This window comes from Papaver somniferum, chromosome 10 (genome assembly GCF_003573695.1).
Source record: "Papaver somniferum cultivar HN1 chromosome 10, ASM357369v1, whole genome shotgun sequence".
Classification (NCBI taxonomy): Eukaryota; Viridiplantae; Streptophyta; class Magnoliopsida; order Ranunculales; family Papaveraceae; genus Papaver; species Papaver somniferum.
In genome coordinates this window covers 95,099,302-95,161,337 of record NC_039367.1, presented here as the reverse complement: position 1 = coordinate 95,161,337, position 62,036 = coordinate 95,099,302, and the positions used below count along the sequence as shown (strand labels likewise).

The following is a 62,036-nucleotide window of genomic DNA, read 5'->3' as shown; positions in this document are numbered from 1 at the left end:
GTCCCACTTTTTCAGTCTTTCTTCTTAGGAGAAAAGAACGGCTCTATATATATTAGATGGCTCTGTTACAATTGCAATTCACATTGGTTTTGAGTTGTAATTTCGTTTTGAGTCACAATTTCTAATAATGAAGTCCTCTTCACAGAAGAAAAGAAAAAAGAAAAAAAATAATATATATATACTTTTTACGACGGAAATGATAAGGAAACACGATGGTCCTTGTGGGAGTCCCTGAAAAGGGCCCTGAACTCATTGATGAAGAATATTTCTCTAAAGTTATGATCTGGCTTCTAGTCAAGAGAATCCCAACTCACATAATGCCAGACATACCAAACATCATTCAACCAATTGGTGTTTACAAGGGCTCAAAAAAAAACCTTATGGTAGAGACAGATTTGAAAAAAACGTGGAAGTAAAAGTTACAATCAATGTAACTAGGTCTCTCAAATTTGGAATAGAAGCTTTTGAAACCCCTACCTTATCTCACTGGTTAGAATGTACCTATACTCTAAATGGCATCAAATTTTGCAAAGTTCGTAGAATTCTTGATCATCCAAGCCCTCTATGCCCTTCACCTCCAAATCAAAACAATTCTGATCATCACCACTTACCAACTCCCCAACCAGCACCTGCACCTATAACTCCTAGACAAAAAATGGTTCAAGCTGGAAATGATATCATCCACAGACACTACTCTGATGCAGGTGCAGCTGCTGTGTTTGAAGCAAAAATGAAGATTGCTAAAAGGTTGGAGCTTGAAAAGTCAATAGCAAACATTGCATCTACATCAAACAACCACATCATCTTAGGAGCCCAGCCCTCTACTGCTGAATCTAATGACTCTCCACACCCAGATGTCTTAGCCTGTCAAATCAGAAACAAAAGATTAGACTTAGCAAAAAAGATAGCTGGATCTTACAAGAAAAAACTTCCAAAGTGGAAAGCTGCTGCAAGAACTACTTTCAACAACAACAACAACACTTTGAGTAAGAATGATGAGGAAACTACTGCTGCTGACCTAGCTGCTGCTGAACAAATTTTCCCAGTCATCAATACCCCAAAACACTTCCCTTTTAATTCCCTACCTACTTTGGCTCAGATCAAATCCAATATGGAAGCTGAAGCAAATAAGAAGAAAAAAGCTGCATGGAAGGCAAAGAAATAGGACCATACTTTTGAGAATCTTGATGATATTTCTCTTAATACTTCATCTACCCCTATCATAGATACCAAGAGAAAGAAGGCTATCACAAATGAAGAAAATGCCGCTCTAAACAACATGGAAATGACAAGTGCCAAAAGATACAAAGATCATAATGATTTCACTCAGGAGCAGATGGTCAACCCCCTACTCCCTTGGCTAATGGCACTTTGGATTGCTCTTCTGCTGGAACAAGGGTATATAATCTCAACCTTGACTACTACCACTCCTTCAACATTTATCATGTTCTCTCTTTTGTGCATGCTCTACTCTATAAGCATTATGACAATATTACTAAAAGGCTCATCACAAAGTACCCAGCAGTGTCCTATTTTTGGCAATTCTTCACTTCCTTAGCATGGAACTGCCAAGGACTGGGCACTAGAGATGCTAAAATATACCTCAATGACATGTTGAATAAACTAAATCCTGACATCATCTTCTTGTCTGAAACTAGACAAAAGCATGATTAACTCAAGAAAACTATGCATGATTTAGGAGTCAATAATTTCTGGTATGTTAATCCAGGAGGGGCAAGTGGCACTGCTGGTGGATTAGTTTTGTTATGGAAAAGCAATATATCTCTAGAAATTTTATATTTCTCTATAAACCATATTAATGCTATAATTAGAATTGTCAATAGCCCCCCTTGGTTATTTTCAGGCTACTATGACAATCCTTATGATACTCAATCCAAGTTAAACTCTTGGAAAATTCTTGAGAAATCTGTTATTTCCAATAAATTTCCATGGCTTGTCATTGGGGATTTCAATTTTATTCTCCATGATACAGAAAAGTTTAGTACTCACCCCATAGATGCTAATGAAGCTACCATATTCAATGAAAAGATCCTTAATTTGGATCTCATTGACCTTAGTTTTTCTGGCTGCCCTTTTACTTGGTCAAACAAAAGAAAAGACCATGCTCTTACTGAACAAAGATTGGATAGAGGCCTAGATAATGATGATTGGCTTGCCATCTATCCAAACACCACTATCACAAACATGCTAACCATTGGTCCTGATCATCACCCCATATTATTAAACTCTAACCCTCATTGGAAGAATGGTAAGATTCCATTCAAATTCTTTGGTCCATGGTTAAATCATGCTGATTGCAAAAAAATCATTGCTGAATGTTGGAAAAAGATTACTCCTGGTTCAAGTGCTTTCTCTATTGCCAGAAAACTTAAAGACATTAAGCTACAAATCAGAGTCTGGAATAAGGAAGTTTATGGAAACATCAAAACCAACATTGAAGAATGCAAGCAACACTTAAATTGGATACATATTCACTACTTCAGAGCATAAAGAGGACATGCCCTAGCTGATGCTATAAAACAGCTCAAAAATTGGCAAGACATAGAAGAAAAATTCTGGAAAACTAAGAGCAGGGATCAACTCATGAAGCTGGGAGATCAGAACACAAGTTACTTCCACAGAGCCACTAAAAGTATAACAAGAAGGAATAAAATAGAATTTATCCAAAATGAGGAAGGAAACTGGATTACTGAGTACCAAGAGGTTAAAGACTGCTTTACCAATCACTTCTATCAGATGGCAACTGCTGAAACAACAAACCTCTCCTCGGAAATCATCAAACTTATACCTCTAGCCATAACCTTTGAAGACAACACAACCCTCAACAGAAAACCTGAACCTGAAGAAATTAAAGCTATCTTATTTAGTATGGCAAATGATAAAGCTCCAGGGCCAGATGGATTCCCACCAAACTTCTTCAAACTCAACTGGGATATCACTGGCAATGATATTGTCTCAATGGTTCAACACGTTTTCCTCTATGGTCACCTTCTTAAGGATATGACTGCCACCTTCATAGATCTCATCCCCAAAATTGACAACCCAACTTCTCCTAGTCATTTCAGACCAATCAGCCTTTGCAACACCACCTACAAAATCATATCTAAACTCCTATCTCAGAGAATAAAACCCTTTCTAAACAAAATCATATTCTCTTACCAATCTGCCTTCATCCCTGAAAGGAAAATATCTGACAACATTGTTATTGCTCATGAAATTATACACACTATGAGATCTAAAAGAGGAAAAAAATGAAATTCTGGTACAATGGGAATAAAAATTGATATGGCAAAAGCTTTTGACAGAGTGGACTGGGGCTTCTTAATGACTATTATGAAGAAAGTTGGGTTTGATGATCAATGGTGCAACAAAATTTATCAATTTATTTCAACCTCCACTTCAGCTGTCCTCATTAATGGCTCCCTTGACAAATTCTTCAAACCTTCTAGAGGTCTAAGGCAAGGTGATCCACTATCACCTTATCTCTTTTTATTCTGCATGGAATCTCTTTCAAGGACCCTTCTGCATGCTGAGGAGATGGGTATTATCAATGGTATCAAGATCTGCAAACCTGCACCTTCTATCATCCACCTTCTCTTTGCTGATGATTGCATGATATTCTGAAAAGGAAACACTACTAAAGCTCAAAATATAATGCAGCTACTGCAGATATTTTCCGGCACATCTGGGAAACTAATTAATTTTCACAAATCTGGAGTTTTCTTCAGCAAAAACACTAATCCAAACCTCATTCCTCATATCAGCAATTCTATGGGAGTTCAAGTGCTTCAGTTGGATGATAAATACCTAGGCTCACCCCTATTCACACATAGAAGCAAAATCAATTCTTTCAAACCTGGAGTAGAAAAATTGAAGCTGAGACTTACTGGATGGAAAAATACACCTCTAAATCAATTCTTTCAAACCTGGAGTAGAAAAATTGAAGCTGAGACTTACTGGCTGGAAAAATACACCTCTAAATCCTGCTGAAAGAGAGGTCATCATCAAATATGTAACATCCTCAGCTTGTATTTACCAAATGAACTGTTTCAAGGTGCCTAAGAAAACCTGCAAAGACATCAACAATCTTCAAAGAGATTTTTTTTGGGGAAAAAATATAGAAAATCCTTCTGGTTATTACCATAAAGCCTGGACAGCAGTGTGCAAGCCAAAAGAAATGGGGGGGTCTAGGATTCATGAATATGGAACTATTCAACAGTTCTATGATAACAAAAATTGGATGGAGACTTGAGCAGGATAAAGACTCCCTATGGTACAAGCTCATGGATGCCAAATATCTCTTAGGCAGAAATGTTCTTAGCATGGATACAAAATCAAAGGATGGGGACTCATGGATATGGAAAGGAATTCTTGAAGGCATAAGCAACATACAACAACACTACTCTTGGAGGATTGATAATGGTAGAAAGATCAAAATATGACAAGATATATGGATTCCAAACACCACCTCAAGAATGTCAAAACCCCAGAACTGCCCACAGTACATTGAAAAGCTAGAATCTCTGCTTCTTCCAGATGGAACTTGGGATGAAGCTCAAGTTTATACATATTTCAGCATTGATAAGGCTGTTGTGATTGTTACACTGCAGACACGCCCAAATGAAGAAGACAGAATAATATGGAACCTTAATGATACATGAGTGTTCTCTGTCAAGGAGCTGTACAAGGCAAAAATTGGTCACTTTTACAGAAATGATACTCTAACTGGCAACTGGGAAGCCATTTGAACATGGAAGTGGCTCCAGTCATCAAAATCTTTATCTGGAAATGTCCACACGAATTCTTCCCACTAATGCCAAAACAACTAGCATGCTTCATTACATCAATCCTATATGCACTGTTTGCAATAGTGGTGAAGAAGAAACCATGTCTCATTTGTTCCTAAATTGTCCTACTGCTACTTTGGTGTGGCAGGAAATTCTTGGCTACTCTCATACTCTCTTTGATAACAATACCAGTTTTATTGACTGGTTAAATTCCTGGTTGCACACTGAAAACACTAGTACTGACTGCAACATTTATGCCGCTACTTGTTGGTATATCTGGAAAGCTAGGTGTGATTTTATATTCAAACAAACTCAGCCCAATGTGGGAGTTACTACTCTCCGGATTAAGCAGCATCTGTGCAGTCATAATAGGATACATGTTATGCATGATCATATCATGAACAGTTTCCCATTCTTACCTGAGGAAACTGACACTACTTTGCAACAAAATATTACTCCTTATACTTGGAATGCAGAAGAAGGGTTTGGGAATCATATCAATATATGTACACTACAAGACACTGAGAACTCATTATATTACACTGCTCTAACTATGACAGATTTTGCAGAAAACATCATTGGCACTAGAGGACATCCAAGACACTCTGGAGAAGGGGGAGCCACAGGAGGGGCAGACCTAGCTTTCCAGTAGGCCAAAGAGATGCAACACACAAATATCCCAATATCTATTGAATCAATGGACATTCTAGTTCGCTTTAAGTTGCTCTACCATGAAACTGCTCAAGGAAGATTTCATCTTAATTACTATGAAAGAAGACACAGTCAAGAAGAAAATAGTAGAAATATGGTCATAAACCCGATATCTTTTGTTTTACTAAATCTTAGCACCATCCATCATAGTCGAAACATGGATACTTTTAACTTAGCTCTTTTTTATAAGAATAATGCTGGCAGTGGTGCATGCACAACCAATGCCAATACAACTCTACTATACTGACCTTAATGCCTCTCCAGGCCTACGCTTTTCCTATTAAAAAAAAGTTCATCTTTTCCCAATATATGGCCCTAGCCTAGCCTTGATTAGCTAACAAGTACTCTTTCAAAAAGAAAAATAAAACAAAATAAAGCTAACAAGTGGGACATCACTTGGCAGAAGATGGGAAGCTGTATCCATGATAGAGGTTATTTAATAACCACTTGATGCAATCTCACATGTGACAGGTAAATCATGTGGTGTAAAGTGTAAACCTTATTCCCTCTTCTTTTTTTTTGAAGCATTATTCCCTCATTTCTAAATAATGGAGGGGCTACATTATTCTTGTGTCAATCAAAAAGGAATTAAACGTACTTACCAGAAAAAGAGAGTTCCCAATAATATTTGTCACTAGATACAATCTCAGTAGTCTCTTCCAAACCAATACTTACTTGACAACAAATCACATATTCTGAACCAAACACGGCCGAATATATTCATTGTGTGTTGATAGAAGCAATTCTTATTTCATCACATCCCCCCCCCCCCTGCTCTTTTGAGAAAATGCATTAGTATTCAGACCATTCTCACATTTCTCCTCTCTACTCCTTCCAGCATCTCTAGGTTTCTCAACTCTACCTTTCACGAGTGCAAACCTTAACCCCATCAAACTTCCTTGTTCAGTTTTTTTATCCCATCAACTTGTGAAATTGGAGAAAGTATATGTGAATCTTAAGGGAAATTTGGTGGTGAGATCGCATTCAAATTACAAGAATTGAGTGGAAATTTTGAAAACAATTTGAGAATAGATGCTGGTTGTAGCAGTGGAAAGAGAAAATCGGAAGACAGAGAGTGGTCCAAAACCTTTCAAGGCTTAAGTCCAGATGAATTTAGGAGGGAATTTAAGATTAACAAGTCTACGTTCCATTTTATTTGTGATCAAATGAGAAATTACTGGATTCAAGACTTGCTGTATTATTCTGTTGAAGAACGTCTTGCGATTATTATATGGAAGCTTGCACATGGGAAATCTGGCCCCGAAGTTGCAAGAAAATTTGGTATAGACGCGGTCACTAAGATGGCTAAATCATTCAATGTAGGATGTTCTATAATACTCAAGCACCTGAAGTCCCAATACCTTGCATTTCCCGGTACAGAAACCAACACAAGGAATACAATTAAGGAGGGATTTAAAGATCAATCACAAATTTCTAATATCCTCGGGACCATCTACATCACACATCCGAAGATTCAGAAAAAGCTCGTTAGTGAAAAGGGAAGATTTTTCAATTATCGAATGACACAACGAGAGGAGTTAAAAAAAGAAGTATATTCCATGCCAGTTCAAGGAGTTGTGGACTCCAGAGGGATCTTTCTCGACATATTCTGTGACGCTAAAATTTCTGGAGGAATGACAAATCAGGAAGTTTTGGTGGAGTCTGATCTTTACAAGAATCCTCTTCCGTATTGGTCCAAGGAAAGAGATTGATCGGCGGACATTCAGTTCCGCTCAAAGAGTGGCTTTTGGTACCTTATCAAAGAGACACAGTATCGACACGAACGATTCTTTAATAATACAATTTCAGGTATTCATGACATTGGCGGGGAAGCTTTTGGACATCTCATAAGAAGATGGTCTTATTTGTATAACGAAATAGACAGTGAGCCCGAATCTATACCAGAAAACCTGCGTGCAAGTTGCATTTTGCACAACATTTGTGTTGAACAACATGATAGTGTAGAAGAGTTCTTCAGGCAAATGCGCAATGATGTTCTTGTCCCTAGGGGCGATGAACCAAATCCGAGTGTGGTTCTTGCAAGGGATATTCTTGCTAATGAACTCTGTTGCTGGAGTATAAGGTAACTATTTTGTTTATTTTGGACTTCATTTAAATGCTAGCTAGTTTACTCCGTCTTACTCTTATTCTATGTTAATGAATCAGGGATTAGATTCTACTCTTGTGTATCTGCTGGCCAACCCTAATATTTAGTATGCTATGGCGATTTTATAACATATTGGTGCACCAGATAGTCCTTCCTTCTCATATCATCAGACATAAATAAGATTAAGGCATGGTTCTTAAGCAATTCGTCAAGAAATAATGAAGGAATGATGTCCTTTCCAGAAAAATTTTAGTCTTATTTAAAGTTTATATATAAAGTTATGACTCATGTAGGAAATTTATCAGTGTAATGTTATGATATCTTTGCTTGTCTAGTTCTTAATTACAAGTAGTATTCTACACTATGCTTTATGGTGTTTGCACAAAAAAAAGAAAAAAAGAAGGAACAAAACTAACTTACCAACTCTGAAATGAACATAACCTTTCCACTTGTTTACAAAATTGATCCAGGGACGGACCTACCCCTGGGCTAAAGGGGGCTAAAGCCCGGGTAGTCTTATTAGTCAACAAGACTAAACAAAAAAAAATTTTGCTCGACCAAGGCTTTTAGCCCGGATCTTAAAAAAAATTATACTTTTTGGGTCGGTCCCTGATCACAACATTAGTCTTCTAAAATTTCTTGAATGTACACGGTTCACACATAAGCCAATTTGTTCATGTTTATTCCACCATTGTCCATTGTGGATGATCTAAACGACTCTTATATTCTTGTGATCGATCTGGAAAAAACACCTTGCCTATGCAAAATTCTCCTTGAATTACTAGCCGTTTTCATCATTTGCCCTTGCTTCTCTCCCATATTGATTTTATGGGATTTTGGATAATTACTTAATTCTTACCTAAATTGACGGTCTAAAAACAAAAATATGAAATCAAAACCCACTAAAAAAAATGAAATTATGATTTATGTTGACCTAATTAAGGCTAGTACTTCTTGAGTTCTCCATTTTTTCTCTTGCGATTCTGCTACCTATTCATATCAGGATCTCTCGATCTCTCCGTATCAGTGTAACTTGGTTAAGAATTCAATCTCATAAATTGATTACTACATTTTATCAAACTATTGTTTCTCACAAAATATCAAATCCCTCCACAGTGATTTTTTTGCAGTTTCAATTTCAAGTAAATGCACCATAATTACATTCGGAAATACTATTAGGTTCATTTATAAAAACAAGAAAAAAAGGAACAGAGAATATTGTAGCCGGTTACCAGATGATGTTACACATGTATCAAGATATTTACAGATAATATAAATCAACCAACGGCTTTACTGAGTTCATAAAAAGTTTATTAACTTTTCTGACACTAATCTAATTCATCAATTAAAATTAGCTGGTCTTCAAGCGAAAAAACATGCAACAACTTGCCGAGGAGCCCCAGCCGCTCTGGCCATCTATTTTTAAGGCAACCCTTTTAGACTAAAATTTCTCCATTGGATATAACAAAGTTAAGATGTTCTGCGTTCAAGAGGTGAATCATCAATTGGAAATGAAATACATGAGCATGGAAAGTAAAGCATATGAACAAGCTTACCATCAACCTGGACAAGTTCCCTCCAAGTGCAGAGATAGTTTTGCCATGGTGAATGATGAAGTTCAGAATTCCGGGAGTTAATTAAGAGACCGTTATAAGACAACTCCTACGGTATGGAGATAAAAACATCCACAAGTCAATGATTATTCATACATATATTGACCCTCAGAAATATGTGGAGTCAAAACCCACTGTGGCAAAAGTGAAACGATTCTCCGTCCGGTCACCTAAAGTCCGGATACCCTATCCAGACACTTGATAACCGGATGATATGTCTTTTTCGTTTTGAGAAAACAAACACGCACAAATCTTTTTTTCGTTCCATTTTTCATCGGAAAAAAATGTTCTTCCTGTCTGAAATTCTTCTCTAGTTATCCAAAGAAGATCTTCAATGTCAGATATGTCATGGTTACCTCAAAAACTTGAAATTTGAATTTAAATCTATTGAATATTGATTGAATTGGTGATGGGTTTTGTTACCTCAGAAATCAGTTAGTTGTTCGTGTTCTAAAACTCGGGTTGGATGACTTTCTAGTGTTTTATAAATAGGGTTTACAGACACACTCAATGATATTTTAGTATTTCATACTTGGGTCGAAATCAAAGGAGCAAATTTGAATGCCATTGTTGAGAAATTGTCATGCATGTTTGTTTGATGAAATTCCGCATAGGAATCTAGTTTGTTTCACATGCATGATGAGTTTCAGTGTGATTTTAGGTTAATTGTTAATTGATAGGGTTTCAAGATTGATTTGAAAACCTACCAATCCCTGATTGTATTACCCATCTATCGTTTTCTCTGAATAGGATAGTTGGTATGCGCTGAACTTCAGTATGATTGACCAAACATGGTTTACTATAGGTACTGAATTTTGGATAATTGTGCAAACCTAGCAACTTAACAGATCAAAATCAAACATAACTGATGCTTGTCAGCAATTCTTTTGACCTTCTAAGTTGGATTTTCAATAGCGTCATGTCAGTGGTTGTCGGATGTGAGTAGGGAGTGGTCGTCTAATGACGAGAGATATTTGTGTTGTTGTAGTATAAAGGTTGATCTATAGTAACAGCTATGCCGCAAATTTTGTGTATATTTTAGAATCAAATTAAATAGTTCTCATAGTTGACATGTTTCCTTCGCTTGTTTGTTTAATTGTAGTAAGCACTTGTCTCGGTCGGAGCCTACTCTTTGTCATTTCAATAAGTAATCGCATCTCATCTTTCTTTAGCCTGCCAACACAAGAATTCCAAATAGCAAACTCGTGGTTGTGTCTCCCAATAGCATGACCGTTCCAAATTATGAGGGTGATGCAATGTCTATCCCAGTTAGTCCTTGTGTTCCTTGTACCTCATGGAGCGTAGACATGCATCCATTGGTAAGTTCTCTAAGTTTTTTTTTCTTCATATCTTCAATAATAGCGTGGACAGTTATCTTTGTCTGAGCGGATGCAGTTGATACACCCGCTTCATGCCTGCAATTACCAAACCGTATGTCTGCAAACGCTGCATGTACTTGGGTTTTTAATATTGTTAATACAGTAGAATTCATGTTAGTAGTCCTGCTGTTTATGTGCTTACGAACTCAGTGCTTAAGTTAAATACTTGCATTCATCTAACGTTCTCTCTTGAACTTCAATTCTCTTCTGTCCATTTTTCACTTTTCCCTTTTATCTGTTTCTTTCAAGTCCAAAGTGATGGAATATTACTGTGGAAGCCTAAATATTTAAATATATCTTCGGAGAACCAAAAGTGACAATACAACACTTCCCTAGCGATTCTGCAAAGGCAAGTAATTTGATGTTTCCTCCTTTGGTTTTGACTCGATGTCATATCTAATGGATATAGTTATTGAAATGTAGGAATTACTGTTTAGTCCAATTTTCCATGACCCAATTAATGGCTAGTCCACTCGTGAAAAACATTTACTACTTAGTGTTTTCGGACTAAATTATTTACTCTTTAGTCCAAAAACTTCGTAGAGATTACAAAGTGTATTTTCTAAATATCTAAAACACCCTTTCAGGTCTAATTAGTATCAACACATGTAAATGTTACTATATAATAGTAATATCAATACGGTGATACTACATATTAATACGTACTATACTAGTAGTAATAAAAATATCTTACTAATTTGTTAGTAATAAATTCCCATGATGCTTTCCACGTATTAGAAAATCCTTGACACATCGCCGTCATTGGAGTAACTTGGACATGGCCTTAGCAAAAATACACGGTCAATGCAATGTTCGAAACAAAATAAAAAGAAAAGGTGGCTGATGTAATTGTGCAATGTTTACGTGAATGTTCGTTGTACATGGGGTTGTTTATGAGATTACTAATTATACGATGCACCTTTGCCCATAGCCCTAGGCATAGAGTGTAACCTGGATTATTTATATTGTAATTGAACTTATTATATTGTTGTTGTGATTTGACGTATGCATTTGAATACCTATGATCATCATTACCATTAGTAGCTTAGTCTGGCCAGTGCTGATTCATTCAGTAATGATGATAATGCCCTAGAAAGATATGATATAATCTTTACGTGGCAGTATAGATCTGCTGGATTAAAGGTTAATCGACTGCACTTAATCTCCTCAACCAAATCCACTTTGTTTATTATATCTTGAAAGACTATACACTAATAGCACACACAAGTATGCTGCAGTGAAGGATAAGCCTAATAGTGGTGAAGGATAAAGCTGTGCACTTTATGTCTCACGTGTCTAGTCACACGTGTTCATCCGCGCACTCATTAGTCAATCTGTATTTGCTTTAAATACCTGTAATAATAGAATATGTGGTTGTAATGAACTTTTATCTTCTTCTGTAATGAACCGGGGTAAATTTGATCACCATTGATAATGTTATCGTACACGACACGACTTATCCTTTTCAGTAAGCCCCCAAGTATATATAACAACAAGTGTAGGAAACATTCTCCAACCGGCCGTGATAAATGAGGGCAACCAGAAAACTGTCACAAATAACCCCGGGGAAAGACATGCCGAATTCGCACGTCAAGTTCCCACTCAAACAACTGACGAGCATTATATCTCGAAAAAGAGTGGAGTGTTCGTAAATAAAAAATGCTTCCTATCCCCCAATGCGTGTCACATAAGTGCTAGCTTCCTTGAAATATTTTGGCAAAATCCAAAGGCTTAAATAATGGTGTATGATAGTGGGGGATTGAGTAGCACCGTCTTTCATAAATATGTGAAAATCACATGAGTATCTGTATGCAGCTGGAAGAAGTTGTCCTGGAAACAAATCTCATCAAATCAAAAAGTGTGTTTATGGAGTGAGAGTGACGCATACGGACTGGCCGTCAACGTCTAGAATAATAGTAGATATAGCACGAGATAGATACATCGTGGCAGAGCAGTTTTGTATTTTTTGGAGGGTAGTTTCGGTAACTATCTTGGTTGTTGTTTAAGTCAAACATACTACATTCTTAACACATTTATACTACTGTACCACAGTAATTATGACCTAGTCTGAAACTGAGCTACATTGCCAGAGGATAGGAGTAAATGAAAGCCGTATGTAGAGGTTGTTGGCTTTAATGCGAAGGAGCAAGGTATAAAAAGAAAACCAAGAATTCCCAAAATAAATTTGTGGCTGCTGGGATTCGAGCCCAGGTCTCCACGGCCACAACGTGGAATTCTTACCACTAAACTACAGCCACAATGTTGTCATGCAGATTAATAACGCATAATTCATCACGAATTATGCTCTCAAGCAAGGTGTAAAACATGAGTTAGTCTTTGAATCACCTCTACATGCTTCTAGAAAATGAAATTTTCTTCCGGCACAACTTTTTGGATCTTGAACTAAATTTCTTAAAGTTGGTCAGTTCTTTTTGTAGGTTTGATAACGACAAAATTTACTCGTCTCCGTCTCAGATTAAATCTTGTTTATTTTGCTGCTGAGCTAATTGGGATCAACGTGCATATGCCAGGGGAACGGGGACAAACGGATTCCGTTGGTCTTAGCATACTTAAATCTCATGATATGATCTTGATCTTGAATTAAATTTCTGCCAAAACATATATGTTGTGGTCTGTGGAAACTCCAAACTCCAGGTAGTTAATAGTATTAATCAGTTTCTGGTTGGACTCTCACTTTCAACCCATGTCCTCTTTTTGTAATGCTAGCAGGCACTTCACTTTGATAACTTGATTATTGGAAAACAAATTTTCTTCATTATGATATATATTCATGAACTGGTCTTAGACCTTGTTGCCACTTTAATTATTCACATCTCTTCCTCTCATCGTCTCGTGTGAATCTAAGCATGAATCCGCCATCTCTCATTATATTTTCATTGTTGCTTTTTTTTGGTCGGTTCTTAATATGCTTTATTGTAGCCGTGAAACTATTTGAGCTACGTGTCACATACGCATAAATGCGGTGTCATCCCTCTCAGGTGCCAAACGGCTTTGGAATGATCGCTATAACTATCTCAAAAAACTAGAAAGAAATTGATCAGAGAAGGCCCTTGCCATTGCAGACTACTGCACGAAAATCAGTCTATTTAGTGAGTTCCGGTCTTGCGAGTTAAGCTGGTTAATATGGAAGTACCGAGAATTGTGTGTCAAGAAAAGTTTCTGGTGTTAAGGTTTCTAAACCCTAGCTAGGGTCAAGCTATATTACCACAAAATTAACGTCTCTTTAGTCATGAAGCATAAAGGTACCGCATCTTTTAAAATTATATAGTATCTAAATTCAAAACTAAGTCAGTTGTTTTGTTGGCAGTTCTTCAGAGGTTATTTAAATGCAAACTAAACTTGATATTTAGATCTCAGGTTGGGCGAGCTTGTAACCCAAGTGGGGACAACAAGGTACCAAAATTTTCAGTTGGTGGTTCGTTCAAAATGAGAACCAAACCATCGCAGTGGAGCGTATTTCAGTGTAAGAAGGCAACTGTCTCGCAGCAAAAGACTCCTCCAAGTCATCTAAAAAAACACTTCTGCTTATGCGCCAATTAATGGACCTAATTTGATATTTGTGTGTTTAATATTCTCCACCAATTTTTTTTACCAGACCAAGGAGAAAGAAAATATAAAATTCGTGTCATGTCGGACTTTATTTTCCAATTGAATGAATACCACAAAAGTTGTCCAATTTTTTTTTTTTTGTTAAATTCTTTTGTTATCATCGCCTTCCAAAATGAACTTGCATCTCCGGTGATACTTTCTTCCAGCTCTAAACTGAAACACAAAGTAGTATACGTACGTCCCTTCGGCTCAAGCGAGGAAATTGGTTCCAAGTTTCAACACTGGAATAAACAAAAGAGATCCTACCAGCCAAGCTTAAACACAGAGAATAAACAAGTTTGTCTCTTTATTATCGATCCGTGCCAAGGAAAGTACTGGCCTATGCCTACTACATTAGTCAACATTCAACATATAAAAGAGATGATCAGTCTGACAGTCACCAAGACAACTTTGATCGCACTCCACCTTTACTGATTCTGCCGGTTTCTGTTAGTTACCAAATGAATCCATTTGCTTTAATAAACTATTGGACTTGGCAAAAAAAAGAAAAAAAAAAGACCAAATGAATCCACAAACTACTGAAATAGCTGTTCGGCAAATCTCAAAATGCATCATCAAACCACACCAAGTTTTAGAAGAATCAAAGCAACCACACTATTTGACTCCATATTACATTCAAGACGATCTTCTCTTTCAGAAACCCGCACCTTCAGTAGAAGATCCATACCCAACCGGAACCTTGATCGATCAACTTAAACATTCTCCGTCTATCACATTAACACATTTCTACCCACTATCAGGTCGTATGGTGACTAAACAGCAAGACAATCCACCATTTTATGGGATTTACGTAGACTGCAGCGATGACTCTGTAGGAGTGGAGTTCATTCATGCGGCTGCAGACATAAATATGATGGATATTCTTACCCCAGTCGACGTACCCAGAATTATTCAAGCATTCTTCGCTCTTGAGGGAGCCAATTGCCATGATGGAGACGCACAGAGCCTTTGTTAGTGGTACAGGTGACAGAGTTACTGGGCGGCATTTTTGTGGGTTGCAGTTTTAACCATGTTATAGGTGATGGGACTTCTTTCTGGAAATTCTTCAATGCGCTCGCAGATATCACTAGGAAAGTAAGAAAAGCTAGCAAAGAAGCAGGTGATCAACATATCGAATGCAGTATTTCTCGTCTGCCGATAACTAAACGCTAGTTTATGGAAGATCCAACCCTCAGCAACCTTCCATTCTCTCATCATAAAGAATTCATCGAACGATATGAAAGACCACTTCTCAGAGAGAGAATGTTTCATTTCACTGAAGAATCATTGGCGAAACTTAAAGCTAAAGCCAATGAAGAATGCAACACAAAACATACTCAAATCTCTTCTTTTCAAGCCTCAAGTGCTCTTGTATGGAGGTCAATAACAAGAGCACGCCATTTTACTTCCAATAAAAAAACAGGCTGCAGGTTGGCAATTGACAATAGATTGAGATTGAACCCACCTGTTTCTGAGAACTACTTTGGTAATTGCGTCCAATCAGTTTGTGGGACTACAACTGCTGGGGAGCTATTAGAGCATGGTATTGGATGGGCGGCCTTGCTTTTGCACAAGGCTGTAAAGGAACACACCAATGAGAAAATCCGGGGATCGAGAGATGAATGGATGAGGAAACCATATATACTTAAGATGGGGACTTTGTTAGATGATGCTAGTGTACTGATGGGAAATTCACCTAGATTTGACATTTATGGTTGTGATTTTGGGCTGGGAGTAGCAGTGGCTGCACGTTGTGGATTAGCTAATAAATTTGATGGGAAAGTGACATCATACCGTGGTCTAACAGGGATACAGAGTGTGATGCTTGAGGTGCAGAATTTCTGGATGCTGTATCTCCTCATGAAATTCATTCTGTACATCTTGCCTGTGTTTAATTAGCCTCGCTGTACTGAGCTCTGTCCAAGTGAAGATGAATAAAAACAAACAAAATTAAAATTACTAGAATTTCCTGTAAGAATTATTCAGCTGAATAACAACGTTATTGTTATAGAATAGTTTGGTCTTCATGCAGAATCTTCAATGAAGTTATCAACAGAACCCTAGTTGTAGACATTATATATGGTCATTTCACAATGTAGAATTACAGAACCAAAAAAAAAAAAATCTGAACTTTACCCGCAGTGAACAGTGCAAAATATAGCTAAGAGTCAAATAATTATGCAAAATTCGCCAATCCATTCTGGCGATAGTCAAATTCAGCCAGCGTAGTGGTTTGAAACCACGCTTACTAGGCTCACTATTAAAATGACCAAGGCTATATGGCCTGCTATAAAGAGAGCCTGGTAAACATTAAAATGACCAAGGCTCACTATTGAACTGTGCCTAGTTGCGTCAGGCTTGGTTAAAAAGAGAGCCTGGTAAGCAGTTTACACCTGAGTGTTAAAAAGTGAACCTAAATTTAGCTTCTTTGAATTTTAGCATTTTTAGTTTTTTTTGCATTTCGTGCTATGGATACTCTCAGGCATCTAAAAGATTAGAAAGCATTTCATCTTGCCAAGATATTAGTACATTACTATTACAAAATTCAGAGGCAAACCTGTCCAGTAGTTTTTGTTGGATTAAAGACTTCCCCAGTATTTGCTGCTTCTCTAGTCAAATCCCCAGACTTAGTAACAGTCCATCCATGTTTTCCAGGTGACAATCCACTGAAGTTTGCTTCAATTCTTGCTAATTCCATGCTCACTTGGGCCACCCATGCCACACCAAAAATATCTCGACCTTTAAACTCAGCAACAGTAGCTGAAACTAAGAAGTCTGCAAGCGGAGCACAAACAGAACAATGCGAGCATTTATTAAACATTTTAGAACTAGAAGTCAAGTCAAGTAGTAGTATATTCAGATGTTACTAGTATTGCCCACTACTACCGATAGCAAAAGCAAATGGAAGGGAAGATCCCACATACATTTGCAACATATCCCACTAGAAAAATGTTGCACGCTTTTCTCATGTTTCAGGGTGATGCAAAAGTTTTTCTTCCACTAGTACTATAGAACCAGCTATCCCCATACTATCACCATTCATCATTTCTCATAAGATAAACCTTTAGGCTGGAGAACGATGGTGAAAACCAGTGCAAAATATAGTTGATATGAGCCTATAAATTAAGACAGCACACAGTCAAATGCAATGGTGCCATTTGCGCGTGTCTTTAATCTGTTTATTCAGCATCACTAAATTGAGCGAAATGACTATCCTCACTGTAAATTCAAGTGTAAAATATAAAGAGGTTTCTTTGCATCCAATTAAGCTTTTGAAAACGCTGCCAAGAAAAGCTCTTCAAAATAGAAACAAATTCTAGATACTTGATAAGTTGTTCACACTGGACATTGAGATCACTGTTTCAATTATGTTTCATGACCGAAATGATACCACTAAACCACAGACAAAGGCAATACTAGCCAAAAACACCTCTCTACAGCTAACTTACCAACAGCGGGAAAAAAGAATTTTTACGATAAACTTACTTAAACATCTCCTTTGCACATGGAATCTTCTTGCAATACCATCGTTCTTCTCTGATTCGACCCCATCCTCCTGTAACTTGCGCTTCTCCTTTTTCTTCCCTACAGTTGCCATACTCGGTTCTGAAGGTCCATCTTCAATATCCATCTTAATGTTTTCTTCATCTGCAAACTCATTACAAATAAATGAGGGACGAACCAGACCATTAAAAGAGGGCATCGACTAACCAATATTATTTCATAAAAGTTATTCAACGGGTTTACCCAAGTGGATGGCAATTAAAGGAACTAACAAAGCAAATGGACTCTAACAACTCACTAACTAGACTTGTGACTGCATCTATTGTTCCTCCTTGGTTTTACAGATGGTAGTATTAGATACTCCCTCTGTTACTTTTTAATAGTCCAGTTTCTTTTTTTGAGAAAATTAAGGAAATTAAGAGAACTAATTATTGAAAGTGGTCCTCTAAACACTTGTCAATAAAAGAAGTGAAGTGAAATGACCCCATAACACTTGTCAGCCAAAGAAATAAGTGAAATGGTTCATAACACTTTGTCATCAAAATAAGTTAAATAAAAGTGGTCCCAGAAAATTAAAGTAACATTTGACTTTCTGGCCTATTTTTTTGAAATATTTATTTATAGAAACTGGCCTGTTAAAAAGTAAGGGAATGAGTAATTTTTTTAAATAACCAAATTGATAAAAATGAACAGTATATGTTTTTGATGAATGAAGTAGTATTTCAATCAAAGATTGCCAACTTTTGAGTAGGCACATAAACCTCACAGGCGACTTCACTCGAGTTTGCTGAGTACCTCACAAACTACAAAATCATATGAACAAGAGAAAAGCTCAAATTGTTACCCCCAGTGATGATGAGAATATGATTGTGCATCCATTCTTGTTCCTAACATGTCTGATTTTTTCTTCTCATCAGCTAAGATTTTGGCATCTTTCATAACAGTCTCCACGGACATCATCGACATCTCGTCGTCGTCATCACTATAAAAAATTTCACCCTCATAATCCTTATAACCATCACAATAACCTGCATCCATAAACAAAATTAATCGATAAATTTGTGTTTGATTGTTGTCAAAATTAGCAGCAGTAAGTTTTGATTAGGTCAAAATTCAAGAAAATCCAGAGTTAGGTAATGGATAAGACAAACAGAGAATTAAGTATTTATCATTCTTACTTTGCATAATTGCGTCTAGATCGATACCACGAGAATCTTCCTTCCATTGCCTTACCAAATCATCCGCATCGAGAACCATTATTTTGATGAGAAAGAGAAAACTGGAAAATGAATTATAAGAGAGAACAAATTCAAGAATGAAGAATGGTTTGGTCGGAATCAGGCGGATGTTGAAGATACTCCGGTCGCCCTCTGGCTTGTAACACTGCTACTAGCATTCGCTTAGAGGTTGGTGCCCTCGATTAAATTTAAGAAAATTTAAAGACTCCAGCGGCCAGCCTTCCTTTAAAGACTCCCTTCCCGAAAGTTTCCTGGATAAAGCACATGGGTTAGGCCCGACAATTTGCCCTTGTATTTTATTTTATTTTTTGTTTTTTTGTAAGGTATTATTAGGGGAAATTTGGAGGAGACCCAAAAAAAATAATATTCTCATTTTCAGATCCACAATTAATTTTGCATACCGTGACACTCATAATTATATGAAATTATTATATGAATCAATACATAACTGGTTATGCATACTATCTTTTCAGGCATAACTCGTTACGCAGCCTAATTTTTCAGGAATATAATTGGCAGCGCAACTTGGACATAACATATCTAAAAATTCGCGCCTTAGAATTTTACAAATTTTATATCGTTGAAAATCTTTTTAAAAGAGCTACGCAACGGGTACAAACAAGAATATCAAATTTTTGTTTTTAACGAAAAAATTGGAGGTGATCCTCATTTTAGGGAATTCTTTTGAAAACTTAATACTTAACCATTATGCAGTCACCAAAAACGATGCACAACACATTCTGCAGACGCATAACGAATTATGCAACCATTTTCTCCACTGCATAACAAATTATGCATTTGGATAACAAAATTATGCATCTATAACAAGTTATATTACCATTTTTTTGGTTGGTTTTAGCCGTACATATAAAAAATTGATGCATAATGCAGTATGCATCCATATTTACGGATGCATATCAGGTTATGCATCTATTTTCTCAATGCATAATGCATTATGTAGCCATATTTTCGGATGCATAACAGGTTATGCAGGTTTTCTGGACTGCATAACAAGTTATGCAACAAATTTTGTAGATGCATAACAGGTTATGCATCCATTTTCACGAATGCATAACATGTTATGCAGACAGTTTGTCGACTGAATGACATGTTATGCAGTCATAACCACATCATCATCTTCTTTCATGTTTCATTAACTCCCACGCAAACCATTATCTTTCAGTTATTCGGGGGCTCTTGGTCAAAATCATGTATTTACACCATCATCTTCTTTCATGTATTTACACCATCATCTGCAATTAAACCTTCTTCACAACTCATCCAATATTGCTTACTCCAACTCAATTCACGGCTGAGAGTTTCATAAAAATCTGAAATTCATTTCAAAATCTTCATTGAAAACAAGTTTTCATCATAAATCTATAATGACCAGACCGTGTTCTACAAACCCATTTAGGGATTTTTGCTGCTACCATTAATAACAGTAGTGAAATGAAATTGTAATGAAGAGAATCGGTAGTAAGAGGGTTTGTCGTTAATTCGAAGAAGACGACGATTTGGTGTTGTTGTTGAGATCAATCGAATTTAGGCATGAATTTGTTCTCGAAATCAATCGAATCTCTCCCTTTTTCTGAGATCTAGGTATAGTGGAGAAGCAGAAGAAGAAGAAAAAGACGAAGAAGAAGAAGAAAAAAAAAAGACAGAAACAGAAACAAAATTTTATATATTTTGGGTTTGAGAATAATTTTCTTCCAGAATTTGGGTGCGCGCCTGTAGTTTTCGGAGCGTGGGTTTCACAGTAGAAACATCAGGGAGAATGGGTCTCCCTGTAGTTTTCACATTAGCGATCTCTAAAGTGAGGCGCGATACTGTCATTAGTGAACTGGCTGATGGAGCTGCATAGTTCGACGATGTAGCGTCAACATGACGGAGACAAGAAAGGCTATTTAGCCTACATAATACTATGTTATAGTGTTGCATGTTCTTGATTTAAAGTTGTCCCAATACTATATATTGTTGGCATTCGATTTTGTACTAATTTTGTTATTTTATGTATTTGTAGGTATTTTTTGGAAATAAACATTTTTGGAAAATTCTGCTCGAAAAGTTGATTTTGTCACCCGGAGGACAAGTGTTGTTCGGACTCTCGCTTTTGGATAAGGGGTAACCTAATTACTAAGGGGCACCCCCAGGTCACCCCAAGACAGCTGCTATTCGCACCCAAGTTCTGGTTAGGGGGAGGACATCTTCTTCCCAAATTCAAAAAAACAAAATTGGCGGGAAAAAATTGTTATCAACTGGCAGATTTAGGGTTGGAAGTTTGGACGGGATTAAAGGAGATTCAATGGCCCAAATTAAATGGGTTTGTTCCTAGGGCCTAGATAGAGCTGGTATGGGTGTTGGATTCGGTCAAAATTGGTTAGATAACCGGTGGTAATCAAATCAGGGAAGATATTCTAAAATAAGAAAAATATTCTATTCTTGGAATTCTTAGATGGAAGAGACGTGCATGGGTTGATTTTATTGGCTGGAAACAATCCCTACAGCTCAAGGATGACGCGTGAGAAGAGATAAAACATGGAACAATCCGTAACAAATCAGAGAATTAAAGAAAAAATATCGGGAATATTTTCATTCACTGCCGAGTAATGGGAAGATTTTTTGGATTAATGGAGGAGATTCAATGGTTCAATTACGTATAAATATGTTCCAAATGTGCTATAGAGAGGCTGTCGAGAGTTGGGAGAAGAGAGGAGAGCCACAGACGCAGAAATCAAGAGTTGATCAAACTCTGTTTCTGCTGCTGCTGCTGATGAAGAGCACCAAGAACGCGAAGAACGGACTAGCAGCAGCAGTCGTTTATCAACAGTGAAAGAGACTCACAGGCGTGGGTCGTAGCTTTTCAGCGACAACAGCACTTCAGCTCTGTCGTTTAGCTTGGACGCCTTCTGTGGGTCGCAGAATCCTGTTTTAGAACATTTATTTATCTTTCTCTTCATTGTAAAACACTTTTGAGCATAAATGAAATATTTTGAGAGGTTTTTCACCATGATGAGCTAAACCCAACACTGGGACGACGGAGGAGGCCGTGTTTCATCCATGTGGTAATTTAAATTAATTCTTTATTTACTTTTTGCACCAATTTTAATTGAAATAAGATTTTAAATTAATTACTTGTGATTTCATTTGATGGAGTATGCTTAGTCCTAGGGATTTTTGATATTCCATGCTTAAGAAATACAAGTAATATTTTATAAAATCTATCTTGGCAATAAACTAGAGTTAATATTTGTTTTGTTTTGAACTATAATCGCCTAGAATTAAATTCTGAACCACTTGAAAATGAAAAATGGCCGAATCTTTAGTCCCAGTAACTCTCTACCAATTTGTCAATATTTTTGTATATAAATTTTATAAATCTAAAAATCCATTATCTTTACAAGTCCGAGCAACGAACTTTTACTACCACAGAAAAACTACAACAAAATGGCGCCGCCGACGCGGACTTGTATATAGATTGATTTATTTTTTTTTAGGTTTATTATTATTATTTTTTTTAGAATTGTTTGTTCCTTTTTACGTTTCTTTTTGTCTTTATTTTGCAGGTTCAAAGTGAAAACTAAGGACTTGGAGAGGAAAAATCTTAAAGCGAAAAGCGAAAAGAGAAGAAAAAAAGGACAATTTTAGGATTTAATTTTTAATTTTTTTTTTTTAGAGTGTGTGAGGAAAACTGTAATTTTTTTTTCTTTATTTATTTATTTGTACTTTGGACTGGACTCTTGGACTTTATTATTATTTTTTTTTAACCCTACGGAAGGGTATTATTATTAAAAAAAAAAAAAAAATTATATAAACTGTGTGCAGGGAAGGACGACGATTACTATATCATCTCGGCCCCTCGGGTTCGCACACGGCATAGGAGTCGTGGCCCGAGTCGACGACAACGGTTCATCCCCCGTCTGGTACGGGAGGTAAGTCCATCGAGACACTCGCGAATCTCCTGTAAGCGAGTTACTGTCTGCCTTAAGGTGATAATTGTTTGAGGACGAACCGGACTGTTTTTAAATTCCTAGTAAAGGGCAAGGCCTGGCCAAATCAAGATAAGGACTCGGATTTCATCACCGTTTCCTTCTTGCCCGCCTTAGGAAAACAAAACCGAACGCGAACCTAAGCTTTAAAATTTGGAATAGAACGAGACCGATAGGGTAACGAGCTTAATAGGAAACTCGTTCGAAAAATATTGGTTTCTCTTTAAGCACACTTCAAAGTTCATGATGGTTTCTGTGAGTTGAATGCATGACTGCGCCGCCTTGTGATAGCGGTGAGGCCTTGGGTATCAAAGCTCCACTGAGCTTCCCTCGCCTCGATTCAACTTACATTAGCTCGGATTGATTCCAGAGGGTTGTACTCAAATTGCAACGAATTCCCTTTCGAAAGATAGAAGCTGGTCTAGAAACAATCTAAGTGGAGCCATCATGCTTTTTGTTTGCTAGAAATCTTTAGGTTTGTTTTGGTGGAGTCGAGTCGGCCTTGTTTGTGGTTGTGTAGAATTCCCTTGCAATTAAGAATGTCGAACTGGTATGATAGAAGCCAATACAATGAGTATCGACCTGAATTTGAATATGGACATCATCCTTTTTATGACCATGTTGGGAATAGTGGTTGGGAACGCCATCCTTTGGAAGGATATGGGTCATACCATGGTGAGCCCAATTACTATCCACACATGCATCAGTCTTACGAGCAAGAAGATTATAGTAGTAGTTCTTCGTCTCTAGAGGATACAATCAAACTATTGAAAACTAGTCCCTATTATGATCCTTCTGAACATGTTCTTCCTCTAGAAGAGTCTCTCAAACAATTAACTGAGAATACAAATAGGTTTGTGTTAGAAATGAATAAGCAAAATGCACCCATGAGTGAACCTTCTATACACGATACCATAAGGAAGTCATGTGAGTCGATTCAAAAGCTTTTATTCGAGGCCCAGAACAGAACTGCTCAAGATAGTCTTAATTTCCAATATAGTGTTTCCAATTCTACCCTTGATATCAATAGTGAATATTTTCCCAATCTAGAGGACGAGGTTAGAATAAAAGACACTACTTTAGATAAGGTTCAATCATCTTCGTACTATTATGATGATGAGGATAGTAGTGATGAAGAATCTGAAATATGTAGGCATAGTGATCAGGAATCTAGTAATCCAATTGAGCTTTATAGTGATTATATTATTTCTACTTCAAATCCAAATAATTTTTATGATTATTCACCTATTCAAGAGGACGAGGATTTGATTAGGAATACCACCGTTTTAGACGATGTAGTATTTCCTTTTGATTACGAAGCCGATAGTGGTTTAGAGGAACGGGTTTATTCTGAAAATGCTGTTTTAGAGTCTACCGACTTAGAAACAATAATATTGAATGAAGAACATAGACTCGTAGAGATGAGTAAAGATGCACTACCTGATAATAAATTAGAAGAATCAATTGACCATTTTTCAAGAATCTAATGATCCAGAATTAGGGAGATTGTAACTAGTCTATCTAGAGACACTAAAAACTCTAAGTTTGGGGGTGATTATCACCTTCATAGTGCCTTACCTTTAACTCTCAGAAAGTCCCTTCACTTAGGACTTAATATCTCTGCCTCGACAATTTTACAAGATTACCTTCATACTCGTTTTCCCGAACCTAATGATGTCCTGAAAAAGGTTCAGTCGTTAGAAACCCATCCTCTGGTTGATGTGGTTTGCCCAGGCTATGATACCCAGATTGACTTTGTTTTCCCACCAAATAGTTTTCTTCCAATTGTGGGAACGTATAGATTTCAAATGTGTCACTTATTAAGTTCTGAGACTAAGCCTAAGTACTTTAGGAAATTAGAATCGACACATTTGCTTCAGAATGACCACTACTCTGACTGTGGTCAACTTTGTAAGTCATACCTAATTGACTTAGAGGATCCTAAATTATTTAGGTTATTTTGTGACTCCAGGTTCTTATCTGAGTTTTTCCAGACTCTAGGACCTAATAATTTGGATCCTACCTATGAGGAAATGCATCCGAGGAAAATTATCTATTTAGACCCCTTCATAGAACCTGAACCTGAACCGCAATTAGCGATATTATCCAGAAACTAGGTAAGGGCATTCTAGCTTGTTTTTTTTTTGGTTCATTGCAGTTTCCTTTTGTCAGCTCTTTTTGGTTTTAAAGACCCACAGTTATTCCGGCTATTGTTATATGGTTCGAGTTGACTAAACCTTTCCTACGTCTGGCTGAAGACTTTAAACTTAGCACTTCTTGGGAGGTAACCCAATATTCTTGCGACACGGTAATATCCTTCCTTATCTCTTTTGCTTCAAGTGGTAACAGTTTCTCCTTGTTCATGCTTTTAGTTTCATCTTTAGAACATTGAGGAAAATGTTAGATTTAAGTTTGGGGGTATGGGAGAAACTTTTTAGTTGCATAATAAATAAACTCCATAGCCTAGAAATTTACGCCTATTAAGGATAACACTAACCAATCTAAGTGGATGGAAACATTTTTGTTTTAGGAGTTGAGGAACCAATCTGACTAGATGGAAACATCTATAAAGTCTATTCATAAAAGCACAGAGTTCAGGTGTTAGAAATAACATGATAGTTTCGCCATATCTTGTCGAGTCCTTTTCACTTTCTATTTTTAGTTTTCTTTTGTTTCAAGTGATTTGGTGGGGCACACGATTCAAGTTGTTACCTTTGCTAGGGTGAAATAGAGTGACTGAGTTACCCAAAAAAAAAAAAAAAAAAAAAAAAAAAAAAAAAAAAAAAAAAAAAAAAAAAGATCGGACCAGTTAGACCAATCGGAATAAGTATTAACACTTGGATAGCAATATGCGTGTGTTCTCCCTGTTTCCGTCGCCTAAGCAAGCGTGGAATGCAGGACCCGTGGGAACTATCGTGTAATCTGCTGACAAGAAGCAAGCGCTTGGATCAAAAAGATCTATTCATGCCGTTAAGTTAAAAAAAAAAAATGGTTATTGTTATGTGTAGTCAACTGCTGGTTCCCTTGTATATGCCAGTTGTGTTGACCTAGAGTTAAGTTATTGACCACTGGTTCCCTTGTATATGCCAGTGTGTTAATATTAGTCAGACCGGTATCTCAGTCATTTAGATTAGGTTCATCTTGGCAGAGGCCTTCAGACAGATATGGGAAACACCGTTCACTTTTCAACCATCTACATTTTTCTTTTTCCATCTTCTTAATCTTTTCATGTGATTAGTCTGACTCCGAGTATGATGTCCATCGTGAAACTATCTTAGTAGAGCTCTGTCACTTATATGAATTTTAGTATGCTTGAGTGCAAACTCGTGTACAGCAATTGGAATTTCGCATCAGGGTTCTTCCTCTTAGAGTCAATAATTGTATGCCAACCAAGGAGGTTCTTTAGTGCTTTCCAAGGTTCTGCGTAGATAGCTAGGGTCTGGAGTATTGGTTTTTGTGGGTACACCTCTGATAAACCCACCCGAGATTAACTCGGTCACTTTTCAAGAATAAATTTTGCTCGAGGACTAGCAAATAATAAGTTTGGGGGTATTTGATAGACACATTTTTGTGTCTAATTTGATCTCAATACTATATATTGTTGGCATTCGATTTTGTACTAATTTTGTTATTTTATGTATTTGTAGGTATTTTTTGGAAATAAACATTTTTGGAAAATTCTGCTCGAAAAGTTGATTTTGTCACCCGGAGGACAAGTGTTGTTCGGACTCTCGCTTTTGGATAAGGGGTAACCTAATTACTAAGGGGCACCCCCAGGTCACCCCAAGGCAGCTGCTATTCGCACCCAAGTTCTGGTTAGGGGGAGGACATCTTCTTCCCAAATTCAAAAAAACAAAATTGGCGGGAAAAAATTGTTATCAACTGGCAGATTTAGGGTTGGAAGTTTGGACGGGATTAAAGGAGATTCAATGGCCCAAATTAAATGGGTTTGTTCCTAGGGCCTAGATAGAGCTGGTATGGGTGTTGGATTCGGTCAAAATTGGTTAGATAACCGGTGGTAATCAAATCAGGGAAGATATTCTAAAATAAGAAAAATATTCTATTCTTGGAATTCTTGGATGGAAGAGACGTGCATGGGTTGATTTTATTGGCTGGAAACAATCCCTACAGCTCAAGGATGACGCGTGAGAAGAGATAAAACATGGAACAATCCGTAACAAATCAGAGAATTAAAGAAAAAATATCGGGAATATTTTCATTCACTGCCGAGTAATGGGAAGATTTTTTGGATTAATGGAGGAGATTCAATGGTTCAATTACGTATAAATATGTTCCTAATGTGCTACAGAGAGGCTGTCGAGAGTTGGGAGAAGAGAGGAGAGCCACAGACGCAGAAATCAAGAGTTGATCAAACTCTGTTTCTGCTGCTGCTGCTGATGAAGAGCACCAAGAACGCGAAGAACGGACTAGCAGCAGCAGTCGTTTATCAACAGTGAAAGAGACTCACAGGCGTGGGTCGTAGCTTTTCAGCGACAACAGCACTTCAGCTCTGTCGTTTAGCTTGGACGCCTTCTGTGGGTCGCAGAATCCTGTTTTAGAACATTTACTTATCTTTCTCTTCATTGTAAAACACTTTTGAGCATCAATGAAATATTTTGAGAGGTTTTTCACCATGATGAGCTAAACCCAACACTGGGACGACGGAGGAGGCCATGTTTCATCCATGTGGTAATTTAAATTAATTCTTTATTTACTTTTTGCACCAATTTTAATTGAAATAAGATTTTAAATTAATTACTTGTGATTTCATTTGATGGAGTATGCTTAGTCCTAGGGATTTTTGATATTCCATGCTTAAGAAATACAAGTAATATTTTATAAAATCTATCTTGGCAATAAACTAGAGTTAATATTTGTTTTGTTTTGAACTATAATCGCCTAGAATTAAATTCTGAACCACTTGAAAATGAAAAATGGCCGAATCTTTAGTCCCAGTAACTCTCTACCAATTTGTCAATATTTTCGTATATAAATTTTATAAATCTAAAAATCCATTATCTTTACAAGTCCGAGCAACGAACTTTTACTACCACAGAAAAACTACAACAACCACCAGTAATTTAGAATAGTCTTTAAGGGAAGTACCATGTATCATCTGATCATAAGTTTAAGCAATTAGAAGTACCATGTATCATCTGATTATGAGTGTAACACGATTAAACAAAATGTTCATTATGAGAACTTGAAAGGAACGCTATTCACCAAACCAAAATACTATAAGACGTTAACGAAAACAAAAATTGGATAGAACCACACGAAAGAAGTAGGCAGCAGCGAGTAAAGTAAAAACAGGTGGGAAATTTTTGTTTTTTTCACGACTTTGGATGGACTGAAACTGAAATCGTTTAAGTAGCAATTGAGTTGTTTTTTCTCTTGGAAATTTAGGTGGGTCCAGGGAATCACCCACTCTACTAGTAGCTCTGTCCCTGACTCGGAGCCAGAGGTTGGTGGCTTGGTGCCCTAAATTTGAACTCTCTTCCCGAAAGTGTGTTTCCTGGATAAAGTCTATGGGGCAGCCTGATTTTTTGACCTTATTTTGAAAGGTATAATGGTGTGGGACCTTCTCGGCTTCTCTAGCTTTATCAGAGCAAGAGCACCATAGTGGCCACAATCGGGTTATATTTCTGGAATGCGGAGAAGAGTGATCGGTGTATGGTGTTCATCTTTTCGAACTATTTGGTAGATATAGCTTAGCCCAAACTGCAAGAAGTTATCTTTTTGTCCAAGATGGAATCTTAGTCTCTACCGCATTTCTTTTTAGATTCAAATTAAATCAAATAAGGAAAAAAATATGCGACCAAAAAAACTCGGGAGATCAAGGTGTACCGAGATTAATTGGCTTATACCGAATTGTTAAGGATACAGCTATCCTCACTCATTCAAAGCCGTAACTACAGTTGTATCCTTCTAAGCTATAGTTGTCATATTATGTCGACATTCTAATGTCTGTCAATCTTGTATTTTTGGTATACAATCTTGCAATATCTTCTGTAATAATAGCTGTTTACGGCTCTTTATATTGAATGAGAATCCACAATAACAAGTGTGGAACATTTCACCAAAACATCTTGTCCTAGCTTGAACCAGCAAAAACCATACCTGCTACTGAAGAAGGTGCACAACCAATTTCTAATCTTGCTTATGCAAAATATGAGGAACAAGACCAAATACTCTTAGGGTGGATTCTTTCCTCTTTATCTGAAGGTGTATTAGGTCGAGTTGCAGGTCTCTCAACATCACAAGTTGTATGGGAAGCCCTTCAAAGGAGATATGCACCAAAAACCAAAGCTCATGAAATGAACCTGAAAAGACAAATACACAGTTTTCGCAAAGGTAACAGCTCAATGCAAGATTATTTGTCGAAAACTAAGAAACTTTTTGATGCACTTGCAGCATCTGGAAAACCTCTCTCTGAAGAAGATATGAAGGAATCAGTTTTAGGTGGACTAGATCAGGCTTATGACTCCATTGTCACAGCCTTAAGCACTGTCGACAAGATCGACATGGATACTTTTCAAGCTCATCTGCTTTCATTTAATCTCCGTCTTGAACAACAGTTAGCCGTTTTGCAACAACTGCTAGCCAATGTTGCTGCCTCATCAAACTCCAGACCATTTCAGAAGCAAGATCAAAGGAGATATCCAAATAATCGTCCACAAAATTAATCCAACCGTCAGCCTAGAAACATGTATCAAGGTGAAGGTCCTTGTGAGATCTGCAAACGCAAGAATCATGATGCTCGATTCTGCTGGTTTCGTAACAAAGTGGACAACAACAACAAACAGCCAGCTGCATACTTGGCTCTCCCTGGTGGTCCTGCTGATAACAACTAGGTGACTGATACAGGTGCAACTCATCACCTGACTGCAAATCTCAACAATCTCAACATTCGGCATGAGTACGATGGCACTGAACAAGTGCGCATAGGAAATGGTGAGGCTCTCCATATCAAAAATATTGGTAATGTCTCCTTTACTCATAATAACAGATCCTTTCAGTTAAACAATATTCTCCATGTCCCTCAAATAAATATCAACTTACTTTCAGTCTCTAAATTCTGCAAAGATAATAACGTTTTCTTTGAATTCTATGCAACTTCTTTTATTATGAAGGAAATCCAGTCGGGGACAACCCTGTTGCAAGGAAGACTTAAGAATGGTCTCTATGTCTTTGATGTTTTTCGAGAGATTCAACATATAATACCAGCTGCTCTACTATCCAATACAGTCCCTTTATGGCATCAAAGATTGGGTCACCCAATGCTTCGCACTGTTTTTAGGATGATTAAAAATCTTCCGCTTCTTGTTTCAAATAATAAGTTTGATTATTGTCACTCTTGTCATATGAGCAAGAGACATAAACTTCCATTTCCTACTAGTAGTACAATTATTGATGAACCGTTGAGTTTAATTGTTGCTGATTTATGGGTTTCACCACATGTTTCAAAAGATGGTTTTAGATATTATCTGATTCTTCTAGATGTTTACTCACACTATACTTGGATTTATCCACTCGTTAGAAAATCAGATGCTTTTCCCATCTTTATTCAATTCAAAAAGTTGATAGAAAATCAAACAGATCATAAACTCAAGGTTTTTCAATCTGACAATGGTGGAGAGTTTAGGAAGTTTACTTCTTTCCTTAGTAATTCTGGTGTTGTACATAGATTTTCATGTCCTCACACATCTGCTCAAATGGCGTTGCTGAAATACGCATTAGACATATCACTGAGTCAGGATTAGATCTCTTGTTTCATGCCTCAATGCCAAAATCATACTGGGTAGAAGCTTTCTCAACTGCATGTTATCTTGTTAACAGACTTCCTGCATCCCAACATGAAGCTAAATCTCCACTCCAACTCCTATACAACAAAAAACCTGACTGCTCCCTTCTAAAGGTTTTTGGCTGTCTATGTTACCCATGCCTTCGCCCATATGTATCTAACAAGATTGAACCAAGATCATTACCGTGTGTATTCATTGGTTACAGTGGCACGCACAAAGGATATATATGTTTACATAAACCTACAGGAAGGTTGTATATCTCTCGACACGTCAAGTTCGTAGAAACAAGCTTCCCATTTGCTGCCAAGCAACAGGTATGTATCACTAAACCCATTTCCAGGCCATCCATATCCACAAAAATATTTGCATCACCCACTTTTTCTATTTAATCTCATGAGAATATTGTTTCTCAACCATCCTCTCCTCTGCTACATACTCCACCAATGTCGCCTGGTACGGATATTTTGCAGTCACCACCTCTATCTCCAAATATGGATAATGTGCATCCAACTTTAAACACAGCAGCACCAGAATCTACTACATCAATCCCTTCTGCAGAGACAACCATTCAGCATCACCACAACTATCTACGTTGCAGCCGGCTCCATTAGCTCCACCTGCACCACCTACACAGCATCATATGATCACTAGATCTAGACATGGTATCAAAAAACCAGTCAAAAAGCTTTGTCTTATAGCAACAAAGTATCCACTTGCAGAGAAATCACTCACCACTCCATCGTCTTATACAGAAGCATCGAAAAATCCAACATGGATACCTCCCATGGATGATGAGATTAATTCTCACATTCGTAATGGTACGTGGAGCTACGTACCACATGAACCATGGATGAATTTGATTGGATCGAAATGGGTTTTTAAGGTTAAACAGAAAGCAGATGGTACAATTGACAGACCCAAAGTTCGACTAGTAGCTAAAGGCTTCAATCAAATAGAAGTTTTTGATTATGATGAAACCTTCAGTCCTGTGATTAAACCAAACACTATCAGACTTGTCTTGTCCATTGTTGTGGAAAATGGTTGGTCCTTGTGACAATTAGATGTTCAGAATGTTTTCCTGCATGGTGTTCTGACAGAAGATGTTTATATGAAGCAGCATACTGACTTTCCAACTCACATTTGCAAGTTGAACAAGTCAATCTACGACTCAAGCAAGCACGCACTTGGTTTTCAAGGCTTAGCACGTACCTAGTTGAGCTGGGTTTCAAAGGATCTGTTGCAAACAATTCACTATTTATCAAGAAGAATTCAGATGGAGTAATTTATGTCTTAATATATGTTGATGACATTATCATCACAGGTTCCAATTCTTCTCTTATTACAAACCTAATATCTGCTCTGAATTCTGTTTTTGCAATCAAAGATTTAGGTGACCTCAGCTACTTCTTGGGGATAGAAGTTATTAAGCAAAAAGATTCAGTTTTGTTGAGTCAACAAAAATACATCACTGATCTGCTTAAACGGACCAAGATGGATGCTGCAAAACCAGTTGCCACTCCCTTGGCTGTGAACACTAAAATCAGCAGATTGGGTACACAAAGATTTGAGGATCCAACGCTTTATAGAAATGTCTGTGGAGCATTGAAGTATCTACATCTCACTCGGCCTGATATTGTTGTCGCAGTAAAAAAAGTGTGCCAGTTCATGCAAGACCCTTACATCGAGCATTGGGATCTAATCAAACGCATACTCAGGTATCTCAAACACACAGTTCAACATGGTTTGGTTTTGCGAAAATCTTCAGATATCAGTATTCATGCCTACTCTGACTCTGATTGGGCTGGAAGTCTCGATGATCGCCGATCCACTACTGGATACTGCATCTATTTTGGCAACAATCTTGTATGTTGGAGCGCAAGGAAACAGAAAATTGTTTCCAAGTCGAGCACTGGAGCAGAATATAGAGGCATAGCCATAGCAACTTCTGAACTAATCTGACTTCAATCTTTGCTAAAAGAACTTGGTGTTGAAGTAAGAGCTCCGTCAATCTCGTGTGACAATTTAGGGGTTACATATCTCACTGTCAATCCAGTTTTTCATGCTCGTATGAAGCACATAGAAATTGATTATCACTTTGTGCGTGAAAGAGTAGCAAACAAGCAGCTTCTGGTACTTTTCATCTCGACTAAAGACCAAGTAGCTGACATCTTCACTAAGGGTTTGTCAGTACCAAGGTTTCTTTATCTCAGGAACAAGTTGAACATTCAACAACTCAACTTGAGGGAGGATGTTAAGGATACATCTATCCGCACTCATTCAAAGCCGTAACTACAGCTGTATCCTTCTAAGCTATAGCTGTCATATTATGTCGACATTCTAATGTCTGTCAATCTTGTATTTTTGGTATACAATCTTGCAATATCTTCTGTAATAATAGCCGTTTACGGCTCTTTATATTGAATGAGAATCCACAATATCAAGTGTGGAACATTCCACCAAAACATCTTCTCCTAGCTCGAATAAAATAAAATAAAGTCACTAAAAAGTAAAACCCAAAGCCCCTTAGTCATATAGTCGTATTTTTGATGGTGGGATTGCTTTTATTTAATTAGCATTAACTAATTTGTTTAGTATAATTAATTTGGTTACATTAATTTGTTAAATTAGAAGTTATGAAATATTGTTCGGATAAATTGACTTATGGATTTTGTTGGAAGATTTTTGAGGAAAAAAATTATGAACACCATCTTAATCTTATATGGAGAATTTCAACTACAGACACATGTCCGCTTGCATATACGATCCAAAGCACGAGGCGTCTAACTAAATTAAAGCTTACTTCAGTATGAATATTTGCACTTCACAAAATATGCATGTCATCTAGTCACATGACTAGGTTGTCACCTTATCAAATTTACAAAGCATCAATATCATCTTATCTTGAAATTCATGATCAACTATGCTACAAGGATTTATGGTAACGTGTTATGGGCACCAGGCTAGCGAAATACAAAAGGCCACGCGTTGCTCCGTGCATCCGATCGGCTACAAATATATAAAAGATTACGAGTTACTTCACGCATCCGGTCGGCTAACATACAAATACTTGGCTACGGGTTGCTCCGTGTATCCCGTCATCTACGGGTTGTTCTGCTTATCAGATCGGAAGACATACAAATACAAAAAACGACGGGTTGCTCTATGCATCCGATAGACTACAAATATACAAAAAAGCGATGGGTTACTCTACGCAACCGATCCACTATATATATATACAAAAAAAGTGATGGGTTGTTCTGCGCATACGATCGGCTACATATATACAAAAGCGACGGATTCCTCTGTGCATCCGATCGGTTACAGATATACAAAAAAGCGACGGGTTTTTCCGCGTATCCGATAGGCTACAAATATACAAAAAAACGACGGGTTTCTCTGCGCATTCGATCTGCTATACAGATATACAAAAAAGCGAAGAGTTGCTTTGTGTATCCAATCTGCTACAGATATACAAAAAGGCGACGGGTTGCTCAACGCTCGACCGACTACAGATATACAAAGAAACGACGGGTTGCTATGCATCTGATCGGGTTGTTCATGAATATTTGTCAAAATGGAACTACAAGAGCAGGGTATTATAATTAATCAATGCAGTAGATACTCCTACAACTAGGCCAAGTAATGACTACTTTTTATCAATCAAGAATAGATTAGCTGCTACATCTGGTCACCTGTTTCATTAAATGACCGAATTTTATGAAATCACATCTTGGTAAACCATACAAGATGAATTTACAGGAGGCGGATGCTAAGAAGAAATCGCATATTAAATCTCTTTATAACTACTAGGGATTTCTTGAGCGAATGCTACCTCCAAACTTCCCATCCAATTGTCAGCCTAATAGCTTAGGCACATAGACAGAGGGTGTCATGAGGAAAACAAAAGTGGAAAAGGGGCTCACCAGAGTCATGTTTGATAGCACAAAATTCAAGATAAGTCACTAAAGAATATGTCATATTTCGCATTCAGATAAGATCGAGTCACTAACAAATGCAGAGTTAACAAACCAATTTAGCTTAACCCAACATAAGAATGCGTTAAACACTCTCAAAAAGTTGGATAAATGATATAAAGATAGAATGACAGTAGCCTCGATACATTACTCAATAGAAAAATGTCAAAAAGCATTTAGGTTCACACAAATGTTACTTGTTATCCAATTTAAAAATTAAACCCGACAAAGATTACCAGTTTACGAGTAGGTATCCAGATTCTCATCCTCCTACAGCAGGTTCAAAGGTTGATCATGACTTTTTGTCTCCTCAATTTCCACTGACTCTATTATCTTCGTATTTTCTTCCCCTAATTCTTTCAACGAAACTAAGGTGTTCTTGTGAGGAAACATTCAGACGAATCCGTTCTTTAAAATCCACAAGCCTTGTCGAGATAGAACCTTTTGTGTCGTAAACATTGAGATAGTTATCAATATAAGTTAAAACACCACCACTCTTCGTAACAGCTAATACTTCGCTTTTGTCAAGCCTAAACTCCTTAGTCCAACCAAATGACTGATGTTCCTCTGACTCTTGCATGTCCAGATTGTCATTTTTCTTTCTTAATAGCCATACGTCAAACCATTTAGCTCCTTTGACAATTAGACCAACAGCAAAAAACAAAACCCCACCCAAAATCCCTATTCTATTAAGACCAATAGAACTCCCTGGTGGCATAGGTGATGACAAATTTTCACGAAACTTCTCCTCAACCAAATCAAAGTTAACGATCATTTCTAAATCATGGCTGATCCAATAAAGAACTCCACTGGCAAAGCTACCTGGTTCCGCATAAGATGGGGTGAATTCATAGGGAACTTTCCAAGGTTTCTCCAGCCATTGCCACTACCTAAAGTATATATGTGGCCTTCGACAAACCCGGTATCCAACTTACGTATTCTTACAAATTTGTACTCAGTGGTTGAGGAAACGTAACCAAATCCGCTCACCTGACTATAATACTTAGTATCACATTGACTCTTCTCCATTTCTGGAAGCATAACATATTCTTTTGTAATGGGGTTACAAATACAAACAGATGAATACCAAAGAAGACATATCAGCCCGTTACACGAACCAACAAAGTTGAATCTCCAAACAGGAGGAGTGAAATTAATCCTTGTGATTCTCCGAATAGGTGTTGTTGATTCATGATTCTGATCATATTTAAAATATTGAAATTTCTCATTCTCATCAGCTAACTTAGTTAAAGCAATAAAACTCAACTTACCAGAATCTCCAGTAGTAGAAAGATGATGCAAGTACATTTTATAGAACGATGGATGATGAGAAACCAGATGATTCCAAGTTTTGCATACTAATTTGGATTCCAAAATTGATTCAGCTGGTTCTCTACTCAATATATCCAATGTATTCTCTTCGGAAAGCAAACTGAAATACTCCATGAATCAACGATGAAACCAACCCTTGTAGTTGAAAAATTAAGGATTTACAGAGATTGAGAGAAATAAATCTAGGATTTATCTATGCAATTAGAGATTCGGGGGGTAAGTTGAATCGCTTCTGGAAAGGGGTTTGTTTTGTCTGTGTTGGATGGGTGAATTTTACGATTTCTGGGGTAAGAAAAATGTAAGCAAGGCACACACAGTGCCGTGGTACTGCAGCTACACTTGTTTAGATAATACAGTGCCGTGGTAGTGCGTGCCCAGACGTAAATACGAATTCATTACAATAGTGTGACATGAAAATGTTGACATCAATTTTTGTCATTTGAGATTTTGTAAGAAAATCCTACCATTTATGTTGACTGTTTGGACCAAGCCCTCACGTCCAGATCCACCGATTCAGACCCGAAACCATGAAATGTTACCCCATAAAACTTAATGGGTTGGAAATATGAATAAATACGAATACACGATGAATGACAGTGGTACACCGTGGGTGCATCCACCATTGTTAGTGCAGTGGACACATTGCTTTTGTATATCTTTAATCTCCTAAAGAGTTTCAGAACCTTTTTCACTTGTCAGCTGATAAAAACACCAGGAATTTTCCCTCGGATCTATTTCGCAATTGAAAAACAGCAAATAAAATCGGGTTAAATGGATAAGGAGTGAAACATTAGTAATGGTTCATGAAAATGTTTGGTTACATTAATAATAAATTGCTAACACTCAGCCATAGGGCTGAACATGGTGTCGGTTAACCGTTGGAAACCGACCGAACCAGACCAATAAGCAAGAAACCGAACCAAACCATTTAGATTTGGATTGGTTTGGTAAAAAATTTTGAAAAACCGACAGTATTGGTTTGGTTTTGGTTTGGCCTGAAAACCGAACCAAAAACCATTGGAAAACCGATAAATATAGACCGTTGATTAATATCAGATAGATTCAATCCACACCCTTCATATTTCTTAAGTTATAACCCAAGTATACATTGATTTCGTCGACCTAATTTTCACTTCACATCTTCGCCTCCTTCTTCACTCTTCAGTTCATAGAACAGAAACTAAAGTTAGGAGAAATCAAAAATCAAATCATGAATCGTGATCTCTAAACTCTAGTAGAATCTAATCATCCCCTCATTCTTCTTCTTCTTCTCCTTCTCCTCCTCCTTCTTTTCAGGCGAAATCTGTTCATATGAGTTTGTAATTGTAACCTGTCAGTGTTAGCTAGGGTTTACTAGTAGAAGGTATCATCTTCATTCTTCAGACGAAATAAACAAGTGAACATCTAATTTCTTTTAAGAGGTATCATATTTATGTAACTTGGGTTACTTGATTTACATGATTTATATTTAATCTAGGGTTTACTAAAATGATTTGATTTTGCTTGTTTTGTTTTTTTGCAGGATTAAGTTGATTTCTTTGATTCAACTATGGAGGAATCAGGATCAACACCAGTAAGATATTTTTCCTCAAGAATTAGAAAAATAGGATTCTAAAATTTGCAGTCTTCTTTTACTAATTCGTTCAAGTGATTGGTACCACTGTGTCAATTCGTTCTTTTAGCTCTAGCTGAGAGGACATCCAGTGAATTTATCTACTCCTTAATTACAGAATACTTCTTTGTGCATATAAAGTGTATCATCTATCATCCATCCAACTCGAAAATAATTAGTATCTGTATATGTTTTTTTGCATATAAAGTGTATCATCTTCTTTGAATGCACTTTGATATGCTTTTTTTACATGTTATCTGATTTGAATTTCTGCCTTGTTTATATTCAGGCTTCCGTTAACTCAAATGCATTGTTGCCACCACTACATCCTCCTCCAAGATCTTCTAACGCCTCTACTGAAGTTAGTTCAGTTGCAAAAGTACCAACTGCTGGTGAAGCTCCATCTGCACCAGCTGCCAATGTTTTCGATGCTGGTACCATCACTGTCACTGCACCAGCTTCTAAGAAGCGGAAGAAAACTTCATGGGTTTGGGATCACGTTGATCTGGACCCTCCTCCTTCGATAATGGTAACTTGCAAGAAATGTAAACAGAGAATGAAAGCTGACTCTTCTACACATGGGACCGGCTCCTTGAATAACCATTTAAGAAAGTGTCTGAATCTTATTCCTAAGGATTCTGGTCAGTCGACTCTTTCTTTTGAACCTGCTAGGCTGGGAGAAGATGAAAAGTTAGTTGCTGTAACTTTTTGTCAGGATTCGTGTAGAAAAGCATTGATTATATTCATCATAGTAGATGAGCAGCCTTTTAGAATAGTTTAGGGGGAAGGTTTCCGAGAATTTTGCAAGGTACTTGAGAGTAGATTCAAGATACCATCTCGTATCACTGTACGGAGAGATGTTATGGAACTGTTTGAGTACGAGAAAGTGAGATTGAAGAATTATTTCAAGGTTAATAAAGTCAGAGTTTGCCTCACCACTGACACATGGAGCTCACTTCAGAAGTTGGGATATATGGTTATTACAGCACATTGGATAGATGCTAGCTGGAAGTTGCACAAGAAGATCATTAGTTTCATCCAAATTGTAGGTCATAGCGGTGAGACTATTGGTAGGATGATAGGAACATGCTTGTTAGATTGGGAGATCGAAAATGTGTTTACTATAACTTTAGATAACGTTTTTGCCAACGATGTAGCTATAACATATCTGCAAAACCAAGTACTCAGAAAGAATTCAGATTTAGTGAAGGGTTTCTTACAAGTGAGATGCGCTGCTCACGTCCTTGCCCTTGTTGTAATGCATGGAATGAAGGAGTATGACATCTCAATTAAGAGAATAAGGGAAGTAGTGAAGTATTGTATGAGTTCTCCTGCAAGATTGAAAAAATTTATGGACTGTGTCACTTACGAGAAGATTGAATGCAAGAAGGGTTTGGTCCTAGATGTAGACACCCGTTGGAATTCGACATTTACTATGTTAGACTCAGCTGAGAAGTATCAGCCAGCTTTTGAGAGGTTAGAGTATGAGGACAAGGCATTCAAGAAGAAGTTCTGTTTTGTTGAAAGTCAAATTCCTTTAGTTTCTTCTACTTCTAGTACTTCCACCGTTGATAACCAACCTGACTGGGATGTGGATGAAAACCAAGATGCAGACTTAAGTTTTGATGAAGAAATTATTGCTACTGCAAAGAGAGGAAAGAAACGCAAGAGAACAAGTTCTGATAAGGCCCCATCAGCACCTCCTTTGCACGCGCCATACCCATCAGATTGGTCGTATGCTAGAGCCTTCGCGAAGTTTTTGAAGGTATTTTTTGATTTTACTGTCAAGTTCTCTGCTTCTACTCATGTTACTGCACACGAATTCTTGTTTCATGTGAGTGTTATTCATCGAACTTTAAACACATGGGCAAATCACAAAGATACATTTCTTTCTAGCATGGGTCTTAAAATGCAAAGTAAATATAACGAGTATTGGGGACGTTATGAAAAGATGAACAATCTTATGTTTATTGTTGTATTATTGAATCCACAAGATAAAAAATTAGGATTGAAGTTTCTTCTTGGCCAGTTAGGAATTGGTGGTGGTTATTTGAGAACAGAACTAATGGATCTTGTAATGAGGGACTTTAAGGCACTTTTTGAAGAATACTGGGATGTCCAAATGAGTGCTGGAAACTCAACAGTTGTAACAGATAGTAGTGGTGGTAATACTGTTGGCGCTGAACCAGATGATGAAGGAGATTGTGCTGCAGCCGCCCTTATGGCAGAGAGAGCAAGAGAAGAAGAGGAAAGTTTTGATGATGAAGGAAAAAATGAGCTGGAGACTTATTTGAGAGAGAAACGAGAACCGCGGAAAGAGAAAGTTTCTTTTGATATCTTAGGTTGGTGGAAGACGAACTCGACTAGGTATCCTACTTTGGCACTAATCGCAAGAGATATATTGGCTATACCCATCTCTTCAGTGGCATCTGAATCTGCCTTTAGCACTGGGAGGCGTATTCTAGATCCATATCGAAGTTATTTACTTCCCACAACAGTTGAGGCATTGATTTGTGCTCAAAATTGTTGAAGACGCCAATTGATTGATACTTCTTCCTTGGGACCAGAAGAGGAAGTTAGTTCAGGTATTATTTCATTTGTTAATTTGTTTGTAGTATAGCAGTTTAGCTTATTGATGACATACACCAAAAATGTTCAGATTATCTAGTTCATGTATGTCAGCTTATGGGTGACTCATAAAACTTCATATAATTAGCTCATAAGTCACATATAGGAATTATAGATCATTCGCTTTATTTTGTGAGTTGTAAGGTCAAAGATCAAGCTTTATCATTTCAAATCATTAGTTTAGAGTTTGTGATACTTATCTTTTGGAGGTAAAGCAACAATTCCAGTGCTTGCTGTAACTCTCTGGATTTTGCAAGTGGACTGGATTTCACCATTTGAAATGTCTATCATGCTCCTGAGATTTAGAGGCTGGATCTAAACAGTCAAAATTGGGATGGGGGATTTAAGTTGCAAGAACTGTAACTCTGTTGTATGCTATTGAGAGATAAATCTTCTACTTCTGAATTAGTTCTAGCCAAACAATTGAATTTAGTTTCTCTTTTACTTTGATTAAATTTAACAATCATCTCAGCATCATCATTAATTTCTTCCCTAATTGAATTTCAGAAAATCCTAAACAATCTTCAATTTTTTCTCTTTCAACTCACTGTATACTACTGATCGTGCATTTGTTCATTGCAGAATTTTTGGACTCTCTCTCTAAATCCATGTTCGTAAACATAACAGGATGATGTTGAGGACTAAGGAGTACCAAGGTAATTCATCTCACCAATTGGAAGCATGTTTTCTTTGGATTTAATTTAAAGTCTTAATGTGCTAATTTAGTGCCTCTTAAACCTGTTAAGTTATTACCTGTTCAGTTAGCAAAGAAAGATACATTGTCCTCCTGATGGTGTGTTTACATGTCACGTCTTTTCACTGTTAGCATTTTCATGTATTGCTTGCCATCATGATTAGTGGAAATATACGTGAATTAGATTCTAACTACCAGTTGCTTGCCATTTTCATATACATGCAGTCAGCAACCCTGGAAAGTCTGAAGCTATCAGTTGATTTTGTGGATGCATAGCTGGAAAGTGTCGATGTTGTTTAGATGTTATGGAGACTGTGGATCTTTTGAATTACTAATCTTTATCTTTTGAATTGTGTTTAAGAATGTTATGAATTTGGATTGTGTATGGAATGGGAATGTATGTAGCCTGTAGGTAGGTTTGAAAATCTTTAAACCATGTTTTTTTTTCTTATATTTGAACTGTCAGTTTCCTGAAACTGACATAGCAGCCGGTTAACCGATAACCGCTGGAATAAACCGAAACCGGCTAGAACCATTAAGAAACCGAACCAATGGTTAATGGATTGGTTTGGTTCATATTTTAAGAAACCGATAGTATTGGTTTCGGTTTTGGTTTGGCTAAAAACCGAACCAAAACCGACCATGAACAGCCCTACTCAGCCAATGCCGAAGCCAACTCAAATATCCTGTCTACCAGGCCGAGGCCTTAGAGTTCAAGTGCATGGAGCAGAAAATTTTGGCTATGCCAGGACATATACAACACCAGATAATCGACATAATCCAAATTTCCTTTTGATAATCTGAAATACGACCTTCAGAATTTAGGGCTTTCTCAAGTACTTCAGAACCACATTTAGCGCTTTCTCAAGTACTTACGAACCAAATTCAGAGATCCCTTTCTAGAAGACAAAGTTCGAAGTTTTAAAAGGACCACTACAAAACGGAAGGTCTCTAGGGACGGTCATAAAAACATCCCAAGAATCTGAAAGCCGTCCCAAAAAGCTATTAGGGGCGTTTGTTGCTGCGTCCCCAGATCCACCGTCACTAATACTTCTAAGGACGGATTTTCCTTCTAGGGACGGTTCTGAGTGGCCGTAAGTAGTACTATTAGGGACGGCTTCATCTTGTAGGGACGTTTCTTTTGGGCCGCCACTAATACTTTTAGGGATGGCTCCATCTTCTAGGGACAGTTTTAAAACCGCCAGAAAAACAAGATTAAACTGGAACAATGGGGACGGTTTAAAAACCCTCCCTAATATCTGAATATTGAAGCTCTGTTCCCCTGCTTTAATTGGCAGAATGCCATCCCCTCATAGGATTTGATGCCATACATCCACAGAACAGAGACAACTAGAATGCCATACATCCACAGAACAGAGACAAACTCATAAAAGACTTTTTTTTGTATGGATACTCAAAAACCAAGTTATTTGTTTACAAAAGAGACCCAACCATTCTCAAAAAACAAGCAAAAGTTTAGATGTTCATATAATATCTACAGTAAATGGTGTCTCATCTGTTAACTACAATTAGCGGCCTGCGGCGTTTGAGTGCTATTTTATCATCTGTCTATCATCTATCAAAATCTGGCAACTAACCTTTCCTACACCTTTCCATGTCACATTTCCTGCAACAAATTCATAATGGCAACAATCAGTTCTGAGATTCTAATGGAGACTGTTCTTTTCGTCAATTAACACAACATAGAGCATTAAGGTAAATTTAAGACATAGGGTCATAGGTTGACTTTAAGTCACAGCGCACATGTTTCTAAGCCACTCAAGATATTCAATACTTACTCCCCAGTTCTTAGAGACCATCATGAAGCCTAAATAATGACGCTTAAGGCATAGTTGAGAACCTAATTTTGTGTCAGGTGGCCTAAGAGATAGTGACTTAGATAACACGGAAGCTCATACATACCTAAATAACCACTGAGTCTAAGGTTAATCATATCAATTCAAAATGGCAACAATCAATAGTTGCATTCTGCCAAAATATTTCCACTATTGACTGAAATTGCATGTACAAGAAAAAAAAAGTGAATGATGTACGATACCTCGAGTCCTTCGTTGTTCTGATTTGGTGGTAATACTGCAATTTGAGCCTCCAATTCTGCAACCCTTCGTTTGAGCATTGCATTTTCCTCTGTCAATTGAACGACTTTACTTGATGATGATGACTCGCCCCAAAACTGTTTCGGCTTCACAGTGCTGCCAAAGCAACGGACCCGACCATGCCTATCTGGTCCCACTACAGCCGCAAATGCATCATTTCGTCCACCTAAAACGACTCCAGATCCAGGTTGGTTAGCCTGGTTGTGTATTTCCACCATTCGATCCTACAAGTAAATCAATCTCGAAAGTTAGGCCAATTCGAATTACAAATGCAAAAAACAGATGACCCGAAAGAAAACTTAAAAGTATAAAGGTATACGTATTGTTCAGCAGCAACAGGATCCATCACTTCTTCATTTGGATCTGATGTTTTCCTTTTCTTTGTCCTGGTCCTACGAAATATCTCGTGTCGTTCAGGGAACCTTCCTGTTTTGGCTAGCATCTGTAAAATGAAATTTTGTGATGTTGGTTGCATATAACATACGAAACATCCTCATCAAGATCAAACTGAACAGAAGCTTTACCTCTTTTGCATATTCCATATGTGGCTTGGAGCCACCAGTGTGTTGAATTGTTTGTTTGGACCTATTTTGTTTATTCTTAGCCGCCAACTCCTGTTTCAAAACAAAATCATAATAACAAACGACGCTTGCTGTGAGCCTTGCGCTAGTGGGAAAATGATAGAAGGGCTAATAGGAGCATGGATAACAACAAATACGTACTTTATTTTTATGGGTATTCCACATTTTAACTAACGGCGCCCACTGACTTTCCACAACATCTGCAGGTCGGTGTGCAAGATTTTGCGCCTCACTTCTGTTCGGATCATACCCTGCTGATTTGATTGTATGTTTGTGATCCCTCCAGTAATGATTAAGCCTACTCCTGATGGAAGCATCAAGTTCTTGGGGGCAGTCAAATACATTCTGTCATTAAATACAAAAACAACACAATTATTAGGAAATGAATGGCTCCGTCAATAAATTTGATGCAAACTTGAACAAAATGAAACCAATTAGATGTCAACTTAAACTACTATACTGAATTATTACCAAATAATTTGAAGGGCAACGAACTTCACCTTTGTATCATCCAAATCTTTCTGAATCCGATTAGGCGCCATATACTTCCAATTGGATACGGACAATGGCAGCATGTAACCATCTCTAGCTAGACGGCCGATATAATGAGATCTGATCGGTGCTCCCCAGAAGGATGACTCGTGAAGTTTTCCACTGGTAGCTTCTGTCCCTCTTCGACATCTTCTAGGAATAACAACTTTCCTTTCCCTCGAACGCCCTTTCCTTTTGTCCCTTCTTGATCAGTCATCTTACAACACATGGAAACAAATGACGTAAAGGGAACCAATGATGTTAGTACAGAAAACAACATCAGGTCCCCTGCAGTTCTTGCTAAGGAAATAATAAGCACAAATCATAACGTAGTATAATAAGGACAAATAATAATGTAGTATTATAAGCACAAATAATGGTTCAAAACTTATACAGAACTAGTTCGCAAATAGAAAATCCTAATTAAGTTACAAATGATGAACTTAATCATCATCGATTCAGTTGTTCAGGTCAACACTATCACCATCATCTTCACTATCACCATCATCTTCACTATCACCATCACCGCCATCATCATTATCTGTAACCCCATCTACGTACTCTTCATCTTCTGATTCTTCCTTGTCCCCGACGTATTCTTCTTCTTCGTCATCTTCTTCTTCTTCTTCTTCTTCTTCAATGTTTTCATTAACACTTCCGTTTTCTACACCTTGTTGACTATTAACATTCCTTGCTGGAGCATTAACAAACACCCCACTCCCTTCATCTCTAACAACGCTGATATCATCATCTTCAATACCGACTTTCTCAGAATCCCTTCCAAATGGATCAGTGTCAACTAGTTCATCAACATTACCCTCACCCATGTCAAAAACATCCCTGGGTTTATTCCTTACCACCACGTGCCAATCCAAATCTATAGGATCTTGAGAATAAAAAACTTGCCGCACTTGAGAGGCCAAAACGAAAGGTTCTTCTTTCTGTGTTGGTATGCGATGACTGAAATTTACGAGAGTGAACCCTAAGTTATCTACCTTCTTACCTCTGCCTGATCCACTAACAACATCAAACCAGTCACACTCGAATAATACAAATTTACGGCCTTGTCTATAAGTCAGCTCAATTATGTCTTTAACTTGTCCATAATATGTGAGCTCAGTATCATTGTTCGGGTTCTGATCCGCTGCATTTCTATAGAAAGGTGTTGTTGACTCTACTACAATACCACTGTTCTGTGTCTTTGCTCTAGAATCCTTACTGACTGTTCTGAAGCTATAACCACGAGTAGTATAACCGGTGAATCGTCTCGCAGTTGTGAATGGACCTTCAGCTAGCACGTCCAATCCTTCTGCAAATGGTAATTTAGCTTGACCAAGTAACATGATATGGTCCCTGAACCAATCAGCAAACTCAATTTTGTGTTTCCGTTGGTGCTGACGTCGATTCATTTTAGGGTGTAACATGGCCAGAGTGGCCTTGTGTTGCCTACATCAAAGAAACAAGAAATTAATTAGAGATAACTTGTCCATAATACATTTAATTAGACCAGCAAATACCTAATTAGTTATATCATTAGAGATCCAATTACAGAAAACAGAAATCTTACTCTGCGTATGTATCCACGTTAGCATCATTGAAAAGGATATAGTCATGCAACAACTTTTTTTGATTGCCACTTAGAACAATCCGCGCAGCCTTCCCAATGTGTGTATCATCCACGTATCTAACTGGTCTGTTTATTCGTGACTCTACATCTTTGAGGTACCTCGACAAAAATGTCACACATTCATCAGCCAAATATCCTTCAGCAATGGATCCCTCCGGATGAGCTTTATTCCTGACATATTTCTTGAGAGTGTACAAATACCTGTTGAAGAATGCAAATCGAATAATCCTTATTCCAATTCTATGATGAATTCATTGATGCAGGAAACGAAATTCACCGATGAATGATGACTAAGAACTTATGCAAAAAGAGAAAAAATGAAGATGTACAACATTCAATCTAAAAGGTAACAAAGAACCAAATTTGAATGCCAAAAGAGAAAGAGAATAAGGAGACCATATACCTTTCAATCGGGTACATCCATCGATACTGAACAGGTCCACCAATACGCGCCTCTGTTGGCAAATGGATAAGCAAGTGTACCATAATGTCAAAGAAGGCAGGAGGAAATATCTGCTCCAAGTTACAGAAAATGAGTGCGATGCGCTTTTCCAATTCTTTGAAGTCTTTAGGCCGTGAATTCTTGGAGCATAGTTCTTGGAAGAATGAACTTAACTCAATTAACACAGAACTAACTCTATCTGGCAACGTCTTTCGAATTGCCAAAGGCAATAGCTGCTGCATTATCACATGTGAATCATGACTCTTTAATCCAAAAATATTACGTTGTTTCATATTCACACATCTTGCAATGAGTGAAGAGTAACCATCTGGGGTCTTCAAGTTCTTCAAGACACTAAGGAACATCTCCTTTTTAGCATTATCCATAAAGTAACATGCATTTGGTAAGAAGAATTTCTTCCCATTTGCAGTCATAATTGGGTGAAGCTCAGGTCTGAGATTTAGAAGCTGAAGATCTAACCTTTCCTTTAGACCATCCTTGGCTTTCTTATCCATATCCAGCAGAGTACCAATAACGCTATCGCACACATTCTTCTCAGTGTGCATGACATCTAAATTGTGTTTGAGTACATTATCTGCCCAGTACGGCAGTTCATAAAAAATACTCAATTTCTTCCAATTGCCCGGCATGTTACTCGTAGCTGTATTTGATGCTCGTTCTTTTCTATTGCGTGGACGATCACCCATCAGACTATCCTCAAACTGTTTGCCAAATACATGTGGAATGTGTTTTAGCTTCTGCAAGATATCTGGCCCTAACAATGGGTTTGGTGGTGAACCGTATTCCACATTACCATTGAATTCCTTCATTAGAGAGCGAAACCTGTGACGCATTGGCAAGAAGCGTCGGTGTCCCATGTAGCAGGTTTTTCTTCCATGCTTCAACCTCTGATGCCGTGTATCTTCCTGACACGTTGGACATGCCAACTTGCCTTTGGTACTCCATCCTGATAGCATCGCTAGTCCAGGATAATCACTTATAGTCCATAATAACCCCACACGCATATTAAACATTTCATTTCGTGAAGAATCATATGTATTTGCCCCTTCTTCCCACAACTCCTTAAGCTCGTCGATTAAGGGCCTCAGGTATACATCAATATTGTTACCTGGGGAATAATGATTTAAAATAATTATAAGTTGGCTATTGACCTGACTTTTTTATATACTTTCAACAGCAATATAAGGAATATCATATACATATTTTAAAAAAATGACAAGTCAGAGATAGAGAAAATGGCAAACCTGGACTATAGGGGCCTGATATAAGCAAAGACAAGATCATGTTAGGTTGCTTCATGCACAACCATGGGGGCAGATTGTATGGTAAAAGGACCACAGGCCATGTGCTATGCGGATTTCTGGTTGAATGGTATGGACTAAAACCATCTGTTGCTAAACCTAGTCTGATATTCCTCGGTTCAGCAGCAAACGTCGGATTCATCTCATCGAAATGCTTCCAAGCTTCAGAATCAGCTGGATGTCTCATTTTACCATCCCTCGGACGCCCTTCAGCATGCCATCTCATATATCCTGCAGTCTTAGATTCCATGTACAGCCGCTGTAGCCGAGGTCTCAAAGGAAAGTGTCGAAGTATATTAGCTGGTGTTTTGGTTCCATCTTTGTAACGAGATGCTTTACAAACAGGGCATGTTTCCCTATCGGCGTACTCCTTATAATAAAGAATGCAGTCATTCGGACACGCATTAATCTTATTGTAAGTCAATCCTAACTCTGAAAGTATTTTCTTGCACTGTGTGAAATTTTCTGGCAAATTACAATTATCAGGAAATGAATCCCTCATAAGTTGAAGCATATCCTTGGCTGACTTCTCAGACATCCCTCCAACACATTTATAGTTCCAAAATCTGACAAGAAAAGACATCACTGACATTTTGTCGTAGCCAGGATACAATGGTATCTTTGACTCCTCGAGAAATTTATAAAACCTAGAAGCTGTACAATTACTTGGTAAACCACTCACTCCTCCATCCCCACTATCCATATCTTCATCGTCATCCATATCATCCATACCTTCACCGTCACCCCTATCATCCATACCTTCATCATCACGCATTGGTATTCCACACACAGCTCGCTACATGCCAAAAAGGTCATCCCCTGGTCGTTCATCGTTGTTATTTCTGACCTCAAAACATGTATCTTGTGGTGCGATACTTGATGAGACCGTTGAGCTTAAACTCTCACCATGATGAAACCATGTAGTATAATTTCTCATCATACCGTGCAATATCAAGTCACTGAAAATTTCACTTCTAACTTTGTAATTAACATTATTGCACTTTCTGCAAGGACATTTCATTTTACTATCTTCAGTAACAACCCCTTTCTCGAATGCATGGTCCAAGAATAGCCTCACGCCATCTTCACACTCTTTACCCCACCGAGCTTTGTGAACCCAGCTCTTATCCATGGTTTTACACAAACTGACTAAGGAACAAACTTATGATTAACGGAAACCACTAGTCACACACGCACACATATGCCACAAACCCAACAGAAAGAGGAAAAGAACGCAGGACAGACATGAATTAGTAAGAATTACTTGGTGATAGTTACACTAAACTTTACAAATTTAACAATTCCATTACCTTTATAAGTTAATAGCGAGGGATGATTATGAGCATGCAAGCCATAGAATGATCCTGCGATGAAATGAACCCAATCGCCAACACCAGCAATATGCACCTGGCGCAACACACCTTAAGTCAATGAGTACTGTACATAGATGAAATGATCATGACCACCAACCTTTAAGTCTACGTTGTCTTCTAGTATATTGGAACAAATGTCAATTTCCCTATCAATTACCACCTCTTTTATAGAGAGGAGTTTGTATATATTGCACCAGTTAATATAATCAATCAATCAAAGTAAGACCAAGATCATTGAATTGGACCTTTCAGACACACATGCTCGATTAAACAATCTATTCTATTGGCATGGAATAATCACAATTACATTTGTGGATAACATGACAAACACACAAATTAATGACATACTGAGATTATACTGGTTTTGTATCCAATTTCCACCGACAGTTTCTACTGAATAATTGCATCCAGTAACAAGTAACCTTATACTCACACTTTATTTAAATTCCAAACCACTGCATCCAAGACCTCGCCGACTTTTATGAGTTTGGAGGCAGCTGTTGGATCAGGTATGATTAGCCGTCCCTTCCTGTAAGTCATGAGGGATAATAGTTATAGAAAACATGACCCCTAAAAGAAGAGCTTGGGGGATGCCAGATAACCTAAATCAGTTGAGATTGGCGTTTCTCAATTAGTTGGAACCCCCACAGTACACCTTTTGGTACAACTACCAAGCACTCAACTAACTCAATTTCAAGTGGGATTCAATCCCTGATTCATTCTCGTTATTAAAGAAAATCCTAGATTCCGTAATAAAAATGAGAAAGGGGCATGAAGCAACATTCCAGCTAATTGGAATCACAATCCAAGTGAAATTGGAGCCCTTAAACCTAACTCTGCCAGTATTGAAATCCCTAATTTCGAATCAATTACATGATATGACAAAGCATAAAACTATGAGCAGACATATGTCACATATCAAGCAAAATAAAATAACGCACATCACTAATTTGTTGAAGAAATCAGTAACTGAAATTTGATATAAAACTACCTGAATTCCCAAAATCGATGGAGATGCGGAAAGTGTGCTCTTGTAATTTGCAAACCCTAAAATCAAAAAACAACAACGTGAGGTTTTAAAAAAGAATTCGAAAAACCTAAAATCAAATCAACGTAAGACTGAAAGAGAAGGACGAAGAATGCAAACCCTAAAATCAAACCTAAAATCAAATCAACGTAAGAATCGCTTCACTCCGAACGAATTTGAGATCTCACAGGGGAAAATCACGAACGAGATTTTTCAGCAGGGGAGGAAGAATGTGAAGAGAAACTGATCGAAAGAAGGCCGATATAACCAAGAAAAAAAGAGAAGGAAAGTTATATTGTGCTTTTAGGCATAAGATAAAAAAATTACTGATGACCCAATCACAACCGTTGAAATCCTATCTATTGGGACGGCTGAAAATAAAACGTCCCCATTAGTTGACCAATAGTGACGGCCAGACAGGGACGTCCCAAATAGACAGTTCTAGGGACGGCTACAGCCTAGTGTCCCAACAACTAACCTTTAGGGACGGTTTTTTTAGAAGTGGTCATCCCTAGAAGCCTTCTTTTTTGTAGTGGACTGTTATAAATGTGTAAATAAAACAGGATTTCAGAGACCACTCTATTGAATTTCTCTATATAAACCACCAAGGGTTTCAACAAGAAGACGGTGATTTTGCAATCAGAAAGGATGCTGATAGACCGTTGGGGAGATGGTAATGCAAATCCCCGAAGGCCACACTAGCAGAAGTGTTCGTATTACAGGCGTTCGAAACCCCTCAATGATTCAACTACCTAAACTCACAGGAAGAATAAAATCTCGTGCAGCTTTTGAAAGTCGAACAGATATATGACATTTGATACTCACATATACTGCATAAACCACTGCCTGCATAAAATGCTCTTATAGAGTTGAACAATGAAAATTTGACTGGGATTCCACTGTCAGCATAAAATGATACAGCGTGGTTTAACATACTCCCATTGTGGATGCTCTTATACTGTTTAACAATGAAGTTGAGAAATGGGAAGAACATAAGAGCTTTTCCACTCGAGATTTGTTTTACCAACTACACTTGGACAGAAACAGTATTGTAGGCAGAAATAGAGGAGAAAGAAAAATAAGCCTCTAATATACTTGAAGTAACAGGGCTCTATGATTATTTAGGCATTGTCCTGGAGTATAAAAACTGTTATCAGTGTCAGCAAGAGTTAAAAGCAGAATGTTATAGGAAAAACTGTGCAACTTGTAAAGACCTCATTGCAACTGATTGTGTAAAGCGCCCTAAAAAGGTTGCGTGACTTGTGTCCCTAGTCATGTTTAATAGAAGCGAAGAGTAAATGGTAATCCATCAACGCAGTAGATACTCCTACAGCTAGGCCAGGTAATGACTACATTTCATCAATCAATACATTAGCTGCTACATCTGGTCATGTGTTATATTAAATGAGCAATTTATATGAATCCAAAGCATTTACAGGAGGCGGATTCTAAGAAGAAATTTAGATTCTCTAGATCAACATTTCAAGTCTCTTCACTATAAGAGGTTTCTTGAGCAAATGCTACCTCCAAAATTCGCAACTAATTGTCAGCCTATTAGGTTAGGTAAATAGACAAAGGATATCATGCAAAAAACAAAATTTGAATGGGGTCCTAGATAATCATGCAACTGAGCTGGTGGTTGCAAACAACGATCTTAACTGAATTGGAAATTGAAAAACTGTGAAAGTAGGCATGCACATGAAATGCATAATAGTCTTCAAACGAAATCATTGTACACAATCCTGGCAGTAGTCTAATTGTACTTGTAAATATTTACTGCTGAATGAAGACAAACTTTAGTGCAATTTACTATTCTACTTGCCATTTTGCTGTGAAAGTACGACAGTAACATAACATGCGTTATTGCATTATTTGAAGTTTTGAGCTCTAGACAAAATATAATAAAACCACAAATTTGGATCCCTAAAATTGTCTATTAAATAATGTTACCAGGTAAGATGAATATATATTCCCTCGTACTAGTGGGAAAGCTTACACTTTCTGCAATTCTGCCTACATTTAATCATTTGAATTCCATGCATCAAAGAAATAACTAAAGCATACATCTCATTCTCTCATTGGGATAAGGTCAGTGACCAACAAAATGCAGAGTTAACAAAACACTTTCATGAAGTTGGATAGATGATATAAAGACAGAATAATGTAGTCTCAATATATTACTCAATAAAGCAATGTCAAAAAGCATGAAGGTTCACACAAATGTTACTTGTTACTCAATTCAAAATGAAAACCGACAAAAGATTACCTGACCAGTTTATAAAGTATCCAGGTTTCTTCCTCCTACAGCTGGCTGAATAGCTAATGATGGCTTTCCGTCTCCTCAATTTCAACTGACTCCATTATCTTCGTTTCTTCTTCCCCTAATTTCTTCAATGAAACTAAGGTGTTCATGTGAGGGGCGACTTGACGAAACCGTGCCTTCAATTCCACAAGCCGTTTCGAGGTAAAAGCTTTTGGGTCGTAAATGTTGAGATAGTTTCTAATATAAGTTAAAACACCACCACTCTTTGTAACAGCTACTAATTGCCCAGAGTCAACCCTAAACTCTTTACTCCAAACTAACGACTGAACTTCCTCTCGCGCTTTCAAGTCATGATATTCATTCTTCTTTTTTAATAGCCATATGTCATAATATAAGGCTTTTTCGATAGCTGCATGAACAGGAAGAAACAAAAACCCATCCAAAACTCCTATTCTATAACAACCGGCTGGTGGTGAAGAGGAAATGAAATACGTTCACAAAACTTTTCCTCTGCCAAATCGAAAGTAATGATCATATCTAATCAGCATCCATCCAATAAAGAGCTTCATTGGCAAAGCTACCTTGTTCAAAAAGATATAGGCGCCCAAAATCGACATTTACAATGTTTCTCCATCCATCGCCACTGCCTAGTGTGTATATGTAGGCTTCATAAGACCTGTTCTTCAACAGATATACTCTTACAACTTTGTACTCATTCGTTGAAGAAACGTAACCAAATCCACTCGTCCAAATTTGAAACCAATTACAATTTTTCTTGATTTCTGGAAGCATAACATACTCTTTTGTGATGGGGTTACAGATATAAGTTTTTACTTCAAAATAACCCGTTGACTGAGAAAGACATACCAACCCATTATATGAACCAACAAAGACAGATCCCCTAAATAAAGGGTCTCCAATAATCCTTCTAATTTTCTCAATTGGAGTTGTTGACTCATGATTTTCATTGTAATCAAAATACTGAAAACTTTGAAAATGAGTTTCAGTATCATCAGTCCAAGCAATAAAATTTAACTTACCAGAATCCTCAGCATGATTTAGATTGAGTAAATGCATCTTGGAGAATGATGGATGGTGAGAAACAAGATTTCTCCAATTGGTGCATACTAACTTACACTCCAATACCGATTCACTTGGCAAACGAGTCAAAATGTCTAACGTGATCCCTTCGGGTAGTCTGTTGAAACACTCCATTAAAGAATGGTGAAACACTTGTAGTTGAAGAAATAAGGATGTTACAGAGGATGATTTCGATTAAAGAGGAATTCTAGGGTTTTTGTGAAGAGATGGATTTGGGTTTTGGCTGTGGAAAAAGTAAAGGTGAAAGAACCGATCCGAATGTAGTCGATTTGTTGGTTGTTTTTACTGCGGGTTTATAAAGTACACGACACGGTAATTTTAGTATATATTTTGGGTAAATGTTGTTATTTGGTGGTTAAATCAAAAAGAAAAAAAAGTACAAATAGAAGATAAATGATAACAATGGTATAATGTGACACTCGTGTGATTATAACTGTCTTGAAAGTTGCGTGCATATCTGGTTTTCACTATGATTGATTGATGCAAAAAAATTTATCCAATAATGTAGGTTGTAATATACTTGGATAATACTAGTATTTTTACCAAGTTTTAAAAGAATGCGAAATTGGCGATAAAAAAACAACACAAAATTGGTTAAAAAGACCAAAATCAACAATTTCTGGGTGAAATGGACAGTTAGATTTTGATATTGTTTAAATGGATAAAAATGTAAAAATAGGCAGGATGTAACCAGTTTCATCGTGCCCATTTTCAAATTTTTTTTTTTGTTATTTTAAATTTACACAGGATGTATCCAGTTTCATCCTTCCTATTTTTTTTGGCCATTTCACCCAAACTATTTTTTACTCGTCCATTTGAATCGTGATTTAAAAATATATGGACAAATGACCCATTTTCCGAAAAAACTATTGGGGATATAAGAAAATAACAAAAACTGGATCCAGATATTATTTCGGGGTCATCCCTTATGTAAGTATTTTACGTATTACCTAATCTACCCCTCACTAATCAGGATTAGTGATTAATAATAATTAGTAAAATCATAAGATTTTTGATAAATGATTACTGTGTCTTTTATTTGAATTTGGGTGAGTGAGGTGAGAGTAGGAGGGAAAAATATTTTTGAGTGGAAATTTTTTTGTGAAAATGGAAGATGATTGGAGAGAATTGCAGCTGCTGAATCTTTAGCTCAACTACAACAAGGAGCATATCTTGAATCTTCAGCTAACGACAACAACTCTCAATTGCAACTCTTTGTTGAGCCAACAACCTTGAATGATGATTTTGACGAGTATGGAGAGTTTTTCGAAGAAGCTACACAAGAAAGTAAACTTGCACAACATGCAAGCATCCCCAATACACAGATAAAGCTGCTAGGAGGTTGAAAAATCGATTTTTTCTTTAAACCCGCCATTTTTTCAACTGTAAAACCTCGGTGCCGGCATGGAAATGGTATGAATACCATGCCGGCAGACTCATTACCGGCATGGTATTCATACTACGACCATGCCGGTTGAGCGATATCCCCCATTTCGAATATTGATCCGGCATAGTATTCTACCAAAAAACTATGTCGGTACGCAGTTAACTTTTTTACCTATCAAGGAATATACTACGAAATAATAAACCGGTATGGTTTCATTGATAGGTTACCATGCCGGAACTGCATGAAAAACATACAGGAAACATTTCCATCTAAAACCAAATACCGGCATGGGAAATTAAAAAACATCAACGCCGGAATTCCGTACCGGCGTGGTACCATCAATACCGAGAATGCCGGCAGCGCAACCGACGTTGTTAAGTTTCAAATTTACAATGCCGGTATCTACCAAAAAACATACAGGAATAAATGTTTTCCAAAGCTAAATACCGGCATTAGTATATGAATTATTTTTAATGCCGGAAGCGTGTACCGACTTGGGACAATAAATTACGAGAATGCCGGCACCTTTGCTTCCGGCGTTGCTGTCTAATGAATCTTTTATGCCGGAATATGTTTCAAATTTGGTCTTCAGTTTTGGTTAAGTTCGACTATGCCGGAGCATTGGTCGAGCATGCCGGTATGGGTTTCCGGCATAGTGTTTTAATTTCGTTTGGAACTAATTTTCATTCGATCTTTAGGTGGTGACATATATTGATCCAACAAATGCAAAGCCGCTTCATCGGATACGTCGGAATACTATAAAATACCTCTGGTATGTGACCAAAGAATACTTTTCACCTAGTATCTTGAACTTTACTAATGGATTGCTAGTAATGAACCTTCTAATGAACGTGAAATTGATCTTATGTAGGGAATAATAGATCGAAATGAAGCAATCTCTTGGGCTAAAGAGACGGCTCTTAAGAACATGTGTGTGTTGGTGAGGAATACCGAACGTTCAAAGAGACGTTTTGAGATGGCTTGCGAGAGAAGTGGGAAATACAAGGAGAAGAATAGCCACAAGAGAAAGGATTATGTATATCTAAAGAAGACTAATAGGGTATACAAGACTCATACGAGGAAGAATAATTGCCGTTTAAGCTTGTATTCCGTTTACATGACATGAACAATTGGGATTGTGAGGTTTTGTGTGGCTGTCATAACCACCCGGATCCGAAATATTTTGTTGGTCACTCCCTAGTTGTGAAGCTAAAACCTCATGAGTTCGAGGATGTAAAGAGATTGACCAAAGCACTTATAAAACCGAGACAAATTCTCAGAGGATTCAAGGAAAAGGATGAGTCTAACGTGTCTTCTCTACGTACAATTTATAGCGCACAAGAAATTATTAGAAGGGTGGAATGGGAAGGGAGGTCCGTTATGCAAGAATTTGAGAAGATACCTTGGGATTACAACTACACGCGTATCATTAAAAGAGGGTCGGACGAGAAGCCTCTTCAAATATTCATTTTTCATCCTTTGCTTTCACAATTGGCAAATACATGTTGTGGTGTTCTTTTGATGGATTGTACCTACAAGACAAACAAATACAATATGCCGTTGTTCAACATCGTGGGGCAAACCTCGGACAAGGTAACATTCACATTGGCTTGGTGTTTAATGGAAAACGAGAGGGACTATAATTTTCATTGGGCATTACGACAATTGAAATTATTCTTCCGGGAAAATCAACTTCCAAGGGTCATCGTAACCGATCAAGATGACGCATTAATGAAAGCAATATCCGACGTCTTCCCGGACGCACAAAATTTCCTATGTACGTATCATATACATGAAAATGTCAAAAAAACTTGTCATTCCTTGTTTGAACCCACTAAGGCGGATATTAAGAAGAGAATAATTTTTCAACTAGAGGAAGATGTTCGAAAGAAAAAACTATCCCCCGAAGAAGAAGAAGATGAGAGAGGCAAGATAAAGGAGCGAGTGGACAAAGAACATGCGGAAAATCATAAAAAGTGGTAAGCCTACAAAGGTATCAACATCAAGTGACATAGAAAAATAAGGTGACAAGGCAAAGGTGGTGACAAACCCAAGTGATAGCAAAGTTGATGTAGTTTTAGTTCCAAGGCGAAGGGGTAGGCCAAGGAAGTACAGACTCCCATCACATATCGAAGACAGTGCAAGTGTAGAGCTTGCAGAGTATGATTTAGATATAATAAAGTTAGAAAAGGGTAATATGAAGATGTATAAGGATCCCAGAACAGGTAGGACAATCATAAGTCATCATACCAAGATACAGTCTTACATAGACCAACTTCCTGAGGTTATTCGCGAGTATATTGTATTTACGGATGATGTCGATGGAGATGGAAATTGTGGCTATCATGTTGTGACAGAACAATTAGGAATCTTTGACATGGCAGTTAGTAGAGGTATGACACCATGCCAATATACTAGAACGAGGATAGCCGAACAACTTGTGAACAAGAGGAGCTTTTATGAGCAATTGCTTGGTGTAGGCGAGGGGTTTGATGATATGCATGCTCAAGTATTAGGGCTCGAGCAAGAGATGAACTTTCTTCCTTCTCAATATTGGATGAGAATGCCGCTTTGTGGACATCTAGTGACGGATACATTTAGATGTGTTTTTCATTATTTTACCCCCACCGTAGAAGTAACATTTACCCCAAAGTGGCAAAAATGTGAAGGATCCCTTAAGAAGAGAAGAGTTGTTTTGGCGTTCGTGAACGGTAATCATTTCTTTATTCCAAAACTCAAGGACAATTGTCCATTGCCACCTGTTTGTGGGATGGTAAAAAACAAGGATCTAGATCCCAATATCTAGAAGGGATGGATGGCATTGTATGAGGTGAATCACCAATGTTGGGATGCGTTAGCCTTATCAAAGAAACCTCTTCAAGAGGAGAAGATTCAAGTTAATACGTGTGGAAGCGATGATGAGTAATTTCGATATATGTGGTTCACTAATACGCAACCTTTTGTTTTTTTGGAAGTTTGAATTGTAAATACTGGCATAGTTGTGTTTTATAATTATGACGCCGGAACCATGGTGCCGGCGTAGATTATTGTTTTGAAATCATGCCGGAAATACATAAAAAACATCCAGAGAAATCAGTAAATTCTCCGGCATAGAAGTTAACATCATAACAGTGCCGGTTTTCTGTGAAAAACATATTTGCCAAGGAGATTGCAGACCACCGGCATAGTATCCAAACACATTTTAATGCCAGAACTCTTTCATTTAGGAAACCAGTATTGATTTTACTCTTTTCGAACATGCCGGTACTGGAGAAAACTTATAAATTTATGTGATCTTGCCACATTCAAACTCTGTAAAAGAGGTAATTTGACACAAGTTTATCAACATAATAAATATAATAACAATACTAGATTGTATACAAGAACAAACTCCAAAGTTATGTGGTTCCAAACCGAAAACAAATCAAACATAAACCAAGTCAAGCAAAGAATTTACCAAAACACACAAACAAACACATTGTTCAAGAATCACAAACAAACATAAACCAACACTAGATTGTTCAAACCAAACTAATACTATAGAAGAAACACACGATCACTCGGTTCTTGGCTTCTTGTGTACCCTCTTCTTCCTTTTGCCCCACAAGTCTTTTGCCTCTGGATCTTCAATTTTGTCTATCTTTTGCTCGACGTTCTCCATTTCTTTCTGGGTCAGCACCTCTCCTTTCTTGTTCTTTTTCTTAAAGAACTTTGAAAAATTTCCAATCCGCCGACGCTGTTAAGGAAATTTTAAACATGTACTTAGTATGTACAATTGTATAAGTTCATAGATATAGATTAAAAGAATAGTAATGAACAAGACGTACGTACCAACAACGTAACGAGCTGTAGAAGTGCGGGTACAGTTTCCGGAGTTGTGGAGGGACGTGCTGGTGGTGGAGGAACATCTAAGATATCCGGGCGTACAACATAAGGATGCGAGAACTTCTGATGGCCTCTTAGGAAGGTTGGTTCACTCTCATAGCCATTCTCAGCCATTTCCCAATCAGCCCTATCCAACACAAGTCCTTGTTCTTCCCTTTCACTCCAATGTGCAAGAATAGGTTTAGGGTCGTAAACTATGGGAGTATCGTTCTCATTTGATTGGCATTGAGGAAAGTCATGAGAGAATTTATGATAAGATGTATCCGTGAGATCTTTCTGCTTGTACCCAAGTTGGCGCATTACACAGCGAGGGTTGTGCATTACAAATCCTTTTGGATGAAATAACGGTCCGTTGTAAAATGAAACATTGTCACGCATTTGCAAGTAAACTCTTCTGGAATTCCTATATGGGTCAAACACAACATCTTGGACAGCCACCGAGTCCAAAGCCAATCTCATTGCACATAACCGTTTCTTGTTATTGGGCCTCAGGGTATTGTTGAAGAAGTATTTCTGACCTAGAGGCCTATTCTGTTGATATTCAGTGAAAGCACTCAATCCTTTATACCGTATGAACAATTTTGGGAAGTGTTCATAAGCCCACACCTATGCCAATGAAATGTATAAGAAAATAAATAATTGGAAACTAACAAATTTAATGAAAACGATTACAAAACAAGTAGTTTAGTATACCTGAATTACAGTGAAATTCCCATTAAATTGACGGGCGTTCGCCTTAGAAGCTCGACGCATTTCTGCCAAAAAATGTGCCAAGAAAGCAGTGCCCCATGAATACTCATGAACCTTTTCCAACGGATCCAAGTATTGTAGGTTGTTCACATAATTTTCAACCAAAGCATATAGACCAGAATCCATTACTATTTGTTGGACCTTTTCGCATACCTCGGACAATTTCCAACAATCCGCGGCTTGGTTTCGGCAAACACGCATAGCCTTCTTATGATCCTACAATTAGGAGACAATACAATTAAGATATTTTAAATAAATACACAACAATACATATGCATAAGATAAAAAAATGCTTACAGAGGTTTGATAGATAGTACGAGCCCACGAGTGCTTGTATCCAAATAGTGTTTTCGGTTCCGGAGCTTCACCCCAGATTCTACCACGTTCAAGGTAAGGTATCATGTCATTAATATGAGGAAGGTGGGAACCTTTAACTTTCACTTTGCCTTTTCCTTTCTTGCCATTGCCTTGCGCTGGTTGTTGACTTGGCCCACCAACTTTGATTTGGCTTGCTAATTGACTTGGAGGAACCACATTATATTCATCCTCACTTTCTCTTCATCTTGCTCATCTTGATCATCGTGCTCACGGATTACAACTCGACTACGGTCACCACCACTCTCCCAAATTATCCCTCTTGTCTCAGCCTCCGAACTCTTTTTGCGACCTTCATCTTTACCTCGAGGAGGGAGAGATTGAGGAGTATCAAGACCGTCCTTCCTTCTTCTCTTAGTGACCGCATCTTTAGTTTTTCTTTTGGTAGCTTCCTTGGCTTTTGACCTATATCATAAGCACAAGAAATGAATGTGAGACAACTCACTTTCAGTTTTTGTACCGGCATTGACTTACTTAAACTAACCACGCCGGTTAAATGTTCCGGCAGTGAACATTCACTGACGAGAATGCCGGTAGTCATATGCAATTCTCCTGGATATCAAAAGACTACTACCGGCACTCTCGAAATAAATCAATTCCATGCCGTAACTTTGTACCGGCAAACAAATCAACCTAAAAGTTATGCCGGTATAGGTGAAAAATTCTTAAGTTTTCCTGTATGTTTTAAGTCCACTACCGGCATGCTCGAATTATAACAAAAGAATGCCAGTACCCAAAACCGGCATACAATGCAACCCAAAATCTATGCCGGTACTGGTGCCAAATTGATAAACTCTCCCGTATGTTTTAAGTCTACTACCGGCATACACGAATTATTATTAAAGACTGCCGGTACTCAAAACCGGCATAGACTTCGACCCAAATTATATGACGGTAGGGAAAATTCAGTTTCAAGTGAATCTGGGATTGGAAACGACGTTGCATTCATCCAAGATTGAATGTCGGAACACAAAACCGGCACTGAATTCATACATATTTCAGTGCCGGTACTCACTGAAACTCAACTGTTTCAGTTAGGGTTCGCGATTCTAACCTAAACCCATTGCTATAAATCGATTTAAACACTCATAAAGTAGTTTAAAATCACTTACCTTCTCACAGAGGCCATGGTTGCGAGAAGTTGATTGTCCGAATCCGCTGCTTCTTCTTCTTCTTCTAGCTCTTGAGCAATCTTAGCAATTCGTGTTTTTGTTGATCTATTGATTTTGACGATTGGACATTTGTTTTCTTTCGTGGAGGCATTGTTTATGATTTGGGTAGGTTAATCGACGAAGAAATTTTTGAATCGACGATTAATCGACGAAAACGGATGAAGAACGATGTAGAAGAAAAAAAATTCAAAATCTAACAGTGTCGGTACTGTTTTTAGAGAATGGGGATATATGAATTTGGTTTTTGATTTTAAGTTTTAGTAGAAAGGATATAATGGTCTTTTCATAATGTTTTAATTAATCAAAGGGTATTTTAATATTTTCATACCCAAAATCACCCCTTAGCACACACCATGGGTTGGGGGAAGTAATCAATATCCCCCAATTACTTTTTTTATTCCCCAATTGAGCTTTCTTTTAAAATTGGTTCACAATAATGATGGTTTCAGCCATGAAAGATCTGCGTGCCATTCCGTAACCACTCTAATCGTCCTTGAGTGAAAAATTGGTGTGTAGTTAGCTATAACTTTTCCTATATACAAACGGAATAATTCTATGTGTATTTTTTTAGATGAGTGTGAAATAAAAATGTTGAGATCAATTTTTATATTCCCCATTTGTGTGTATGGAGATGTGGTAAATAGTACACTTTTAGATTTGAAACATATCAAGTAATGTGAAATGTCTTAATCGAAGTGTTTATAAAGAGGTGGACATTTCACTAGCAAACTCAAACAACCTTTAGGCCTACAGGAGTACTACACCAAACTCTCCATGGGAAACTGCAATTCTTCAGAGAATCAACTAGGAAACAAGGTGTTGGAACAATTGTTGAATTATGTTGTAAAACAATTACAAAATACAAACAAAATAATGTTATAGTTGAGTCGCGGACTAGGTCACTCTTTTAAGATGTTTCGCGGCTCTGTCTGATATTGTGCAAACAATTCTTCAATGTCGCGTCGTTCTCAGGATGAAACAATCGAGTTCAATCTCTTACAAAACCACTCTTCCCGGTGAAAGGATGTGAAACTTCTATACTTCATTCTTGCTTGGAAACGCTTTAAAAAAAATGAAGGA

The 62,036-nt window shown here is 37.6% G+C and overlaps 2 protein-coding genes, 1 long non-coding RNA gene, 1 other non-coding gene and 1 pseudogene across 4 annotated transcripts; 2 read left to right on the top strand and 3 right to left on the bottom strand.

Moving 5' to 3' along the window:
• Positions 1-12,804: 12,804 nt before the first annotated feature.
• Positions 12,805-12,876, bottom strand: TRNAH-GUG. The gene has a single exon. It is a non-coding gene; the product is annotated as a tRNA-His (tRNA).
• Positions 12,877-14,533: 1,657 nt separating this feature from the next.
• On the top strand, positions 14,534-16,142 carry LOC113316926 (annotated as a pseudogene).
• Positions 16,143-35,514: 19,372 nt separating this feature from the next.
• LOC113315980 (putative F-box protein At3g10430) lies at positions 35,515-36,183 on the bottom strand. Its single transcript, XM_026564217.1, has one exon. The coding sequence runs from the start codon at positions 36,181-36,183 to the stop codon at positions 35,515-35,517; it is 669 nt and encodes a 222-aa protein (XP_026420002.1).
• A 1,100-nt stretch (positions 36,184-37,283) lies between these two features.
• LOC113318089 lies at positions 37,284-38,075 on the top strand. The gene is made up of 3 exons (XR_003344277.1): positions 37,284-37,490; positions 37,592-37,642; positions 37,971-38,075. It is a non-coding gene; the product is annotated as an uncharacterized LOC113318089 (long non-coding RNA).
• Positions 38,076-46,496: 8,421 nt separating this feature from the next.
• Positions 46,497-48,398, bottom strand: LOC113315979. The gene is made up of 3 exons (XM_026564216.1): positions 47,567-48,398; positions 46,627-47,430; positions 46,497-46,537 (listed from the first exon to the last, which is right to left on the bottom strand). Exons 1-3 carry the CDS (start codon positions 48,396-48,398, stop codon positions 46,497-46,499), a joined length of 1,677 nt encoding a protein of 558 aa, XP_026420001.1.
• Between the last annotated feature and the right edge of the window lie 13,638 nt (positions 48,399-62,036).

Excerpts from the sequence above, each read along its gene's own strand:
- LOC113315980 (XM_026564217.1), bottom strand. The coding sequence starts at position 36,183 with ATGGAGTATTTCAGTTTGCTTTCCGAAGAGAATACATTGGATATATTG.
- LOC113315979 (XM_026564216.1), bottom strand. The coding sequence starts at position 48,398 with ATGCGTGATGATGAAGGTATGGATGATAGGGGTGACGGTGAAGGTATG. Across the intron at positions 47,431-47,566 it reads ATCAGGCCCCTATAGTCCAG|GTAACAATATTGATGTATAC; the intron begins GTTTGCCATTTT and ends ATTATTCCCCAG. Across the intron at positions 46,538-46,626 it reads GAACTTGAAGACCCCAGATG|CAGCTATTGCCTTTGGCAAT; the intron begins GTTACTCTTCAC and ends GTGATAATGCAG.